Source organism: Chenopodium quinoa, unplaced genomic scaffold, assembly GCF_001683475.1.
Source record: "Chenopodium quinoa cultivar QQ74 unplaced genomic scaffold, ASM168347v1, whole genome shotgun sequence".
NCBI classification, from domain to species: domain Eukaryota; kingdom Viridiplantae; phylum Streptophyta; class Magnoliopsida; order Caryophyllales; family Amaranthaceae; genus Chenopodium; species Chenopodium quinoa.
Window position 1 is genome coordinate 2,142,483 of NW_018744702.1, and position 55,570 is coordinate 2,198,052.

The following is a 55,570-nucleotide window of genomic DNA, read 5'->3' on the forward strand; positions in this document are numbered from 1 at the left end:
GAGATACTAGACGATCTTCACTCTGGTTACTGTGCTTCTCATATAGGCGGTAGGACGCTTGCTCAAAGGGCAAGGCGGCAGGGCTACTTTTGGCCTACTTTGGAAGCAGATGCAATAGAGATGGTGAAAAAATGTGACAAGTGCCAAAGGTTTGGCAAACTAATTCACCGTCCGGCTACTGATCTCACTACCATTCATAGCCCACTACCGTTTGCTAAGTGGGGCATGAACATTCTGGGTCCATATATGCCTGCTACAGGCGGAAGGAGGTACATACTTGTTGCCGTTGACTACTTCACTAAATGGGTAGAGGCGGAGGCTGTAAAGGGAATCAAGACGAAAGATGTAATTTCGTTCATTTGGAAAAATGTCATCACTCGGTTCGGGGTTCCCATGTCTATGGTTTTTGATAATGGTCCCCAATTTGAGACGCCTGTTCTCAAAAGCTGGTTGGGTGACCAAGGAATTGCAAACTACTTTGCATCTGTCGGCCGTCCACAAGCAAACGGCCAGGTAGAAGCCTTTAATAAAATCATCTCGGACGGTCTCAAGAAAAAGATTGAACGAGCAGGCGGCCTATGGGCGGATGAACTACCACATGTTCTCTGGGCCATTAGGACGACTGAAAAAGGGGCGACTGGAGAAACTCCATTCCTCCTAACTTACGGTGCGGAAGCTGTTCTTCCAATAGAACACTACGAGCCGACTCTTCGAGTAATGCTATATGACGAAGAGGCAAACTGGGAAGCCATGCGCCTGGCATTAGACTCACTTCCTGAAAAGAGGGGCAATGCTGTCTTGCGCCATGAAATCTATCGCCTGAGAATGACTAGATCATACAACAAAAAAGTACACAGGCGTCCACTCAAAGTAGGGGACTTTGTACTTAGAAAAATGGAAGCAGTTGGTAGGGCTAATGAGTCTGGCAAACTAACTCCCAACTGGGAAGGACCCTACCGAATCTGTGAGGAAGTCAGGGACGGTACCTACCGTCTGGAAATACCAGACGGACAACCGTTGCCTCGAACTTGGAATGTAGATAATCTTAAGAAATATTTCTTTTGAATGATGTAAATAGTCAAGAGCTACTTAATAAAAGTTTGCATACTATTCAATTTTGTACTAAGAGGGGCACGCCTACTAACAAATAGTCGGCTACTCTCCATTGAGTATTTTACTCTATTTTCAGAGGGGCATGCCGTCTGTACATTTACAGTTGGCTACTCTCCATTGAGTATTTTTACTCTCTTCAGAGGGGCATGCCGTCTGTACATTTACAGTCGGCTACTCTCTATTGAGTATTTTTACTCTCTTCAGAGGGGCATGCCGTCTGTACCTTTACAGTCGGCTACTCTCCATTGAGTTTTTCACTCTATCTTCAGAGGGGCATGCCGTCTGTACCTTTACAAACGGCTACTCTCCATTTTCTCACCATATGGGCATGCCGTCTGGACATATAGTCGGCTACTCTCCATAGAAGAGGGCCGACTGGTTCCAAACACACAACCACCCCCCTTATACTTAGCTAAAAAAGATTAGGGCCTGGCCGACCCTGTTCCTAACAGGCGGCTACCCTCCTCTTACTTAGCACCTACGTTCACCAAGAACTAACCAAGGCCACAGGCCAAATGATCAGACCAGGCGCCAAGCCAACTGATCAAATCTTCAAGACTAATACGACCTGTCCCAACATCATAGCAGGCGTCCGGCGGCATCCCTCCGGATGAAATTCGTCGCAGAGAGCAGCTCCCTTTTGGGTGGAACATTGCTCTATAAACTAATTACACGACACCTATACGACTGTCCCTAAGGGCAACCACGTAGCCGTTTTTGAGACAAGGATAACTCTATCACTAACCAAACCAGTGGTAGCAGTTGACATCTGAGTCAGATGACCGCCTGTATTACTTGGGACAAATGCAGGGGGTACCTCTTGAGTTAATAACCAACAAACATTGGCGAATCAGGGGGTCTAGCCGGCCTCCGCCGCCTGGTACCTCTACTTCTCAAGCAAGAGTGACGGCGACTGAGTAACTCCAACGTTAACTCATATTCACTCCCTCAAATTTGGTATGGAACCTAAAAGGTTTGAGTAGACCGCCTGTTTTTTGGCAAACAGGGGCACTCAAACCCCTATTCCTACTAGGTAACCTATTGAGTTAATAGCCAACAAACATTGGCGAATCAAGGGGATCAGCCGGCCTCCGCCGCTTGGTACCTCTACTACTCAATCTAGAGTGTAACGGAGACTAAGTAACTCCTATGTTAACTTATAGTCACTCCCTCAAACTTAGTATGGAGCCTAAAAGGTATGAGTCGTCCGCCTGTTTTTAGCAAACAAGGGCTCTCAACCACTACTCCTGCTAGGTTAACAAATTATGAGTTAAAAGCCAACAAACATTGGCGAATAAAGGGAAACAACCGGTACCCGCCACTTGTTATCTCTACTACTCAGTTCCTTGGCGACTAGGTATGTTTACTTGGTCAGACCACTTTCCTACTTGGTTAAATTTACAAATGACAGGACCGCCTGCCTAAAAAGGATCCAGACCTTAAAATAGTTCGAATACCGATTGGATAAATGGCCGACTGATCGTCTATCCTGGAAACAGACAACCAGTCGTCCAGGGGCATAGGCGGCGTGACTAACTATCCGTACCTGTCTGCAACTATCGGCCATGTAAAACAGTCGGTCTAGTGAACAATTGGATATTAGAATATGGAATACTTAGACAAATTTGAGGCAAAACAAAAATTCATTAAAAAGAAGCCGGTCATTAAAGACCGGCAAAATATTCAAAGCCCCGGCCCCCTGGCTGGGTAAATACAAAACAAACGGCACGCAGGCCGTGGAAAGAATACATAAAGCTTAAGAAGGGGGCAGATCTTCAATATTAGCAGCTGCCGCCTGGTCAGCACTCTTCTTGCTGGACTCGGCTTCAGCTGCATCCTTTTTTGATGCATTACCCCCAAGCGGCACAAGCGCCACTACCGGCTCCTCCTCCTCCAACGCTTCCTCCAACGCATCTTCCTCAGCAGCCGCCAGGATCTCTTGATTATATGTATCCGAACACTGGAGGTACGTTTTTTCCCATGAGGCAAAGTCGACATTAGGGAAGAGGCGGCCCCAAGTCATGCGCTGGATTTGAGCGGAGTCTTCCATCATCTCCCGGACCAGCTCTTTCTTCTCTTGCTCGGCCTTTTCCGAGAGCTCTTGGGTAAGACTCTTCTCTTGGGTCACCAGGCGTTCTTTTACGTTGGCCAAGGATTTCTCCAAGGCTTCGTATGAGTACATCTTTAGGCGAAGAGGTTTCAGCTCGGCCTTGAGATTGGTGATGGTCGCCTCCAGCTCGCCATTCCTCTTCTGGGCTGCCTCTAACTGAGCTCGAACAGCGGCGGTAGCCTGCGCCTGATAATAAAGAATATCAATGGTCAGAACTTCATTTTGGGCAATTTGAAACATTGCCTTATCACAGTTGGAGGCGGCCATAGCTTTTGCTGCCTTTACCTCTTTGTTCTTCCGGTCAAGCGGCTTGCGAAGGCCGTTCACTCGGAGCAGGGCCTAAGTAAGAAGAAACAGGCGTCAGTTTCCAAACAAAAAAGAAAACAGGCGTCCAGAAATTCAAATACTCAAAAATATGCTAAGTATACCTCAGCAAGGACCCCTGCAATCCCGTCTAGGTCAAGGGTGCCGACACCCCTAACCGCCTCCCTTTCAGCTGGAGGAACTGCCCTGATCATAGACTTGGCCATCTCTACCAAGTCAGGCTCCTGAGGGCCGGCTGCATCAAGCATAAACAAACGGATTAGACCTAGTAAAAAAGGGAGCGAGTCTAAAATTTACAAGGACAACTTCATACTTCTAGGCGGCCCAGTTGGAGTTTTAGAAGAATTGGCCGGCTGTTTCTCAGCCGCCACATGTTTCCTCGCAGAACCAGGAGAGCTCGCAACAGTCGTCCTCCGGGCCTTGGGGTCTGGCTGTTGGGAAGATGAAGCTCTTGGAGCACCCGTCTAAAAAAAAAAAAAAGTCAGTATATGCATAAACACAACTCCAAAAAGAGGGTGAAAGGTTCGGAGCTCACCAAGGGTGACCCCTTCTTGGGGGAGTCGGTTGAAGCTTGTTGCATGATGGAGGCCCGCAACATGGCCGCCGCAGTCTTGGAGGCGGTGATTTTGCTCATGGCGTCAGCTGCAAAAACAAACAGCAAAGTTAATAAAAGTCATAACAAGAAATGTATGGAACAACAGAGTATTCGACAGGCCGACTACCTCTTGAGCACCGACTGCTGAGGCCACAGGCGGCCTAAAAGTACTCGTCGTAGAGCCATTTGAAGCTCGGGACGTAGTGCAGGGGTACTTGCTCCCGTACCCCTGAAGTAGAGTCGACCCTCGACTCTACTTTAAAGAGTCCTTTATCAAGGATCTCTTTCTTAGCCTTGGGGGGAACAGGCGGCATGCTACGGCCGCCTGCAAGAAGGGGCAGATTCCTGTTCCACCTATTGAAGCGCTTGTTTAGCTCAGTGTCTGAACTCTCAATGATGAGGAAGGTGCTCCGCCAGTCCTTCCACTTGTTTGCTTTACCTCTCGTCATGAGGTAGCCCTTGTGGCTTGTCAATTGATACCAGCCGGTACCGCCTGCCTTAGGGGTCCGGCTGAGATAGTTCATATGGGCGAAAGCCTCGAAGCTCGGCTCCACCCCGTGCAGTTCGCACCCGGCCACATAGCCGAGTACGTTGACCCAGGAGTTTGGGGCTAACTGCCATAACCCCAACTCATACCCATCCAAGATCCGCTGAACAGCCGGATGTAATGGGAAGCGCAGCCCTTCCTTGATGGCCGCCTCGTAGCAGCCAAAGCAGGCGCTATCATAACTGGTACCAGCCGGCCAGACGACTGTGTCTTCTGGATCCGGCACAAACACTAGAAAGTCGGGGCCCATGGTGTGGTTTGCAATAAAGCTCTCCACTTTCTCTTGCATGGCTGTGATCCGGCCCCGAGGTACCGTGCAGTAATAGGGGGTATTTAGCTCTCGGTAAGAGGCGGATGGCTCCGCCCAATTGTCCCCCTTCTCAACTGCGTGAGAAAGTCTCGCCTCTTGCAGGCGGCTGTTTTTCTCTTCTGTGTCCAAAGAAGCATGGCCAGAAGAGCTTGACTCGGAATCGTCCTCTGACGAGTCCGAAGAGGACGACTCCTCCCCTCTCCCGGAGGGGCCCGCCTCCTCTCTTTGAAAAGGAGCAGAATTGTTAACTGTTAAATGGGAAGGGGTCACTATGACTCCTCCCACAGAATTGCCGGCTTTCAGGCCGCCTTGTTTCATTTCCACATCTGGCGCCTGGTCAGATGTTTCACTAAGCGGCACCCTGTGGGAGGAGCCGTCTGAATTTGAGATCCTAGCAGTCTTTTTCGTTCTGGCCATCCTGCTCTGCATAGACACAGATACAGTCGGACTTTGTATAAAGGGCAAAGATGGGTCCGGAAAAGGGCAGGCGGCACTCCTAGTCCTAGATTCAGCCGTCCCCGGTGACCAGCTGATCACTAACCTAGGTCGTGTCGTGTGCTTCTGTGGTGCCATTTCAAAAAATAAAAAGAAAATTAAGAGTAAGAGAACCGACAGTTACCTGAACGAGTGACGATTGATGAAGTGCTGAAAATCCTGTGCAATCGGCTTGTCAGAACAGGCGGTAGGCAGAAAAGGTCCAAAATGTCAGAGCAAGTTCAGGGGTCCGAATGTTCTCTCTCAAAGTTCTCAAGTGTGAAAATGACTCAAGACAATCCTCCCTTATATAGGCGAAGTGAGAAGGCGAAGGGTCACTTTCAGAATTCAAAATTTGGGCGGGAAAATCTCTCGTCCTTTCGCCGACTGACACCTGTAGAAGGTCGTCGCCTGTTACAGTGCGACACCTGTCACAGGTAACACGTGACCAGTCACGTGCCACCTGTGAGGGGCAAATGATTAGGGGATTTTGCTCCCACCAATCGGAATGCGCCACATGGGCCAATCAGGTCCTGCCAAGTGTCCCCCAGTTGGAACTGTCAGGGCTTGCCACGTGGCACGCGCTTATTCGTCCACCTTGGACCTATTATGTCATGACATGTGGCATACTCCATGCCTAATGGAGAAACCGACCACCCAGGCCCAACTTCCGAGGGAAGCCCAATCAGCCCTAGGTTAACCTAAACCTAGGATGGGCACGTTTCCCAAGGTTATAAATACCTCCCTTAATCCTCATTAAGGGGGATTACGAAAAAACACATTAATTACACACAGTAATAACCGGCTGATCTCGCTAACAAAGCAGATTACCTACATTAAACACTCTCACCTAGAGAGACCCAATCACTTTAATTTCCGCATTAATTACTCCTTAATCAAGTATTAACTTGACCGTTGGAGGCGGAGCTCCCACCACCAGGAGTCTCCGTTATTTTGCAGGTACAGGCGTCCGGTTCCAGTCTCGGAATTGTAACTCTCCCGCAGGACATCAGAAAACCCCGAAACAATAGTTCTAATCCATCTAGCAATAAAGCAGTTTTTTAATATCTCAAACCTGTTTGAAAGCATGTGATAAAGCCTAAGCCATTTTAAGCTTCTTTTCCATTATCTGAGAAGGCTAAAAGTAAGGGTAGATTTCTTTCCTTAATGCTTTCCAAGCACTAAAAAATGTCAATTGCATATCCTTTTTTTATGGTGTATGTTTACACTTGTAAGAAAGGCAAGCAAGAAAAAAGTCTTTATGGCTGGCAAGTAGAGGGAGACAGCACGGAGCAAAGCAAAGGGTTAGATTAGAGGGAGAGGGAGCCTCGGGCTTCGTCCCATGAAGCGCTAGGGAACCATGCATTCCTCCCGGGCTGGGCTTTCGCGTGCCCGGAGTCCGATCAGATCAACTAGCGACCGATTAACGGAACAAGGAGTTAAGCAAGGGCAAGGATATTTCTGGAAGAACCTCGGTGAAGTTAGTATTGTGTTCAATTCCACGAGTTGGCTGGTTGGAAGGATTGCTTTATGCCATCTGTCTTTCCTTTCTCTCTCTTCTCTTAGCAAAGAAAGTAGAAAAAAGTAAAATTGGCTTGCTACAAGCTGGGCTCGGGTTTCTAGCTTGGAAAAAGCTTCCCCTTTAGTCGTCAGCTAGCTCGTTCTTGACAGATCCGATCGGCTGTTCATAATTTGGAGTAAAAGGATTTGAACCTTTGCATGCCGATACCAAAAACCGATGCCTTACCACTTGGCTGTACTCCATATACGGCCGTGTTCGGACGATATAACGGGGGGAGGAGGAGGAGGGGAAAGGTATTTCGAAAAGAAATTCGAGTCATGCAAGGACGCGGTGATATAACAAGTAGCAAGATTCTCCCTTTAGGATTGACTACATCAAGCTCGTGACTCAAATAAAACAAACAGTAAGCTCTCTGCTATATTTGCTTGTAATGCTATGTCTATTAAAGTTGGCGAACGCTTCTTGTTCTCGTCCACCCTTCAATGCTTTGCAAGCACTAAGCAAGAGTAGTTCTACCTTACTCTCTTGAATAAGCAAGTAAACTACCTTAATGCAAGCACTAAGTCAACTACCTTTCTTTTTTTTTTTCATAACCTAGACTAGAGAACTGTTCTAACCTGCCACCGGTGACTTTATCAGAGCTCTACAGGAGAAGAAAAAAAGTCCGAGTCCGATTTCTACAATTGCATTGCCTTACTCCCTATTCTCTCTTAAAACTTTTTAAAGCTCGGCGAGGAAGAATTGGTTAAGAACTATCGACCCTTGCCTTTTCTAGCCTCTCCTTCTTGCTTGCTTACTTAGCTCTTGTATTTAAGTAAAATGCAGTAAAACCTATGAATATAGACTAGTATGATTAAACACTACTCTATAACTACACATACTAGCATAACGATTGCAAGAGTAAACCAATTTCATACTTTGAAAGCTGCTCGAACATTCATTATTCCAAACATTTCCAAGTATGAGAAGACAGTTCCACAAAATTTCAGAATCCAGACATAATATGGATCCTTAGATAATACAAGGTACCAATGTACCAGTATTTACGGAAATGTCGATATTTACAGGTGGCTGTAAGGTATGTTACAAGTGTGGTACTATATACAGTTCAAGTTAATACATGATGTGGCATGGAGGGGCTAAAACTCGATGCCACTGTTCAGTTGTACAGAGAACGCAGGTCTGCCAACATTTGAGAGAGGAGTCTCAGCTTTCAGGACAATCCCAGTGCTTCCAACATTCCCATTCCACTTAGACCTACCAAGCTGAAATTTCGCAGCAGAAAAAAAAATGTAAATATATGAGCCAAAATAGACGATTTCACAAGACTTTGCATAAGAGAAAGAGTATCGTGTCCAGCCACAAGTCATCTTAATCTGAATTTACATTTGTAACTCAATAATCAATTGAATTTTAAGATAAGATGAAAACTTTCACATGCCATGCAAAACTTCACATATTGCTAGATCTTAAGAAAACCCATAACTGACAATATGAAATTATGAATGTATAATTGGTAGTATAATAGTAATAAAAATAATTTCATACAATTGTAATCACATAAGGTTTAATGTTCAAATATGCACATACTAACAGTGTATTCTTTTCACCTTTTATGAAAGTTTCAAATAAATAAATAAATTAGTTCACATAAGTTCCAAAAATTTAAGATCAATTCAGAAAACAGTAAAAACAAGTTAAATTCATGGATACAATAAATTCAGCTCCAACTGTTAAAATAAGTTTTATGCAAAGAGCACACACACTAAAAGTGAAAGCAAAAACTCTTCATGAAAAAAGAGGATCAAAACTGTCTGACCAAAAGCTCAAGGGCACTAGGGTTACATCAAAAATATGTACACAAGCTAGTATTTTATCCTTTATGGGAGAATGAAAACAATGCAAATTCTTTCATAATATTTTAATACAGAGGCAAATTATTATTTGAGATACTTCTTATAAAAATGTTCTAGCACTAGCATTCAAAAAAGCAATGATAGCTGAAGAGAAAGTTAGGGGAAAACTAAATGAAGCAATCATAGCCACATACATACTTCATGAAACATGAAAAGATCATAGGATAGTTGCAGAACCTACTACAAAATTACACTTATACCTCTCAATCTCTCAGTCACTTAACCCGTTTTATGCATTCACAAAAATATACTGGAAAATGCATTTGCACTCAGTACCATCACCAAAAGTGCAAGGATACAGATATTAAAAGGACCTCAAGCTGAATTTCAAAATGTGACCAAGGAAAAAGGGCATTAAAATGAAAGCTATGCAGCAAAAGGCAAGAATTAAATAGATAAAGCAACAAAGGTCATTGTGCAACTTACAGATACAGATGCAAATGCTGACGAATATGTTGAGTACGAACACCCATAAATGAGATTCAACTTATCCTTGACTGAATGAACAAGTTCTGCCCGTACACCAGGATCACTTCCACCAAAGGTAGGACATAGACTAACAAATAAAAGTAGAGGTATTTTAGTAGATATAATGACAAATCCCATGATTTGGGCCCAAAGCTGTAGAAGTGAAAAAATACAACAGTGCCAATCTTCATGTCTAAAATCCAACATGACGCCATCAGATTATCGGAAAAGTGAAACATTTTATCGGTTTAATCACCCTAATCAGCACTACATTGACAAACCAAGCCTCGGTACATGAAGCTATAATCCTAAGATAGAGGTAGTACAGCATGAAAACCATAATCAGATTTCACTTGAAATTAGACAGAACCTGAAAAGAATGAAAACACGAGGGAAAGTGTAAGGATACAAGGAAGTTCATACTTACTTAAATTGAATGGTTGGCCTCACCAAGAGACCGGAACGCTTCCAAGCCAAGTCTTGTGCAAAACCAAGTGTAAATGACCTATCAGGCAACTGTATCATTGGAGTAATTTGTGTTCCCCATTTATTCTGCAAACACCAATAAAATAAATAAGAAACCAGCTGAAGAAAACAGGATATTTAAAGAATAAATGGGAGAAAAAGCAAAATAGTGTTGAACAGGCCTCTAACCAACCTTGCAAGAGAAACTGAACCTCATTTCACCAGGGTATTGACCCTGAGCTTGAAGCAAACCCCCACAAATAGGAAGAAATGCACTAGTGGTTAGTCCCTCCCCTGCTACATAAGTAAGCTGCCCATTTGGAAACTGTAGATCCATGAATGACTGCAAGGCAAAGCACATAAAGGAAAATTTTAGAGAATATTTAAAATAAACAGCATTAAACACACTAACCATCCTTCATGTACACAATTCATCCAATAGCAGGGACTGTAACAAAAGACATCCTAATAACAAAATTTTCCGAGAAGACAAGATAAGCTTCATTACAACAAATGAATTAAGTAATAAACCATAGAGTAAAAGATCTTGATGGCGCTCCAGTAATAAACCATGGATCTAAGTCATCTTACAAGTACAAAATTAAGCACGGATTCTTATCACCAAATACCTTTAACCATATAGAGTATACAGTATACTGTTGGCTCATACACAATGTTTTGTGCAAACTACAAAAAAGTTATAGAGAAAACCATTTCGCTCAATTTTAGGCATCGGTTCATAGTTTCCATGTCCCATCTCATGACATAAATAAAATGAGGGGAAATATATTAATTTTACAAAATAAATTACCAGCAAACTACTGTTAATCAGCATAAGGTCATAAAGAGATGATGCAAACTTGTCGTTACATTCAGGGACAAGTGATTTGTTCAGTACAAAAAATCTACTACAACTTCAATTTTCTTCACCTAAGTTCTTTGAATGATGTCATTGCTCAATTTAAAAAAGCAACTCTAACTAAAATGACAACTAGTGGTGTTATGTACACATTCTGTTGCACCATATCACTAAACTAACAAGAATACATTACTGCTTATAATAATATCTTAAATTCAAAGCAGGGAAGCAGAGAAAAGTTGGTTTTGCTGTCCTGACTGCTTTGGTGCACGACATCTGTTTTGCAAGGAATACTGCATTCTGGTTGAAGGCTGTTTACTCTCCTGACTGGACTGTGGAGAGGGTTAAAGCTGAAGTTTGCTGGAGAATTCAACATTTAATTGATAAGAGATGGACTGCAGCTGATTGCAAATAGTTTTTATAGCCTAAAAAAGTCTGTATAATTTGTATAGTTTGTAGTTTTGGGGTTTGGTTGTTTTTGTTGAGCTTGTCTTCTTGGGAGAGGATCTGTTTTGGATTTGTTTTGTCCTAATTTTGTTGGTTGTTGTTAGGGAGATTCCCTAGGAGAATTCCCGTTTTTTATGTACATTCTCCTTTGTTTAATATATTACTTACCAAAAAAATAAAAAAGTAACATTGGTTTTACCTTTTATGCTAATTGAGCTGCAATTTTCAAAAACACTTGTGTACAAAAATGAATAACTAAGTAACACAGAGCCCGTGAATCCTGTTAAGCTAGCAAGGGCAATCACAAAAAAAAAATCACAATACAAAAACTACTGCATTCCATTATTTTTCATACAATACTCAATCCTCTTTTCCTTACTCCTGACATACAAAGAAACCTCTTCTTTAACCATGTGCTGTCTTACAGGAGAAATATAAGAGATGACAGATGCTTTAAAGTAAAATAGCAACTTAACAAGGTAGGGTTAACTACGTCTTGGAGGAATTAAAACCCTTCAAAATACAACAAATGTAACATCTCATATGAAATGCCTTCAAATTTATGCCAGAAGAGTTGAACTTACACAAGCCAAAGGATTGAGACAGATCATTGACATCAAAAGCCACCTTCTGTGCTTAGTCCATACTGCTGGACATAGGGAGTGCAAACCATTCTAAAAACAAATGCAACATATAGGCAATTAAAATCCATCTGGAAAAGTAAAAGAAACTTGTTACGGAGAAAACCTATAATCATACATATCTAGGCATATTGATGGTAGAAGGGTCAATCTAACACCTTTTCTTTCTAATACAAGGTTAAGGCTGCAAATGAATGAGCAACCCCGCACCCCCACCCCCCTTCTTTTTTCAAGCCAAAGGCAACTTGCACCTGTAGTCTATTAATAGTGTAACAAATCCATAGTTGATTAGAATTAATTAAGTTGAACCATAATTTCAAAAGCTCAAAAAAGATTTCAAGTCAAGGCTTTATGAGTAGGTTAGATAGAGATGCATCAAAAGTTTTGCAAGAATGCTTATAAATCATTTAAGAATATATTTCATCCACTTTTAATTAATTAAACATTCTGAATCAAAGTTAGAAATAGAGATGATGAAGAAATGGATCAAAATCAGGTTAAATGGCTTGTTTTGGAGCATTGAGGCATATTGACAAACCTCATGAAGCAGAAAGATTAATATCATTATGCAACATACAAGATTGCTTTTTAAAGCGAGGAAAGAAAACCCAATTGTGATTTATAGATTATTATGACAGGGTAGTTTCATAGCAATAATGTATTTAGATTCACCTTATTAACTATGTTTTATAAGCAAGATACAGACAAAGATCAGAACGCACCTTCCTATCATAACCATACCAAAGCAAGTGCTGCTTGGATAGATGAACTGGCAAAAGAAGTGTTGTATCACGAATAAAGAGAAGAGGTCCAAGCTGGACCAGAAACAAAGACGAATTATGAGTTCCTGATGTAGAGCTACCACTTGATGCCTCAAGTCTCCATAGATCACCACGCGCAACAACAGAGCTTTGAATGTCGCGAGTTCTACTGTCATAAGCAGATGTAACATTTACAGTCCCCTAAATACACAAATAATAAGATGTTTCAGAGACAACGTGAAGAACCAAGACAGAGCAGCATACATACATTTTTACGTATCATGTGTGCTTATAGAAGAATCGAGAATAAAATGAGATTATGTTTTATATGAAAACTTGTATGAACTTATCATCACTGTAGCATAACTTATGTGTGAGTGTGTCAAAACTATAGTGCAAAACTTATATTTATTGCAGCAAAATTTTTTGTCAGAATTTATTTTCTTTGAACTTATTTGGTCTGATATTATCGAACTTATCTTAATTGAATAAAAATTATTCTTTCTAAAATAAATAAAATAATTTGACACACTCACACATAGACAATATATCATAGACAGTGGTTTATAACATGACATTGCAAACAGTGTAACTTCAAGTATTATATCAATGTAAAAAGAAACCCAAAATGAATTTCCTTCCAAATTATCAAATCAAAACTATAAGTAAACATAGACAATATATCATAGACAGTGGTTTATACCTGAGATTTACCGAAAAGACCAGCAATTTTAAGGTTAAACCCCGAAAGCTCTTCATCAGCAACTCCATCGACGCCGGCTTCGGATTTCTCAGAAAACCTTAAATCCCCCCATTGTTCTGCCAATGAACCCAATTCCTCCCTAACCAATATACTCATATCACTCCTCTCCCCGCCATTATCAGCATGATGAAGCTTCACCATACCCTTATCATTATCATTAGGCATAAACGGCACCGGAATCAACCGAAAAAACTGCTGAACCAACCCATTAACACAAGCCCCAAAATCAGCCCCAGCTTGCCCTATCCTATTCCCTATATCAAAAATCCCAGTAATCCCAGAATTATCAATTGCAAGCCCAAAATCCCTGGGCACAAAATTCTGGGTAGGAAACTCGAATTCGACATCGAAAAGCTTAGTACTCGGAGGATTAGGCCACGCAAATGAAGGCGGCGCAATATGAGATTGAATCAACCCAGTAAAACCTTGTGCTAGCTTATCAGCCAAGTCTTGGCCGTGTCGCTGCACCTCTTCCCAAGCTTCAAACGATCTCTCAACCGACATTCGCCGCCGAATTCAATCCTCTTCTTCCTCTCTCCACCCCAGAAAAATTAATCACACCCAACAAAATATTATGGATTGAACATTCAAAACGATGAAGACTCGAAGTGAAATTTGATAATCTGAGGTGAAATGGGGAAGTTAGGGTTTATATTAGGAGGAATTTGGGGGAAAATATCTCCTTCCTCTCTCCACCCCAGGAAAATTGATTACACCCAACAGAATATTATGAGTTGAACATTCAAAAGGATGAAGAATCGAAGTGAAATTGGATGATCTGAGGTGAAATGGGAAGTTAGGGTTTATGTTGGGAGGAATTTGGGGGAAATTGGGGAAAAGGGGGAAGAAGAAGAAGAAGAAGAAGAAGATAAGAGTGAGAAAGGAGTGATGGGCGGAGGGCGAAAAAAGTCGGCGAGAGAGAAGGGGAGGAGAGAGCGGTTAAAGCGGTGTTGACACGTTTTTAGGAAGAAATTATTTTTTGTGGATTTGAGAAACTAATTTTGGAAAATATAAATAAAAAATCTTTATTTGTGTTTGTGTTTAAGGTTAGGGAACATGATTGGAATTTTGCTTTTTTTGAGATGGATTTTTTTTTTTGATAAATTTGAGATGGAAATTAAAGGATAATGATGGGATGTAAAAAAAATAAAATAAAATAAAAAATAATAAATAAATAAATAACATGTGGAATTGATTCAAATTTAGATAGGTTGTTGGCTTCAAAAAAAAAAGATAGGTTGTGAACTTGTGAGGTGTTTATAGGTGAATTGATGTGTTTTTGTATTGATAGTGAACTTTTAAGATTAAGTTTAGTTGGATATACTGGATAAGTAAGGGATTGATGTGTTGTATTTAAATTTAGATATGTTGTGAGGTGTTTTTAGGCGAATTGATGTGGTTTTGTATGGTTTTTGTATTTTAAGGATCAAGCTAATCTATAGTACTTTCTCCGTTAAATGTTAACTACGTAAAATCCCGTGCAATGCACGGATGTTGAATAATTATAATAAAAATATAATTATAAAAAAATAATTGAATTGATTAACCCAATATTAAAACGCATTAAATACATATTAAATCAATAAAAATATACCTGTTACGGAGAAGAAAAAATCTTTAAATATGCAATGGTAATAATGTGCAAGTTGATATTTTAAGAGATTTACTAGCATCTCCAATGGTAAGCTATAAAGGCTTGTAGCTTGCTTTGCCATGTTAATTTTTAAAGCTACAACCTATTTAAGCTACAAAGTACTCCAATGGCAAGCTACAAGAAGTTGTTGCTTGATTTGCCACATCATTATTGCAAGCTACAAAGTACTCCAATGGTTGGCTATATAAATTTGTAGCTTGCATGTAATATTTTATTTACTACACTACATGAGCTGAAAATTTCATTGCTATTTTGTAGATATGAAAGTATTTGTAGATTATGTTTTTATGAAACATATACTGGTTGTATTCTTAAGTTTAAATAACTTATTTATAGATGTATTAGCTAATAATTCAAAGTTAAATATGTAAAATTTTGGCAAAATCTTTTATTGACAAAGTCTAATTTGTTATCATATATAACGTAATAAAAAATTTTAAATTTTAAAATACCTATAATCTTGTACAATCTAGGTACAAGTGAATCTTTTTTCTTTTTTTTTTTTTTTTTTTTTTTTTTTTTTACTACAGCAAAACCCTAAATTAATCATAAACTAAAGTACACGCTAGAACATTAGGGGTAGAACCATATAACAACTTTCTATTCGGAAGCCATAGGAGTTCGGTGGGATAAGACGCTTTCCTTTTTGAGCCACTCATCCTGCAAAACAAAGGGTTAGTAAAGATAGAAGAAGTTAAACTTCTTAGAGATTGACTTTTCCTTCTAGCTCTGTAACGACAAATAGAAACCAATAACTTCAAATTCTGAGAAGAGGGGTTGTTGGGGCTTGCAGCAGACTTCAACGAGGAGTAGACTGGAGCAATTGGAAGGGGCAACGACGTACTTTCACACGATGACACTTGATCAACCATACCTATGGTCAAATCATCTTGTGCCAAATTTGGAGTTGCTTCACACCTATCATGCCCTTTCACAGGGGGGTGACTAATCTCCATTGGTGTAAAAACTTCTTGAGTTTCAACACAATCCATCTTCTTTGGAGGATCGAGTACTCGGATGCTAATAAAATCCTTCTTAGAAGAGCAATAGTAGTGTAGTGTCTGTCCTTTAGAAATCGCTCCATACATTGTTGGAGTGAGATGCAAATAGGAATCAATACGTTTTCGGTTACAAAACCGATAACTTGACCCTGTAAGATTTGGGTTTTTTGTTTCTGAAGTTGACTTCAGATCAAAATTGTTATCAATAATGTTGGGCCTTCGATCTTGATCAATAGGGTTAACTTTACCCTCCTCCGAATTCAAAGATTTGCCAGCAACATCCTTTTCCTTTTTGGTGACATCTTTTACACCAATACACCTACGAACACAACCATCTCCACTACCATCTCTTTCCTTTCTTTTCCCTTTTTCCCCTAACTTCCTCTTTTCTTCTTCTTTCCCAATTTTAGCATAATCTCTAAACATTTTATCCTCTCTTGTAACTGCAAGTGCCTCATTAACAAAATCCGAAGACCAACCCAATAAAGATATCACCTCATTGAGTTTTTGTTGAAACTCTCTATTGCTGAGATCAATCCTAATTGCTTGTGCAAGATCCATGAAAGCTAATTCGGGTTTATTGAGCCCTAAAGTTGCCACCGCCCTTCTAAAATAAGCTTTCACATTAGAAGTATCATAACACAAAACTGCATAACACAACTGACCCACCTTGTCAAAGTTTTCCTCTTTGACATAACAAGCACCCAAGTTCAGATTAAGAGACACAGCTAGGCTCGAAAAAACTGATTTATCTTCATCATTACCCACCGTAACAAAAGATAATAGCTTGAGTGCAAGAGAGTATTTAGTAAGCGCTAATCCCATATTACACTGTTTGTAGAAGGCATTACCATCATCTTTCAAACCCCTAACAAATTCCAGAATACCATAAGGATTCTCCAACTTTCCAACTAAAAGCTCTAGTTTATGTGAAGATATATCATCTTCTTTAACATGAGCAATACACAAGATCCCCCTAAGTTCTTCAAACTTATCCATAAAAACTTAAAACTAAGACAAGCTTTAAATACCAAACAACTAGAAACTAAAGTTCAAACTGATAAACATAGGGAAAAACAAGCTTCTCCATAACCAAACAAGACATACCAGAGAGACCATTATAAAGACCACCTTGGCAGAGCCGCAGAACCCCGTCAGATGCGCCGCTAGCTGCACCTACACCACCCCGAACAACAGCGGTATTACAGCCAAACACTAGTGCTTCGATCTGGAAAAGTAGAAGATCGAAAAAGTTCCCCCAAAATCGAAATCCGAAACCCTAACCCTAACTTTTCTTCAATAAAAATTAGAATGTTTGGGTTAACTAGGAGGAGTCGCACCTAAATAGTCGCCGAGGTCGTCAAGAAATGTTCGCCGACGACCTTGGTTGAGCACAGGTGCTCTGGCCGCCGGCGGCAGGGGTAGTTTGAGGGGGATCTGTTTTAGTTTTTAGAGAGAAGGAGGAGAGTCTGTTTTTGGTACAAGTGAATCTTACGAATGAATTTTTGTAAATTTTTTAAGAAAAAGAATAAAAAAGTATACATATAACCTATAAGCTAGGAAGCACATTAGTCAACATCAGCTAGAGTTTGTCAATTAAAACTTCTGATAAAGATGAAAATTTGATTTTGAAATGTAATTTTTTTTTAGAAAAAGATAAGAAAAAAAAGAAAAAAAAAAAGAAAAGAAAAGGTTGTTGCATTATCTTTTGAGCCATTGTAGATCACGTAGAGCATCTCCATTAACCGTGCATACCACTCTCCAATTTTTTAAAATAATATATAAATCTTGAAAATTTCCAAGCAGTGTTGCTCTTCCAAACAAGTATGTCAACTTTGTTCCAATGGTCAAGCTACAGTTTTGATATTTTTAAAATTTGCACGCAAGTCCCTTTTATAAACCATAGGAGATGCTATTAGATTTTATATAAAATAAAAGTCAAAATCTAAATGTAACCTTATTTTTATATAGCAATGATTTTATTTTTTAAGAAAATAATTTTGGCGGGAATTTTTTTGATAATACATTGCCTAGTGTCCCTTAAAATTCGCTTTTAGTAGTATGTAATGATTGCAACAAAAGGGTATATTTGTAAGATATAAAATATTTCTTTGTTGCAATTAACATTTAACGGAGGAAGTAATATATCAGAAAGGGCATTTTGGGTGATAAATTTGTCTTTTCCCAAAATGTTCTTCTCAATTTAAAAAATTACGTATTAACTAATTAATTTTTTTCTAGAGAAAAAAATCATAACTGCTCCCAAAAAAAAAAGGGTTCGTTTGGCATCACTGTGGTTTTCTGTTTTTTTGTTTTTTAAAATGATATATATCATATAATAAATAAAAAATTATTTAATAAATTTATTAAAATCAGGATAATTTTGAAAACTAACAACAGAAAAGTGGAAACACCTTTTTCTTGTTTCCTGTTTTTGGTTCTTAGTTTTTTAAAAAATATGAAACTGAAAACAAAAAACGATGCCAAACAAGCCCTAAATTATCTATTCTTTCAAATAATAAAACGAAACAAAAACTAATAACTACCCACAAATCAAAATTATTATCACTAAAATAAACACACCAAAATTATCAACTTTTCATCAATCAATCAATCTATCTATCTATAAATCATCATCGCTTTTAAAAATTGTACACATGTCATGATGTTGTTAGAATTTTTCCCGCCTAAATTAATTGTCGACATCATATTCTTTTTTTTTTTACCTTAAATTATTATAAGGAAATTTTGCCAACAACTACCACTTAACTGACCAGTTTTGAGAACAACTACCATTTAAAATTTTCTTTTAAAAAAACTACCACAAAGTCACAAGAACTTTGAGTAGCACTACCACGTTTTATTTTCCGGCAAGAATTTCCGGTTGAAAAAGCCTAGTTTATAAAATTTCAATCAATTGTGGTATGGAAAACAAGAGATTTCGATGGTAAACACAATCATAGCTCAACTATCTTTAATTTTGCATTATAGTTTATTTAATTTCTCAATTAAATCTTAAATTTAGGGTTTATGGTCAAAAAATTGAATTAAGGCTTTACGAAATTGGGGGATTTGGGGCAATTGAAGTGTATAATCCAATTAAGGGTTAATGAAGTGCAATATTGTCATATAATTTGGGTGTTTTGAGGGAAATTTTATAAAATATGCCCCAAAAACGGAGATTCTTGCCGAAAACAATAAATGTGGTAGTGCTACTCAATTTTTTGTGTTTTTGTGGTAGTTTTTTTAAAAGAAAATTTTAAATGGTAGTTGTTCTCAAAAGTGGTTTTTTAAATGGTAGTTGCTGTTCGCAAAATTTCCTTTTTACAATATTATTTTTTGAATACAATTATTAATATTATAGTATAGTATAGTATAGTATAGTATAGTATAGTATTATACTCCATATTTTATATTATGAATTCATGATTGACTATTTGGCTTCAAAATATAATTACTCTCGGTTAAAGAGTATTCTTTTATGCATAATTTGCTTAAGTTTTTACTCTTCTTCAAAATAAATAAGATCTAAATATCATTGCAAATGACAATTAATGGTTATGTTTCTATAATTTATCTCATATGAGGGACATATATAAAATATATACTACTTATTTCAATGAATTTTTTTACTCCATGCATCACAAGAGGCTTATTTAGTTAAAAAAAATAACTACCCACAAACCACATTTACCTTATAGATGAATTTTTATTCCTTTTTTTTTATTAATAAATTTTAAGGTTTTAAGGTTGAATCTTTTTATATATAAAACTCAACGATCAATAATCAGTAAATTTTTTTAAGGTTAATTAAGGTACAAGAAGTGGAGTAGATGTGTTATTGACTATTTATTTTTTTTCGTTCTTCAATTATTTAAAGTTTATGTAAGTAATGATTTTTGAAAAATAAACCTACAATAACAATATTATGAGTAAAATAATAAATTTCCTATATTGTACATGTGTCTCGTAGCTTGTTTGGATAATGGATAAGCACGAAACAGATGAGTTGTACTTGGGCTATTTGTTTTTAAAATGCGTTATTTTAGGTAAGTTTAAAAGGAGTTTTTTAAACCTATAAATTCAAATTTGGTGGGAAAATTGAATTGAAAAAAGTAATGTTGTCAAACATACTTCTAAAAGTACTTTAGGCATGATAGCAAGTGATAACATCCATAACTAGTAATTGCATTTTTGCAACCACTATCAAGCTTATTTGATGTAATTGGTTAAATATTTTTCTTGTAATTTGTAACCTTGATGTCATTAATCTCTGACCTTTTTCCGTCACTCTCAAGTGTTTAGCCCAAAGGGTGAATGGGGTGGAATAGCAAAAAAAAAAAAAAAAAAAAAAAAAAAAAAAAAAAAAAAAAACAAAACAAAACTAGACCAAAATATATGTGCGGGTTTGGTTAGGATCGTTCTCTTTACTTTAGAAAATGAAATACAATTTTGTTATCACTTAGGCCCTGTTTACTTCACCTTATAAAAATAATATTTAGTGAAAATAATCTTAGTTCTGTAAAAATAAGTTTAGTTCAGCAAAAATATTTTCAGTTCAATAAAAATAATTTCAGTTCAATTAAATCAGTATAGTTAAAGAAAAAATATAATAGAAAAACAATAAAATTATTTCAGTTCGGAAAAAATAATTTCATTCAGTAAAATTTGTAGGGCTTTATTAGGTACTAAACCCAAGATCACATGCGTAACACACAAGACACATAATTATACCTTTGAAGCGTGAATTCCACGAAGCTATTTGATAGGCAAATCAGGGAGAGAATAGAGCCTCAAGTGTTGCCCCTCTACTTAGTCCACAGGATTCGAACGATCCGTCCACCAATACTAGATTGGTCGAGTGAAGGAGGAAAACCACGATCACCACCTGAACGGACAACCGACCACCGCACGAACCACCGCCACCACGAGACACCACCGGCGCCGAGGTAGAGAGTGAGCCCTAAGAGAGAGAGAGAGAGAAATTTGAGGGGCTTGGTTTCTTGTTTGCTAACTCGAGCTTGATCAAAACTGATCACTTGAATTGTTATTCAAAACCTAGGCAACTAGTCTACTTATAATCACATTATAACTAGACTAGGGTTAGGAAGCCCAAAACACTCCAACCTTCTCTATATGGTCGACCATACTAGGGGATGAGGCCCATCATGGGCCTCGTCCTCTCGTGCTCGATCTAGGCCCTTTGTGTAGCCTTATAGGATCTGTCCATTTGGGTTTTGACCCATTTTACTAGCCCTAAGATTGTTAGTACCTCTAGCTATGATATAATGACAACCCAAATGTACGAACTTAATGATCTTCATAATTTGATCTATTTATATATCTAGTATTGCACATGATAAAGACATAATTCCTTCAAAATTAACTTCAGTTGAGTAAAAATTATTTAAGTTTAGTAAAAATAAGGTGAAGTGAACGAGGTTTTTTTTTTTCATTTACACTCATTATACATTACATAGTATCATTAGATGATCTAAATGGTGAATCTTTTTTTTTTTTTTTTTTTTTTGACAAGTGAAATGGTGAATCAAACACCCCCTTAATAGTAAATATATACATTATTCTAATGGTATAAATTATTATGTTAATGGTATTAATAAGCCAGTAACCTTTCAATGGTATTAAATAGTGTTTAGTGGTAAAGAATATTGTTATAATTCTTTAGATTATTAATAAGTCTTGTATAAGGCAGGCTTACGTTAATTTTATTGTAAGACACTCAATTTAAAGGTAATTTTAGCAATTTTATGGTAACTATAATACCCTATATGTTTTGAAAGTATTTTCTAATTAATTAATTAATTATCAATTAATTTCTTAAAATGGTATTTTGGTAGTTTTTAAAAATACAAACCACACGCCACCGACGAAGGGGAAGGGAGGACGACTGCTACTGTCGTCGGCGTGTGCTGGCGGTAGAAGGTTGTTGTGGTGGCAACCGGCCACCAAAGTGTGGTGGTGTGTGTATGAAGGTGAGTAAGGGGGAGAGGAAAATAAGATTGAGAAAATAAGAGGAAAGAGATCAGAGAGTTTACCTTTTGTGTATTTTCACTTAGGGGCGAAAATGGGACTAACCTGTTGACTTTCCCTATTTGCCCTTAATGAATCCATTTCCCACTCAAAATAGTTTGTAGACTTTATTAAAATTCCATTGACTTAAAATTCCTTTATGATTTAAATACTTGTCCCAGTGTTTAAATAAAAAAAAATGTTTCCCAGAATAAATAGATGTCAGGCCTTATATTTAATTAATTGAAACCTTAAAAAAAATTTCTGTTCTCTCTCTTCAAAACTAGCCACCATAGTAAGCCCAAATTCTTCTTTAATTTAATGTTTTTAGCAACTAAAGATCACCAACAGTATCGTAATTATAGTTAGTCCCTGACTCCCTTCATATAGGGTTTAGTCGGTCCCTTCATGTAGGGTTTAATATTGTTTGTATGTCTGTTTTTAGTGTGTGCAAGGATACAAATTTAGAAGATTCATCTTGCAAATTTGTGGAATTGCGAGAACCGAACCCTAGCTTGCTATCTGAACCTGGGCTTACTGGTATAGGGGTGCCTTGCAAATAAATTTATAGGTCTTGATGACCAATCAAGCTTTATCACTTTTGCGACTATACATTAATGGAGCTCCGTCAATAATGATGCAAAGACATCTATAATTATCCAAGAGCAGGTCAGAAGCAACGTCATTAGTTAGGAGTGTTTAATTCTTGTATTGAGAATTTAGATCTCTTAAGGGATGCGAATGACTATTATTATTGAATGAAATCACCCCTCCTTATTCCATTAAAAAAAACATATCTATACTATCTAATATATATATATATATATATATATATATATATATATATATATATATATATATATATATATATATAAAGGGGAGTTTTTCCCCGAATTTTCAGAGAGCCACGTAGGATCTAATTTTCTCAGCGCGCCATGTAGGATTATAAATCTTAGTATTAGCCAATTAAATAAGAGATTATTAATTTCTTTTAGAATTAAATAATTCAAATTCCACGTAAGCAAAATTGGCGAATGAGATTTTTATGTTTAAATTAATTAAATATTAAAAATTATCTTTTAATATTAGGAATTTTATCTGAATATATAACAAATTTTAGCTCATAAATAAAAAAAAAATCAAACAAAACGTGCATCGCACGGGAGTTTTTTCCCGAGTTTTTAGAGATCCACGTAGGATCAAATTTTCTCAGCGCGCCATGTAGGATTATAAATCTTAGTAGTAGCCAATTAAATAAGAATTATTAATTACTTTTAAAATTAAATAATTCAAATGCCACGTAAGCAAAATTGGCGAATGAGATTTTTAAGTTTAAATTAATTAAATATTACTTTTTAATATTAGGAATTTTATCTAAATATATAAAATATTTTAACTCATAAATACAAAAAAATAAAATTAAAAAAAAAAAAAAAATCAAACAAACCGTGCATCACACGGGCTTCATGATTTTGGTTATATATTTTGTTATCTAATATATATATTTAAAGGAGAGTTTTTTCCCGAGTTTTTAGAGATCCACGTAGGATCTAATTTTCTCAGCGCGCCATGTAGGATTATAAATCTTAGTAGTAGCCAATTAAATAAGAGATTATTAATTACTTTTAGAATTAAATAATTCAAATGCCACGTAAGAAAAATTGGCGAATGAGATTTTTAAGTTTAAATTAATTAAATATTGAATATTATTTCTTAATATTAGGAATTTTATCTAAATATATAACAAATTTTAACTCATAAATACAAAAAAATAAACAATAAAAAAAAAAATCAAACAAACCGTGCATCACACGGGCTTCATAATTTTGGTTATATATTTAGTTATAAATATGTTTAGTTATAAATCAACACCCCTATACAAACAGACATTCAACTCAACAAATTTTCAAGATGGATCTTTCAAATTTGTATCCCTGCACACACTAAAACAAACAAACAAATGTTTTCAAAAAAAAAAAAAATAAAAAAAAAACAAATATTAGGAATTTGATCTAATATATATATTTAAAGGAGAGTTTTTTACCGAGTTTTTAGAGAGCCACGTAGAATCTAATTTTCTTAACGCGCCATGTAGGATTATAAATTTTAGCAGTAGCCAATTAAATAAGAGATTATTAATTTCTTTTAGAATTAAATAATTCAAATGCTACGTAAGCAAAATTGGAGATCTCTTGGATCGTTAAGGGGTGTAACCTTCACCTCGTGAACGGTTTACAAGTTCCTTAAAAACTTGTTGGCGACTCTTTTGCTCTATCTTCTTCCCTTTTGGACGCCACCGTACTTTAGTGTATGATCACAGTGGGGTTCAAGCTAGTGGGATTTAAAAGCTTGAAATTATTCCCTACAGTTTTTTGGCGACTCCACTGGGGAGGATTTATATTTTAATTCCTGAATTTGTTTCGGCAATGATTTAGAATGAGTGGATGAGACTCGAAAAGTTCTAAGTATTTCATTTGCGTAATTTTGATTAACATTATTGTCATATGCATAAAAAAGATCTCATTGGAAAGACCATCCTTAATGAGTCACAAACATAGGATTTTACACGTAGGAAATTTGAGGAATGTCTTTCAAAACTAGGATTGAAATAACACCGCGCGAAACTGGAAAATTTTATCGAGCATAGAAAGCTGTTGAGGCATGTGGGAAGTAGCGTCAGGGGCCAGAGCTTGGCGCCAGCATTTTAGTCGTAGCGCCTGACGCCAGTATTGGCACCAGGCGCTACAGTTAAAAGCTGGCGCTAGTCTCTGTTTGCTGGCGCCAATTTCCCCCAATACAGAGCCAGAAATATGCGTTCTAATTTCGACCGGTTTTTCGTATTGTTTGCTCGATCCTACTTCCTGATTGAATTTTTTCTCACTTTTCTGAAACCCATATGTGTTCTACATATGGACATAACCCTCTGGGAATTCATGCTCCATCTACCCGATTGAACGCTCCGTGCAACAAAGTGTACATCCGAGAATGTTGAATTCACCAAACCATGGAAGCGAGTTTTTTTCTAAAGCTTGCGGTGTCCCATCCACTCACGCCAACCCTTCACGGTTAGGCTTCCGCGCGGTGCATCTGGACAATTAACTATGGACCCTCTTTGACTAAACTATATCCCGAACTTTAGAGAACTAGAGCCATGGTTAGGTTGCGAACGCATTGCATCATATTGTGCCTACTTGACTAATTGTGCATTATTTGTTGTGCATATATGTTCTATGTTTCTCTTAACCGTTTGTTGACTTGTGTTGAGATTAGATAAATTAATGACTTAAAGAACTTTTCCTAATTAATTAATTAATTATTTTGAGTCAATAAAGTCTAATATTTTAATCTGAATTGACCTAGTACGACTTTAGGCATACCCCAGTTGACTAATAACACCAAAAACAGTCCCATACCGAAGCTCAAATACTGGCGCCAAGGTTTGAGCTGTAGCGCCACACTATGGAGTGTAGCGCCAGACGACAGATATGTTGTCTGGCGCCAAGTTCCACAGTGTGACGCCAGTCCTGTCGCTTGGCCGAAAGTTCGGATTATTGGTCGAGTCATCACCTAGGGTCTAATTAACCAATTTGCTAATTAATTCGGTTAATTTTCATTATCAATAACACCTTGTCAAGTCATTAATCAAGTCTTGGTCACATAGTCATGACACGAGTCTTAACATGTCACTTACACTCACTAGTCTTAGCACACACTTTGAGTACATTGCCATGACCATGTCTTAGGTCCATGCATGAGTCGGTCCTTCCGTCATTTGAGTTGGGGGGTGCATTCTATTCCTAAGTTTTCATATCCCTCCACCTAAATCTTCTTCACATTTTATTCCCATCTTTCTTCACCTCCTCCATCCATTGCATGTTGTATAAAGTTTGAGTCAAATAATTAACAATAAGTATCCCCAAATTCCTTTTCCACAGTACTTGGTCGAGGAGAGAAGGGCGATTAATCAAGGATAACCTCTTTATTCAAGTCTCGCTTTTTGATAAACCGATTCGTCAAAAGAGGAAGGCTAAGAAGATAATGACAACTCAAGAATAAGTCAATGATCTTAAGAACCAACTGGCTAATGTGACTGAGACACTGAAACTTCTCGCACTTAGGGTCGATGACCCCGTGAAGCAACAACAGATGAACCTCATGCAAGAGAGTCTAAGCAAGCTATCTAGTGACTATAAATTTCAGGGCATGAGTTCGCAAAGGGTCTCGCTAGACAAAGAACTTCTTCCACATAAGTTCAACGCCACTAACATCCCTAAATTCAAGGCAACAGATAACCCTTACTTCTATCTAAGAGCTTTTGAAACTATAATGAGCATTAAGGGTATCGATAAGAAGATTTTCCCCTCTCTGTTCCCACTATCTCTCGAAACCGTTTGTCAACAATGGTTCTTTTCTCTCGAGAAAGAAAAAACCTCTTCTTGGGAGTCGATAACAAACGCTTTCATAGATAGATATAAGTGCAACATCCAAGACGAGACAGACCACAGACAACTTGAGATGTTAAAACAAAAGGAAAACGAAGGGTTCACTTCTTTCTTCAATAAATGGAGGGAAACTTATGCTAATATGGTCAAGGCTCCTACCGAAAAAGAATCTGTGAGGATGTTTATCAAGAATCTCCAAGGGAAGTATTCAAAGCACTTAAAGTACCAACACAACTTGAATACTTTCAACGCTGTCTATAATATAGGCATTGACATTGAAGATGACCTTCTGAAAGATAATAGTGCGAGAGGAAAGAAGAGCGACCATCCTTCTTCTTCCTCTAATGAGGTACATGCTACAAACACCTCTAAACCACGAATCCAAAGATAAAAAAGGGTGTTCACTCCACTTGGTATAAGTTATGAAACGGCTTTCGAGAAGCTTCATCACAAAGGACTAGTCATGCCCATAGGGCCCATCAAAGATCCAGTTCCAGAAGCCAGGTCACCTAAGTGGGATCCTAATAAGCATTGCAAATATCACCAAGGAAAGGGTCACGACACCGAGGAGTGTTGGAAACTCAAAGAAGCTATTCAAGATCTGATCGATGACAATGAAACTTCCGAGATTCTAGCCATCGAAGATGACCAAGCATCCTTTGATCCATCACTTCTTATCACACCTGTAGGAGAGCCCGTGATCGAGACGGCTTATATGACCTCTCTCGATGAAGTGGCCATAATTGAGGAGGATGAAAGTCTTTTCTTAGATAATACCAAGGAAGACTCGTCAAGTCTAAAAGAGGACATTCGAAAACTGCAAGATGTCATTGCCATGCTCTTGAATGTGGTAGAAGGATTAGCAAATCGGGTGATGGCCATTGAACAAAATTCTCGCCAAGGGTTTAATGAAGAACTCAATGCTCCTAAGCCACAGGCAAAACGGACCATTGAAGAATACACACCAATAGGAACAACTTATAATGAAGCTTTTGACTGTCTACATGATCAAGGTCATATTCACTTCATTGGTCCTAGTCAAGACCCTCCATCTGAAAAACGTTTTCCCAATTGGGATTCAAATTCCTATTGTCGATACCATAAAGGTCGCGGTCACACTACTGAAAAGTGTCTCGCCCTCAAGGATCGTGTTCAAGACTTCATTGATTCAAATCTCCTTCATGTTCCTCCACGCGACAAGAAGGCCAAGATTAGTAACAATGGTAACAGTGGTTGTAAAGGGAAGTCGAACGACTATCCTTCTTCTTCCAAAAACACCTACTCTAGTAATAGTGTTGGTACTTTCGACCTTAGTGAGATCCTAGCCATGGGTAATCGAAAGCAACCAAAAAGGGAATTTACCCCTATTGGAGTTAGCTACAATGATGCTTTCGATCGACTTCATGCCAAGGGAATCATTACTCCCATTGGACCTATTCAAGATCCCCCACTTAAGAAAAGATTGCCTAGTTGGAATCCAAACGAACACTGCAAGTACCACCAAGGTAGGGGTCATGCTACTGAGAGCTGTTGGAAGCTAAAGGAGGATATCCAACATTTGATTGATAATAACAAGCTTCCCATACCTCCAGTTTACCAGAAGAACGAGTGATGATAAAGCAAACAACACAAGACAAGAGGCGAGCTTCAATGACAAGATTTCATGACCTCTTTTTCTATTTCTTTTTCATTTTTTCCTTTCCCCAATAAGTCTAGTATAGGCACCTTTTCTTTTCCTTTAGATTATTTTTGTAGTTTTTCTTTTCTTTTCCCTTTTTAATAAAACGAGCATTTATTTCCTTATATATGATCATTTCATTATATTGCATTAAAATTTTTTTTTGAATTAAGCACAAGGTATACCAATGATTTAAGACAACCCTTGTAGCCACATCATATCTCATTTCACCCTTCAATTATACATCCTTTCTTCATAAACCACTTTGAGCCTCGTCTAACAATAGACCTTTCTTTTTTCAACCCACATCTATCTAACCTTGAGATGGGATGGTGTGCAACTTATGCAATTTTCAAAGAACAAAGCTTGAGTGATTTGACTAATTCAAAAGATAGCAAAAATAGCAAAAAAATAAATAAAAGTGTACAAAAGGGTAAGTGTTCCAATGTCTTTGATGTGAAAATATCTTTGATAAGATCACGTCTCAGATTGCGTCTCTTATCGAGTGCTCGAGAAACATGAATGCCAAGTGAGTAATAGACCGCATGATCGAGATTGCCCACACCTAAAAAAATGAAATAAATGCTAAAGCAAAAGAAATAGCTAAAAAAAGAGTAGAAACTCAAGCATAAAAATATAAAGATTCAAAAGCGAGGTTGCACACCTTGGGGGCTTATCTAGGGTCTTGAGCCTTTATCCCCTTTTTTCTATAACCTTTAGCCTAACCACTTTACAACCCTTAAAAGACCTTTTTGAGGTATACACACACTTGTACGAGGTTTGGCTAGAGCTACGTTCGACCTGATTCCTAACGGATACGTAGGCAACCTCACATTGAGGTGCGGCCGTAATAAACATGCATTCATATTCACATTCACACACTTACACCATGATCATATCAAGGGATCTCCAATGCTCATTCCTATTCATTTAGAGCTAGACTTGGGGGCTTGATCCCTACATTATTATCTTACCTAGCCTAAGAGTCACCACCATTTGACTTTTTTCAATATATTTTTCCACACACTTAGCTCTTGCGGCCTAGCTTTAGTGTCACTTTCACACACTGCACAGATACATGACCAAATATACTTTCCTTAGGAACCCTTTGTCATGAAATCATAACGTTGAAGCATGCTTTGTCAAAATCACTCATCAATCATAATCATCATTGCATCATGAAGTATGAAGTGCTCCGTGCCTGAGTTACCCAAATACTTTCATCATTGAGTCAACCATTGAGATAGCCTAGGATGGATTAGTCCTTGCACCTTGAGAGACAGTATCACACAACATCTGACTAAGCTCATTCAACATGCATCTTCAAACTTCGCTTCTTCTTTTTCACGTCTTTCTTTTTCGAGAGAAAGTCGGTACCCTCCACAAAAATGACGGAATTTTTTTGCTTTTTTGAATTTTCGAGTCGCATAATCAACACTATGCACACACGGGTCATGAGTCTAACACATGTGTCATTTCACTTTGAGTCGAGTCAACCTCGAGTCAGTCAATCACAGAGAGTCAAGTTTATACCTTGAGTCGTGTCAAGTCGATGAGTTAAGCGACATTAAACCTTAGGTCAACCCTAAGATAATTTTAAGCCTTAGGTCAAACCTAAGATGGCTAAAGAGATTGGCAAAGTTCTATAGTCAAAAATAAATACAGGTGCAGCAGAATAGGGAGGACCCTACTCCAATTCTTGGCACTAGAGATATTTCAGCAGCGACAGAGCTCGAAGCCTCTCCGAAAAGTGATTTTGACCTCATACAACAATTTTGGGTTCCTTGGTATGCCAGTTAGCCCCTATAAGCAATTTGACATGATTAAGTAGACAGTTTAATTACAATCGCAATAAGTGATCGATCTGATGAAAGATCGTCTCACTTAGCTTAAAGCGCCTAATCACGGAGGCATCGGCATACTGGTTTTAGCGAAAGCAAGGTTCAGGCGAGCTTTAGAGATCGACACACGTTGGTCTTCGGAAATTTTTCTTCAGAACATTATCGCAACAAACATTCAAGCACCGAAGCTCTATTGTTCAGAGACGCGTGGGCATTTCATCAAAGCTCTTTTGTTCAGAGACACGTGGACATTTCATTGAAGCTCTTTGCTCAGAGACGCGTGGGAATATCAATCGAGATCTTTTGTTCAGAGACGCGTGGACAATCCTTTTCAAGCTCTTTGCTCAGAGACGCGTGGGCATATCAATCGAGCTCTTTTGTTCAGAGACGCGTGGACAATCCTTTTCAAGCTCTTTTGCTCAGAGACGCGTGGGAATCCTATTATCAAGCTCTTCGTTCAGAGACGTGTGAACATATCAAAAAGAAGCTCTTTGTTCAGAGACGCGTGAACATATCAAAAAGAAACTCTTTGTTCAGAGACGAGTGAACATCGAAACAGCAAGGTGGCGTTCCCTGGATTATGGAGAGTTGTCACAAACAACTGAGGATTGTTTCAAGAGAAGCAATCTTCGATAGTATTCCCTTGGACGCGGAATAATATCAATGCGGATAGAGATTGTTTCAAGAGAAGCAATCTTCGATAGTATTCCCTAGGATGTGGAATATTATCATTGCGGAGGAGGATAGTTTCAGGCCAAGCAATCTTCTAATTTGGAAGCAGTTACGGGCGTAGCATTTTTCAAGCGGGACGACATTCTCTAGCTTGTAGGAGGTCATCAAAACAATCGGTTACTTTTAGAGACGTGTGCTCGACAGTGCAAGATATGCGCTTCTTAACTCTTCTATCTATTTAACTAACGCTAGTTTTGCAGGTATCGGCGTTACAAGATTGATTTAGGATCGCAGAACGTTCTGAATCATTTTCCGTCCCTATCGATACTTTGACTTTTGTTTTCGAAACTTGCGTTTCTCCAAACTCAGTCAAAGTGGGGGCTTCTGTAGGCACCCATTTGTGTCTCCCCAAAACCAAACCCAGTGATGAGTACCTTTCACGTCGAATCATAATCGAATGAAACGAAAGTGTGGAAAGGTCTAGTGTTGCGGAAAGTTTTTATTTCTTTTTCTTTTCTCTGTTTTTGAAAACTTTATTTTAAGAAAACAGTCAATACAGTTTTGTTGGTCCATGATATGGGTCCAATAGTAGTGTAGTTGGATGGGGCTTGCAAATACCTTTCCAATGATATATTATAAGCCCAATTCCGATGAATATTGAGGAAGTTATGTCCAATTTACTAAACTGGGCCCGGTTTGAGCTTTATGTGCGGCCCAATGATCTAGGGGAGGGCCTAATATGATTTACCATTCCTAATGCAATTAGGAATGGTTTTAGTCTTCTAGAATCTTATAGAAGGTTCTTTTCATTCCTAATTCAATTAGCATTGATAAGTTGACTTTGTTGACTTTTCAGAGTTTTAATCAAAATCAAATAGCATTTTCGAAGAAATTATATTATTTTATCCTCCAGTACGGGAAATTTATCAGATTTTCGAAAACGCGTTGAAATCAAGCTTGGCGTCCAACCCCAGGCCTTGGCGCCAGGCGCTAGCCAGTGGTGCCTGGCGCCAGCTAGCCAGGGTTGACGCCAGCTCTGTTTCTTGAGCGTTAGACTCTGTTTTGTTAAATTATCTTTTTTGGCTGATTTTCTCTATAAATATCGTATCAAAAACTCCGTTTTCATTCACCAATTCTCCTCATTCACAAGTTTTCTTCATTCGCATTAGTATTCATCTCTTTCATTCATCTTTTCCAAAACTTTGGTTTTCATACAAAATTCCGCATTCACAAGATCTAGAAACACCTAGCCATATTCGAAGTTGCCTTCGCCCTAAACGTGAAAGGTTTAATTTCTGAGGGTTTGGTCCCAAATCTCTCTTTCAATTATTTAATTTAATTGCTTTGATTATTATTTTTCCTTGAAGTTACTAACGTGTGTATTTTGTTATTAGAAAGAGATACGAGGCATCAAAGTAAGTACTTTAATTGATTTATTGATGTTATGATGTAGAAATCATGTTTACACTGTTATTATGATATTCCTAGTATCATGTCTAGGGTAACTTTAATATCAAATATGATTGTTATGATGCTTCCTATATTCTTCCTAATATTTATGATTGTTAGTATCATGTTAGGGTTAAAGATTTGATTTTTATTGCTTAGTGACATGCTAGGGTTTGTTATTAATCTTGTTAGTATCATGCCTAGGATCTTGCTTTTATTATGCTTTAATATTAACATGAACATGATTATGATTATAATTGTTATAATTTATGATGATTATGAATATTATTATTGTTATTATTTTGATAACGATTATAATTATTGTTATGATTATTTATTATGTTGCTTGATATTTATTGCTTGATCACACCTTTATTGCATGTTTAAAGGGAATTGGTACTTGTAATCACGCTTAATAAGATAATTAATAGTCTTGTTTAGGGTTAATTATGATTATAATTTAAGTGATCGTCAATAATAGTTTATTTGTGCATTAAATTCAACCAGCATAGATTAAACAGGTTTAGGGGTAATCCTAATGATTGTATGTTAGTCAGAAAGCGCACATGAATACGAGCAGAATAAAGTAGAGGCCTATTATTAGGGCAGATTCAATCTCTTTTAGGTTGGATTTGTACCTTCATCCCCGAACCCTTATTTGGTTCATGACCTTATGGAGTTGACGATCTCTTGGATCGTTAAGGGGTGTAACCTTCACCTCGTGAACGGTTTACAAGTTCCTTAAAAACTTGTTGGCGACTCTTTTGCTCTATCTTCTTCCCTTTTGGACGCCACCGTACTTTAGTGTATGATCACTGTGGGGTTCAAGCTAGTGGGATTTAAAAGCTTGAAATTATTCCCTACAGTGTGCCTATGTCACAATGCCACGTCATCATCTAAAGTATATGCGCCATGAAAGCTAGCCACTTCATTTAAAAAAATAAAATATGCTTTCAACAAGATTCGAACCCATAACCTCCAATACATATAGGTAATACTTTTACCATCTCAACCAACTATTATTAATGTTTCAAGTTTCAGATAATATTATAATATTCCTTTCATTTATTAAGTAAATTAGAGGTAATATAATTCATATATTTTTCACAAGATTAAAATAAAAATACATATGATGTAAAAAAAAAAAAAGGTGACATCCAAGGCAACGCTCGAATTACTACAAACACTAAATATATATATAAATAGTCGAACATAATTGTTATATTAAAGCAAGAAGTACACAAACTAGCAACGCGGGGCATCGCCTGGGGTACACACTAGTTTAAATAGATTAATTGATGAGTTTTTAATTTCAATTTAACCTTCAAATATTTAAATAGAAATGAATAATTGTAATCTAATTATTAATAAATTGAGATGAATCTAATAAGATCATATTCAATTTAATTGGCAATCAAAGTAGCTTATGTGAATAAGGAAAAAAAATATCATAAAATAAAAAAGAATTGAGCAAATAACATTAAAGGTTTAACAAAAAAAAAAAATATATTATTAATTGAGTGGTTACATTATGCATATGTATACCCACGTGCCATATAATAAAATTTGTTGCTAAAAGTGCTTTATCCTAGGATCAAAAACCCCTAAAGTTGTGCTTCTTATCACTGTGGCAAATACAAGGCATAATGGAATATGTAACAAGATAAATGATTATTGTCTATAAGGTGATGATAATGAGCATATTGAGGTAAAACTAACTAATAATTTTGGCTGAGTGAATAGTAACAAAAAGGGCTCAAAATCAATGGTTGGATAATGACTTTTTGGATAACACTACATTAATATGTGGTATAGTAAAAAGAAGAACTCAAAATCCAACGTTTGGACTATGGGTTTTTAGAGACTAAAATAGTAATATGTGTCATATTATAGGGAAGGATGTATTAAGGTTAATCCTCACCATCGAAATCAACAGCTGAATTTTAAGTTTCTAGAGACTAAACATATTGAGGTAAAATTAACTAATAATTTTAACCGAGTGACCATTACGATGAGTTGATGTGGGTATTTGATGTATGGTCAAGTGATTTAAAGAGAGATAATTAACTAATATGATGCTTCAATTTTCCAGGAAATACATCAATAGTAATGTTTGTCTTTGATGAGTGGCATTTATGCCACTTTTACATCCTTTTTCTCTAACGGTCGTCCCCTCATTTGCACTCGTTTGAGCCTTTTTAAGCGTTTTTCCTTTAGTTTTGCCTTTCCCTTTCTTTTCTCGTGTTTCCTTTCCCTTTTTTCTCTTTTTGTTGGTTTTTCTTGCGTTTCTTTGTTGTTTTGTAGGTTCTTGGCCTCCTTGGATGAGCTTTGGAATGCATGGCATGCCGTGAAAGAGGAGCATGAAGGTTAAGAGAAGCAGAAGGGTGGAAGAATCAGCTAGGTTCGGCCACACCTTCAGGAGGTTCGGTCGAACCTAGGTGTGGTCGAACCCTCTTTGTGGTGCGGCCGAATCACTTTGGCAGTTTCAAGATGAAAAAAGGCCGTTTTGCAGGAGTGACCGAACATCAGCAGTTCGACCAGACCAAGATCAGGGGAGGTTCGACCGAACCTACCCAGGGTTCGGCCGAACCTACCATGTGGTTCGGCCGAACCTTCCCACTGTTCGGTCGGACCATCACTTTTATGCTAGCTGCTTTGTACGTTTACTTTAGGCGGTTATTTAGAACGTTTTTATGTAATGTTGGGGGGATTATCTCATTATCCTAGACAATTAAACCTAATTTTAGAGAGAGGTAGAGTAGTATTGCACAAGTTATCTCATTGTATGCAACTTTGGTTCAAGCTTTCCCTTCAATCAATCAATCAAGCAACTTTGCAAGTTTTCATCTTTCATTTATTGCCTCTTTAGTAATCTCTAATCCTTTCTCTTAGCTTTGTTTATTTGCGCTCTAGTTGTTTATTTCTTTCTATTTTGTGATTAATACATTTTTGGTATTTCCATTGTTTTTGATCATGTTTGCTTTCATGTTTCTTGTGTTTTCATTTAGTTTTGTTATCATGTCTAGTCCCCCTTTTCTAGGCTAATCTCTTAGCTAGGGGAAGGGGGTGTAATTGAATGATGGATGAATAATGATAGTGGATTGATTACATGCCTTAAATTGATGAAATATATGATTTTTATTGACTTGAGATTATTGTTGCACTTTATTTGATTGCCATCTAGTTTAAATGCATGAAAATGATTTGAACTAGATTTAGATCACCTCTATTTTAATGATTGCATGAGATTAAGTTGTTAAAAATAGGGTTCCATGTATTGTGCCTCTTTATTCTTGGGTTAGCTTGTGCCTAATGGGATGCATGAAAATGATCCTAATTAGCTTAGGCCACTTCCGTTGGTTTGCCTAAAATATTGCATGAAAATGAATTGTTTAGGTAGAATTTTATATTCTTTGGCATGTTAATCATGATACTTATCATTGTTTGCCTTCATTCTAATCATGTTTGAAACCCCCTAATCCCTAGCGTTGTTACATCTTGGTTTAATCACCCTTTTACTTGTTTATTTATAGTTCTAGTGGCTACTTTCCAACTTCTAACAAAATATACCCCTCTCTTACTCTTGCATGGTAATTTTGATATTAAATGAGAAAGCTTCCTCAGTGGATCGACCCTTGCTTACCACTAACTAGTTTAGTGTGAGGTCTAGGTTTTATAAATAGTTAATTTGATTAGGGTTAATAGTTTAATGACCTATCCTAGCCCTATCAAATTTTGGCGCCGTTGCCGGGGAACGAACCCGGGTCACCCGCGTGACAGGCACTTTATGTTCGGCCACTGCAACATTTTCAAGGATTTATGGCAACATTCTGCCAAGACCTGAATTCTGCATTTTGGCAGGAGGTTCGACCGAACCTAAGGATGGTTCGACCGAACTTCTACTGTAGTTCGGCCAAACTGCCCTCCAGGTTCGGTCATTCCCCTATTTTTGACAAATTTCAACAACATTCTGCCAAAATTTGCACTTTTCAAGTTTCAGCTCAGGTTCGACCGAACCCTGGGGTGGTTCGACCGAACTTATTCTGTAGTTCGGCCGAACTCCCTCCAAGTTCGGTCACTCCCCTATTTTTGCAATTTTGCTGTAACTTCCTGCCTGTTTTTGAGAAAATTTGATTCCAACTATGGTTCGACTGAACCCAAGGTATGTTCGATCGAACTTTCACTGTGGTTCGACCGAACATACCCTTGGTTCGGCCGAACCTCTCTGTGTATTTGAAAAAAAATAGCTGCTGCCAGATTTTATTGCTGCTTAATTTCGTGGCTTATACCTCCCACTTTAGCATTCACCAACCCCTTTCTCCTCCTTCTCACTCTAAACCTCCATTACAACCCCCCTTACAACCTCAAATCTCCATCAAAATCACTCCAATCTTCATTTTTTCTCACTTAATTGCCATCCTCTACTCAATTTCTACAATCTCCACCAAAAATTCCTCACAAAAACCCCATCCTTTCATTTTCCCCAATTCCAAGGGTTTAAGTGTTTTGGTGTTTTTAGCTTTCTACTTACATCCAATCAATTATGGTATGGTTTTCCTAGCTTTTGCAAGTTTATTTCTTCAATTTCTCATAGTTTTACCATGTATTACATGTCTAAGTATGAATTGTGGTATTATTGAAATTGTTAGTAATGACTTGTTTGAATTGTGTTGTTATTTGGATTTACTAGTTGCAATTGATTGGTTGTTAATAGTGGAACATGTTCTTATGATGATTATGCATGTTTGCCTTGGTTTTTATTTCGATTTCAATGTCTTTGTTGAAGAATGTTGATTTCACACTAGGGTGTTCATGTTACTATTGCATGATTGAGAAATTTATGAGTTGGATGTTGTTGGAGATTGTTATTCATTGTATTGGACTGTTTTGATGGTTTGATGAAGGATGTCATGTAAATTAGGGGACATCATGCCGAATTTTACCTAGACATTGTTAGAACTCATATAGGAATGACTTAGGATTTGTTATTCAAGCCTTGGTTCGAATGTATTCATGCTTTGTTTTCTTATTACATGCATGCACTTTTACCTTGGCTAGTCTATTTTGTCATTCCTTTTAATTTGTTCTAATAATATGCCCTTGGTTAATTTGTAGAACCAAAATGTGGGGCAAAGGCAAAGGCAAGGGACAATTAAAGAGGAAGAGAATTGGAGAATCATCAGGACCACAGTTCCCACCTCCTCCCGGCATCAATGATCACGGCATTGTTGCCTCGGATGAGCAGTTTTGGCCAATCTACGAGTCTCTCATCAAGCGGCCAATCCGCTCTACAAGATTCTTTTGCCCTCAAACTTTGAGGAAGCTTGGCATTTATGATGAGGTGGTCAGGTTGGCTACGAATTTTGGATGGGGTGAATTCATTCACCTCCACGCTTACACCTACGAGCGTGTCACTTTGGAATTCCTTGCCTCACTTCGCAAGGAAGTCATTGAGCCGGAAGAAGATGATGAGGATCCTCAACTTATGATCCACTTCAGAATGTTCAACGAGGATCACTCTTTGACGGAATCCGAGCAAAATGAGATATTCTCTTGGCACGCCACCACACTTGACCACCCGTCCGAAATGACCTCCACCCATAGCATACCATACAACGAGCAAGAGTGGTGGAGGAGCATCACCAACAAGGATAGGTTCCAAACCAACGCCTCAAAGGTTAACAACATCATTCACTTAGCCTTGAGGTATTTCGTACGGCTCCTCCAATATGCCGTGTTTTTCAAAGCTAACCTCGGCTCAATGGTGAAGGATGAGGTGGCTTGCCTATTCTTGGCCGACAATCCTCAACGACTCAAGTTTCAATGCTCTTCAACATTCATCCAAAGGTTCTTGGATACTAGGGACAACCGCCTTGGTGATGAAATCTTCATGGGTGGCATGATTACTATCATTGCCCTTTCTTTAAAGAATGGGAAGTACAAAGAGGAAATTGAATTGCTCCCACCCGTGCACCAATCCCGAGAGGATATCAATGACGAGTCCCCTCCCTACTATCTTTCCATAAGCGCCCTCCGTCACAACCCGTTCATCAACTACCACCACAAGCAAGCGCCGATTCATCCTTTTGGTTGATAGGGAGATAGAGTGGTGTGTCCTCCCGGACCCCACCCTCACTACGGTGGACCACTCCGCTCCTTTCAAATGGAATATCCCTTAGCAAAACATCCCTAATGAGCTGAGACGATCTAGAGCCCGGGGTGGAGTTCCTCAACCTCCACCGGCCTTTCAAGCGGAGCAATTCGTCCCCCCCTTTCAAGGGGGAGGTGAGGCATCTTCCTCTTCTTCCATTCCTCCTTTTGATTTAAATGCCCTTCGTAGTACCCTCGATGATATCCATCGAGACAATCAAGCCTCCATTGAACAATGGGGGTACTATGCAAGGGCAAATTATGACAATCTCGTGCAAGCGGGCATTCAAGCCCCCTATGTGAACTACCCTTACCACCCTCCTCAAGAGGGTCCGGTAAATCATTGGGGACCCTATGATCCTCAAAACCCCACTGTAACACCCTAGAAATTCCTTTCCTTTAAAAATACCTATTTTACCCTTTAAAATATGATTTAGGAATATCTAAGACATTACCGCCACCGTGAGAACGGCTCAGGCAATTATCAAAGACACACAACGGAAGACTTAACTCAAAACCATTCAAAACGAGTCAACTTAAAAGTCAACCAAACGAAAGTAAAGTTAAAACCAAAGTCAAACGAAGTCAAATAAGATCAACCTACAACTTGGAACCATTGTAGGCCCTTAACAAAACCAATTAAAATACGAAAACCTTTGCGTTACTCTCATAAGCATAACATAATATAATATTTGAAAGCAATAAACCACATCTCAACTAATAGAAACTAGCATGATTCGCTCTTCACTCATGCCCCGTCATGAATATGCTTCAACACCTGAAAAGATTATCTCCACTTGTCCCTACTACTCTCCATTAAAAATGGGTCATCATAGGGCCAAGATAAAGACATGGCCAAACACACACACAATCAGCAAAGCTGAGTACATAAGCGTAATTAAACACACTAACATGCTTTCATCTATCAACACACGCTTACCTCAATGCACCTGTTTACAAGCATTCACAACAATCAACAAGACACTTATACTAGACACTAAATAATTCATTTAGCGTTGATTACGCATCGAACGGGTTTCCAACTATACCTCCCCCAAATAAATTGAGGTTAACTGACACGGGAGCTAACCGTGCCAGCGACAAACCTGTGCCACACATAGGTGGCGGAATTCCAGCGCATAATAATAATAAAAAGGAATGTACAGCGTCCGGTACTCCATTAGAAGTTATGATCAAATATAAAGTCACATAACTCCCCCCATATGTTCATACTTAAGGTATATACGTTCCAAGAGTTTTGGTGCGTAATCTCTTTCACTTTACGTTATTTATATATTATTAGACTTGGTGATGACTCTCAAGGCATAACAATTCAATCATCAATAATTATTCAATCAACAAACATACCAATTTAATTCTTGAGTATTTAGTGACCACATAATATTTAATGTTGAACCCTTTTAAATTCTACTTCAGTGTCAAAGACACCTTAAACGCATAAAGCGCCAAAAATCCTATCCCTCGGTGTTAAAAACACCTTAAGTGCACAAAGGCACCAACATACAATTTATTCCTCGTGTACATAGACACTTATATAGCTCCTTCCTCATGCTTAAAGCATCAATAAAAATTATATGAACCATAATTAAATTCCTTTTCAATATTCCAAACATAATTAAACATGTAGTTTAATTAATCATGCATTCTAACTTGCCATAAATAAAAGTGTAGTCCATATAATCATGCCAAAATATAATTTTCCAATCCATAAACCATCACAAATAATTCATGCTTTACAATTTAATTTCCAACACCAATAATTCACAATTCCATACATAAACCTTATCATGATACTACTTGTAATTGATTGAAACCAACCCTAGCATGATTCTACAGCATCAAAATATTCTAAGCACGCGAACGTACCTCAATAAACCCTTAAAGTGGCCGAAAACACTACAACAATTCCCGAATCAAGTCTCCTACATAAAGGGACAATAATACTAAATTAATTACCCTTGTATACACAATTTCCAGCAACTTAAACTCACTTTAAACCATTTAAGATGATCTGAAAATTATTTAAAACCCCCTAATTAAACTCCTTTTTAATAGGTAATCACACCCTTTGATTAAAATTACAATTATACTACTTTAAATAAAATTCCAGCATTTTAAACTAATCAAAAACCCCTTTAAAACTTCATCAAAATACATCTTTATACTTAAGTTATCCATAGAAAAATAAAATTATCTCTTACCCTTTAAACTCAAGGATAAAATTTTAAAAAAGAACTTTTTTAAAAACCAAAAACTGCCCAAAAATCATATTTAGAGGCTGAATTTGGCCACGAGAGGGTGGCGCTCACTACCGAAGGGTGGCCCTATGAGCATTTCAACCAACCCTTCCACATCCACCCCTGCTCCTTTTGATGGCGGTTGGGGTGACCAAGGGTGGCCCTTTGAACACTTCAACCAACCCTTCCACCCTTTCATGGACACTCCCGGGTTTGATCCCGATAACCCCCCTCAACCTAAGGGGCAAGGAGATGATAACCAGTGATGAGGGTTCCTTTCCCCCCCCCCCCCCGGTCTTCTAACTTGTAACTTTTGCTCCGGACGAGCAAAAGAATAGTGTGGGGGAGGATGTCCTTTTGGTTGGTTGAAGTGTACATAGGAAGGTAGAGTGGTAGGGTAGTTGCTTGCACATAAGGAGGATAGTGAGGATAGTGGCCTTGTGGTGTTGATGGCGTTGTGATGGTGGTGATGATGTTGTAATGGTGATGTTGTGATGGTGATGTGATGTAATGAATGATGGATGAATAATGATAGTGGATTGATTACATGCCTTAAATTGATGAAAGATATGATTTTTATTGACTTGAGATTATTGTTGCACTTTATTTGATTGCCATCTAGTTTAAATGCATGAAAATGATTTGAACTAGATTTAGATCACCTCTATTTTAATGATTGCATGAGAATGAGTTGTTAAAAATAGGGTTCCATGTATTGTGCCTCTTTATTCTTGGGTTAGCTTGTGCCTAATGGGATGCATGAAAATGATCCTAATTAGCTTAGACCACTTTCGTTGGTTTGCCTAAACTATTGCATGAAAATGAATTGTTTAGGTAGAATTTTATATTCTTTGGCATGTTAATCATGATACTTATCATTGTTTGCCTTCATTCTAATCATGTTTGAAACCCCCTAATCCCTAGCGTTGTTACATCTTGGTTTAATCACCCTTTTACTTGTTTATTTATAGTTCTAGTGTCTACTTTCCAACTTCCAACAAAATATACCCCTCTCTTACTCTTGCATGGTGATTTTGATATTAAATGAGAAAGCTTCCTCAGTGGATCGACCCTTGCTTACCACTAACTAGTTTAGTGTGAGGTCTAGGTTTTATAAATAGTTAATTTGATTAGGGTTAATAGTTTAACGACCTATCCTAGCCCTATCAGTCTTATTTTGTTAATAATATAAGCTTAATAGTGATACATATTATTTATGCTCTTAAAATCATTATTCGTTTTCAATTATTGTTTGCTCTTAAAACCATCAAAACAAAGGTCTAGCCTATTCAAGGTAATTTTTCTAGATGTAAGTTTGAGTTATTTCATTACATTTGGTTGATGAACAAGAAAAAGTGATAAAAGGAGTTGAAAAAAGGTTGAATCTTATCTTCAAATTTTTTTTTTATTATAGATTTTTTTTTTTTTTTGTGGTATAGATTAGCTAAGATACAATGTTATGGGTGTATATATACGAGTATAAAGTTTTGGTTAGAAGAAGATTTAGTTCCATGTGTTGCCACTTGGAGCAAAATCATATGTAATATTGTCATTTTTTTGTTCTTTTGTGTTCTTATAAGCCACCCCATTCCAAATTTATTTAAAACTAGGTTAAAATCTGCACGATTGTTAAATGTTTTTGACAATAATATTACAAAATACAAAGTATATAAAATATATTTAAAAATATTTCATTTGGCCATTTGGGTATATAGGGAATATGATTGTCAAACTGGAAAGAAAATACATAAGGTATAAATAGTTTACTTAAAGATTTTGCAAAAAAAAAATAAAAAAAAAATAAATAAATAAAATAAAGAAGCAAAAAAGGCGGGTTTTCACAAGATAATGACAAGTGTCATGGAATGATTTGCTTTTAGTATAAGTTAATAGATAGATAGATTAACTTCGACGAGTCAATGTACAACAACTCAGCGGCGGAATGAGTCATGAACAATCAGATCCCTCATCTAGGCTACCTCATTTAATATGGTATTACCAAAGTCCTCATTATAGAAGCTACAGTTCTCCACAAAAAAATTCACAAAGCACTCCAATAAGGTATATTTACAATATTCAAATTGAGGGCAACAACCTTTTAATTATCAACTCTATCCAAGGTATCTTATCCATTCTATGACAAATTGAGCACATGATCTTTAGTATTAGAGCACTTCTTTCCCAATTTCACGCTTGGAGCATTCACCGCATATATCGAGAGGCGAACAAAGCTGCAATAACAAATGTGTTTTTTTTTTAACAAAATCAATTCATTAATAAAAAGCAATCTGACATATACAAATGAAATCTAAATTAACAAATACATAAAATATAATCAAATAAAGGTTTCTTTCATCAAGCTACAATCGTTGATAAGATCTTGCACTGTGGTACATCCCTCGCACACATTGCTGAAAAATGCATCGCGCGCGTAGGATACCCTAGTTGAAATAAAAGAGCAACAAAATGTGAAGAATTTCATCAAATGAAGTAAAAAAAAAATGTATGATTGGTATCATCTACATATATATGTATGGTGATTAAAAAATTATTAAAGTATGAGTATATTTATTATAAATTTAAAATCATAAATTTTATTACTTGATAATTTCATAAATTAAATGAAAGATTTCAAAAAAAAAAATGGTTGTATGTGATTAGGGGATTTTGCTCCCACCAATCGGAATGCGCCACGTGGGCCAATCAGGTCCTGCCAAGTGTTCCCCAGTTGGACCTCTCAGGGCTTGCCACGTGGCACACACTTATTCGTCCGCCTTGGACCTATTATGTCATGACACGTGGCATACTCCATGCCTAATGGAGAAGTCGGCCACCCAGGCCCAACTTCCGAGGGAAGCCCAATCAGCCCAAGGTTAACCTAAACCTAGATTGGCACGTTTCCCGAGGTTATAAATACCTCCCTTAATCCTCATTAAGGGAGATTACGCAGATTACAGACATTAAACTCTCTCACCTAGAGAGACCCAATCACTTTAATTTCCGCATTAATTACTCCTTAATCAAGTACTAACTTGACCGTCGGAGGCGGATCTCCAATCATCCGGAGCATCCGTTTGTTTTGCAGGTACAGGCGTCCGGTTCCAGTCTCGGAATTGTAACTCTCCCGCAGGACATCAGAAAACCCCGAAACATTTTGGCGCCGTCTGTGGGGAGAGTACTTCTGAGATGGCATCCACGTAACCACGTTTGTACCGGCTCCTGAAGAGAGACGTCCCCTGGACGACCCTCTAGTTCAGTCGGACCACGATACTGAGAATGAATTTGAAGTTGAAGCTCACACAGCTTCAGACGGGACCCTAAGGGCCCGACGTACCCGTCATACCGAAAGGAGGGAACGGGAACATCTTCAAACTGGAAGCGAGCCAGCAGGCGCACCGCCTGTTCGGCAGCAGCCGACTGATGGGTCTGCTCCCATCACAAGGAACGAACTCATGACCTTCATGAGGGACTTCAAGGGAGAAATTCAAGAGTTGATCAACAAGAAGGCGCCTGCTCTGGACAAGGAGCAGTCGGCTAAGAAACCCTCCACTTCACGGAAGAGGAAGCCAGTTCAAGGGCGAGAGGCGACCCCTCATCCTAAATCTAGGAAGTGGGAGCCACCTGCCCTTGATTTCACAAAATACCGTTTTCCTACTCCAGGAAATAGGAAACCTGTTCGTCATATTCAGGCGGACGGGTCGAGGAAAACATACACAGACCCTCGGCTACTACTAGAACAGAAGAAGAGTGACCGATTGTCAGAGTCGGCCTCTACTTCAAACTTCCAAGACAGTCTGCGAAATACCTCGATGAGGCATACTCAGTCGTATCATGAGAGTCAGTCAGGTGGCACCTCCCGTCAGTCCGGCTTTCATAGCAACCAGGCGGTACCAAACTTACCGTTTGTACCGCAACAACAGTATTTTTTACAGCCACCTCCGTTTGGTGGACATGCAGAAAAAAATTTCCAACCTATGGACTGGCAGCTAAGGTTGCTTAGACTTGGTGAACATCCGTCGGCCTTCTCCAAGGAAATTACTGAAGCCGCTCAGCCGGCCAAAGTGAAAAATGTATCAGTAGGCGCCTATGACGGCACTACTAACCCAGAAGACCATCTGATGGCATTCACCAACCTGATGTACCTTCAAGGGTTGGATGATCCCACTTGGTGCAAGTGTTTCCCAGCGACTCTCAAAGGAATCGCACAACAATGGTTCGGCAACCTGCCGACTGGTTGTGTAAATAACTTCAAGACGCTTGCTTACTTATTCACCTCCAACTTCGCCATGAACATCCCTGCGAAGATGACGACCCTTGATTTAGGAACAATTCAGCAGGGCGAGAAGGAGGGGCTTCGTTCTTACATCAGGCGGTTTAACCTGATGAGAATACAGATTCAAGGGTTACCGGATGAAGTAGCCTATACTGACTTTTTAAGAGGTCTCAAAGACGGGTCGACCTTCAAATTTGATTTGGTCCGAAAGAGGGTGGCGACTCTTCAAGAGGCCTTGATTGAAGCGGAAGCCTATATACAGGCGACTGATCTTTGTAGTACGGTAAAACAGTCAGACGGGAAAAGGTCCGACAAAAGAGAAGGACGACAGAAGCAGTCATCAAACAAAGACGAGAAGAGAAAAGAGGTCTGGGTAACTGATTCCTCTAAACAGCCGTCCTAGAAGAAGAAAAAGAATTCAAACCATACTCCCCAAAGTATGTGTTTAACAAGGATAGCCAATTTATCCTAAAGGAAATCAAGGGACGGATCTCAATTGAGAAGCCGGTCCCCATGAAGGGTTCTGCAAACAATCGGAACCAAGAAAAATTCTGTGATTATCATGAAGATGTTGGTCATCACACCAATGAATGCATCAGTCTCATGCGGTATCTGGACCGCCTGGCTGAGCAAGGTGATCTTGACACTTATGTCAAGAAATCTACGGGGAACACTTCCTCGAAAAAGCAGTCGACCAAAAAGAATCAACAGGCCGACAGCTCCGATACAGATGATGCAGTCGTCTACACCATTGCAGGCGGCTTCTCAGGAGGCGGCCCCACTATTAGGGGCAACAAAGACAATATCAGACGGTTAGATGTAAATTCCGTTCACCAAGAACGACCCTCCAAATATTCATTTCCTGAGATTGTCATCACTGAAGAAGATCTAGGAGGGGTAAGAGGGCCGCATGACGACCCTATCGTTATTGAATGTAAAGTGGCCAACCAGAGAGTTGGCCGAATCCTCATAGATACCGGAAGCTCCTCAGATCTCATCAGTAGCAAATGTCTGTCGAAACTAAAATATCAGACTGATTGCATACATCCGGCATCCCACCCTTTAGTAGGGTTTGGAGGAGGAGTCGTCCACCCAGTGGGACGAGTGGATTTACCCATCCGCCTGGGCAAAAAAGGGGAAGGACTACACATGGTAGTCCGGTTCCTGGTAGTAGAAGAACTCTCGGCCTACAACATGATTCTGGGACGACCAACCCTGAATAATTCCAAGGCTGTTATAATCCCATCTCTTATGTTGCTCAAGTTTGAGAGGGATAATGGAACAGCCGGGTCCCTAAGAGGAGATCAGAGGATTTCCCGAGAGTGCTATCTCTCGGATGTCAAGCCCACTGTTATGGCCACTGGGTCAAGTGGTGGGAAAACAGACCTTGACAATGTCAAGAAGAGTGCGCCTGTTCAAGAATCAGGCGGCAAGAAGAGAAAGGCATCCCAGACAGGGGCCGCAAGAAAAGAAAGAAAATAGCAATCATTGGTAGAGGAGCGGTCGGATGAGTTTTTCCCTCAGCCGGCTGGTGAGCATACGGACCTGATCTTAGACGACTCACGTCCTGATCGAACAGTCAAAGTTGGGACGACTGCTCTGAGAGACCTTGGTGACGACTTTCACAAACTATTGAAAGAATACAAGGACATCTTTGCATTCGAAGTCCATGAAATTCCAGGCATTAGTCCTGATCTGGCGGTACATAAACTGGCCGTGGATCCGAAAAAGAAGCCGGTACGGCAGAAGAAGCGGAACCATGGCGACGAAAGAAGTCAGGCGGCAGCCGCCGAAGTTAAGAAATTACTTGATGCAGGGTTCATTCGGCAATGTTACTTCCCAGACTGGGTTGCAAATGTGGTGCTTGTTAAAAAGTCGAATGGCACCTGGCGAATGTGTGTAGACTACACAGACTTAAACAAAGCGTGCCCCAAAGACAGTTACCCTCTGCCTAAAATTGATAATCTGGTCGACTCAACAGCCGGCCATGCTTTGATGAGATTTATGGACGCCTACTCTGGTTTCCATAAAATTCCTTTATGGGAGAAAGATCAGGAGAAGACGGCCTTCGTCACTGATCACGGGTTATACTGTTACACGGTCATGCCGTTTGGTCTTAAGAATGCCTCGGCCACTTTCCAGCGAATGATAAACACTGTGTTCTTTGATCAGATTGGGAGAAATGTCGAGGCATATATTGATGATATGATTGTCAAGTCTAAACTTCAGAAAGATCATCTGTCGGACCTCCGAGAAACTTTCGCCACACTCAGGCGGCACCATGTCATGCTCAATCCCAAGAAATGTGTCTTTGGAGTTGAGTCTGGGAAATTTCTCGGATTCCTTATCAATCAGAGAGGAATACAGGCGAACCCTGAGAAGGTGCAGGCGGTCATCGACATGCAGTCGCCTCGTACCATCCGAGAGGTTCAGAAGTTAACAGGTTGTCTGGCGGCCTTGGGAAGATTTCTAAGCCGATCAGGCGACAAATGCCTATACTTTTTCCAGGCAATTAAGAAAAAGGCAAGGTTTGAATGGGGGCCGGATGCTGAGGCGGCCTTCCAGAAATTGAAAGTTCACTTGCATTCCTTGCCGAGGCTGGTCAACCCTTTGCCCAAAGAAGTACTCTACATGTACCTGGCCGTCTCTGATCATGCGTTAAGCGCTGTTCTCCTTGCTGAAAGAGACGGTTGTTAGCTCCCGGTCTACTTTGTCAGTCACGTACTGAAAAATGCCGAGTTGAGGTATCCCTTAGTGGAGAAATTTGGTCTTGCACTCTTCATGGCTGTTAAAAAATTGAAGCCCTACTTTTTGGCACATGCAGTCGTCGTGTATACAGACCAACCTATCAAGCGGCCACTGACCATCATGGAGTCGTCAGGCCGAATGATCAAATGGGCTATAGAAATACAGAGCCTCGAAGTTACTTTCGAGCCTAGAAAAGCAGTGAAGGGGCAAGCCTTTGCTGACTTTATTGTTGAGATGACTCGTCCTCCTGACTCTCAAGTTACAGACCAAGTCTGGAAGGTATATGTGGATGGAAGCTCTACTTCAAATGGTTGTGGAGCAGGAGTCATATGTCAGTCGCCAGAGGGCGACAGGTACGAGTATGCTTTACGCTTCAGTTTTCAGGCCTCAAACAATGAGGCAGAATATGAAGCTTTACTAGCCGGAATCCGCATGTGCAAGGCGGCAGGAGCAAGAAAAATAGACGCCTGTTCCGATTCACAATTTCCCAGTCAGTACAATTGATAGTGATTCACAAAGCAACCCATCCGGCCATGATCAAGTATTTACAGGCGGTCCGACAAGCAGTCGGCTCCCTTGAGGATTTCCATCTGACCCAAGTGCCGAGATCAGAAAACAACCAGGCAGATGCACTTTCAAAATTAGCATCATCCGCCTCCTGTGATACTCCTCGAACTGTTTTTTGGGAAGTAATGGAGAGGAGAAGCATTGAGGAAGAACCTATTGGAATCTTAGACAGAAGCTCAACATGGATGGATCCAATCAGGGCATATCTGACAAATGGTACCCTGCCGGATGATCATCAACAGGCGGCAGCACTGAAAAAACGAGCAACCAGTTTTGAAATAATAAAGGGAGAACTTCACAAAAGGGGGTACCTTCAACCCTTCTTAAAGTGTGTTACTCCAGAAAAGGGGCGAGAGATACTGGACGATCTTCACTCTGGTTATTGTGTTTCCCATATAAGCGGTAGGACGCTTGCTCAACGGGCAAGGCGGCAGGGCTACTTTTGGCCTACTTTAGAAGCAGATGCGATGGAGATGGTGAAAAAATGTGACAAGTGCCAAAGGTTTGGCAAACTAATTCATCGTCCGGCTACTGACCTCACTACCATTCATAGCCCACTACAGTTTGCTAAGTGGGGCATGGATATTCTGGGTCCATATATGCCTGCTACAGGCGGAAGGAGGTACATACTTGTTGCCGTCGACTACTTCACTAAATGGGTAGAGGCGGAGGCTGTAAAGGGAATCAAGACGAAGGATGTAATTTCATTCATTTGGAAAAATGTCATCACTCGGTTCGGGGTTCCCATGTCTATGGTTTTTGATAATGGTCCCCAATTTGAGACGCCTGTTCTCAAAAGCTGGTTGGGTGACCAAGGAATTGCACACTACTTTGCATCTGTCGGCCGTCCACAAGCAAAAGGCCAGGTAGAAGCCTTTAATAAAATCATCTCAGACGGTCTCAAGAAAAAGATTGAACGAGCAGGCGGCCTATGGGCGGATGAATTACCACATGTTCTCTGGGCCATTAGGACGACTGAAAAAGGGGCGACTGGAGAAACTCCATTCCTCCTAACTTATGGTGCGGAAGCTGTTCTTCCAATAGAACACTACGAGCCGACTCTTCGAGTAATTCTATATGACGAAGAGGCAAACTGGGAAGCCATGCGCCTGGCATTAGACTCACTTCCTGAAAGGAGGGGCAATGCTGTCTTGCGCCATGAAATTTACCGCCTGAGAATGACTAGATCATACAACAAAAAAGTACACAAGCGTCCACTCAAAGTGGGGGACTTTGTACTTAGAAAAATGGAAGCAGTTGGAAGGGCTAATGAGTCTGGCAAACTAACTCCCAACTGGGAAGGACCCTACCGAATCTGTGAAGAGGTCAGGGACGGTACCTACCGTCTGGAAACACCAGACGGCCAACCGTTGCCTCGAACTTGGAATGGAGATAATCTTAAGAAATATTTCTTTTGAATGATATAAATAGTCAAGGGCTACTTAATAAAAGTTTGCATACTTAATATTCAATTTTGTACTAAGAGGGGCACGCCTACTAACAAACAGTCGGCTACTCTCCATTGAGTATTTTACTCTATCTTCAGAGGGGCAGGCCACCTATACATTTACAGTCGCCTACTCTCCATTGAGTATTTCACTTTATCATCAGAGGGGCATGCCGTCTGTACCTTTACAGTCGGCTACTCTCCATTGAGTATTTTACTCTATCTTCAAAGCATGCCGTCTGTACCTTTACAGTCGGCTACTCTCCATTGAGTATTTTACTCTCTCTTCAGAGGGGCATGCCGCTTGTACCTTTACAGTCGGCTACTCTCCATTGAATATTTTACTCTATCACCATAGGGGCATGCCGTCTGGATATATAGTCGGCTACTCTCCATAGAAGAGGGCCGACTGGTTCCAAAGCACACAGCCACCCCCCTTATACTTAGCTAAAAATGATCAGGGCCTGGCCGACCCTGTGCCTAAACAGGCGGCTACCCTCCTCTTACTTAGCACCTACGTTCACCAAGAACTAACCAATTCCACAAGCCGAATGATTAGTCCAGGCGCCAAGCCAACTGATCCAATCTTTAAACTAATTCGACCTGTCCCAACATCATAGCAGGCGTCCGGCGGCATCCCTCCGGATGAAATTCGTCGTAGAGAGCAGCTCCCTTTTGGGTGGAACATTGCTCTATAAACTAATTACACGACACCTATACGACTGTCCCCAAGGGCAACCACGTAGCCGTTTTTGAGACAAGGATAACTCTATCACTAACCAAACCAGTGGTAGCAGTTGGCATCTGAGTCAGATGACCGCCTGTATTACTTGGGATAAATGCAGGGGGTACCTCTTGAGTTAATAGCCAACAAACAATGGCGAAGCAAAAGGTTCAGCCGGCCTCCTCCGCCTGGTACCTTTACTACTCAAGCAGGAGTGACAACGACTGAGTAACACCAAAGTTAACTCATAGTCACTCTCTCAAACTTAGTATGGAGCCTAAAAGGTATGAGTCGTCCGCCTGTTTTTAGCAAACAGGGGCTCTCAACCACTACTCCTGCTAGGTTAACAACCTATGAGTTAAAAGCCAACAAACATTGGCGAGTAAAGGGGAACGACCGCTTGATACCTCTACTACTCAGTTACTTGGCGACTAGGTAACAATCATGTTTACTTGGTCACTCCTTAAAAATTTAGTATGAAACTAAAAAGGTGTTCATACAACACCTGTTCACACTAGATTAAATATGGCGGGAAACAGTCGGCCTAGACGGCCTAAAGTCTCTAGCCTAAAAGCATGACAAGTAGGAAACAACTTTCCTACTTGGTTAATTTTACAAATGACAGGACCGCCTGCCTAAAGGGGATCCAGTCTTTTAAAATGGTTCGAATACCGATTGGATAAATGGCCGACTGATCGTCTAGCCTGGAAACAGACAACCGGTCGTCCAGGGGCATAGGCGGCGTGACTAACTATCCGTACCTGTCTGCAACTATCGGCCATGTAAAACAGTCGTATAGTGTACAATTGGATATCAGAATATTCAATACTTAAACAAATTTGAAGCAAAAAATTTTTCATTAAAAAGAAGCCGGTCATTAAAGACCGGCAAAATATTCAGAGCCCCGGCCCCCTGGCCGGGTAAATACAAACAAACGGCACGCAGGCCGTGGAAAGAAGACATAAAGCTTAAGAAGGGGGCAGATCTTCAATATTAGCAGCTGCCGCCTGGTCAGCACTCTTCTTGCTGGACTCGGCTTCAGCTGCATCCTTCTTCGATGCATTACCCCCAAGCGGCACAAGCGCCACTACCGGCTGCTCCTCCTCCTCCAACGCCTCTTCCTCAGCAGCCGCCAGGATCTCTTGATTATATCTATCAGAACACTGGCGGTACGTTTTTTCCCATGAGGCAAAGTCGGCATTGGGGAAGAGGCGGCCCCAAGTCATGCGCTGGATTTGAGCAGAGTCTTCCATCATCTCCCGGACCAGCTCTTTCTTTTCTTGCTCGGCCTTTTCCGAGAGCTCCTGAGTAAGACTCTTCTCCTGGGTCACCAGGCGTTCCTTTACGCTCGCCAAGGATTTCTCCAAGGTTTCGTATGAGGACATCTTTTGGCGAAGAGGTCTCAGCTCGGCCTTGAGGTTGTTGATGGTCGCCTCCAGCTCGCTATTCCTCTTCTGGGCCGCCTCTAACTGAGCCCGGATAGCGGCGGTAGCCTGCGCCTGATAATAAAGAATATCAATGGTCAGAACTTCATTTTGGGCAATTTGAAACATTGCCTTATCACAGTCAGAGGCGGCCATAGCTTTTGCAGCCTTTACCTCTTTGTTCTTCCGGTCAAGCGGCTTGCGAAGGCCGTTCACTCGGAGCAGGGCCTAAGTAAAAAGGGGAACAGGCGTCAGTTTCCAAACAAAAAAGAAAAACAGGCGTCCTGGAATTCAAATACTCAAAAATATGCTAAGTATACCTCAGCAAGGACCCCTGCAATCCCGTCTAGGTCAAGGGTGCCGACACCCCTGACCGCCTCCCTTTCAGCTGGAGGAACGGCCTTGATCATAGACTTGGCCACCTCGACCAAGTCAGGCTCCTGAGGGCCGGCTGCATCAAGCATAAACAAACGGATTAGACCTAGTAAAGAAGGGAGCAAGTCTAAAATTTACAAGGATAATTTCATACTTCTAGGTGGCCCAGCTGGAGTTTTAGAAGAAGTGGCCGGCTGTTTCTCAGCCGCCGCATGTTTCCTGGCAGAACCAGGAGAGCTCGCAAACAGTCGTCCTCCGGGCCTTGGGGTCCGGCTGTTGGGAAGAAGAAGCTCTTGGAGCGCCCGTCTAAAAAAGAAGAAAAGAGTCAATATATGCATAAACACAACTCCAAAAGAGGGTGAAAGGTTCGAAGCCCACCAAGGGTGCCCCCTTGTTGGGGGAGTCGGTTGAAGACTGTTGCATGATGGAGGCCTGCAACATGGCCGCCGCAGTCTTGGAGGCGGTAATTTTGCTCATGGCGTCCGCTGCAAAAACAAATAGCAAAGTTAATAAAAGTCATAACAAGAAATGCATGGAACAACAGAGTATTCGACAGGCCGGCTACCTCTTGAGCACCGACTGCTGAGGCCACAGGCGGCCAAAAAGTACTCGTCGTAGAGCCATTTGAAGCTCGGGACGCAGTGCAGGGGTACTTGCTCTCGTACCCCTGAAGTAGAGTTCACCTTCGACTCTACTTTGAAGAGTCCTTTATCTAGGATCTCTTTCTTAGCCTTGGGAGGAACAGGCGGCATGCTGCGGCCGCCTGCAAGAAGGGGCGGATTCCTGTTCCACCTGTTGAAGCGCTTGTTCAGCTCTGTGTCTGAACTCTCAATGATAAGGAAGGTGCTCCGCCAGTCCTTCCATTTGTTTGCTTTACCTCTCGTCATGAGGTAGCCCCTGTGGCTCGTCAATTGATACCAGCCGGTACTGCCTGCCTTAGGGGTCCGGCTGAGGTAGTTCATGTGGGCGAAAGCCTCGAAGTTCGGCTCCACCCCGTGCAGTTCGCACCCGGCCACATAGCCGAGTACGTTGACCCAGGAGATCGGGGCTAACTTCCATAACCCCAACTCATACCCATCCAAGATCCGCTGAACAGCCGGATGTAGTGGGAAGCGCAGCCCAGCCTTGATGGCCGCCTCGTAGCAGCCAAAGCAGGCGCCATCATAACTGGTACCAGCCGGCCAGACGACTGTGTCTTCTGGATCCGGCACGAACACTAAAAAGCCGGGGCCCATTGTGTGGTTTGCGATAAAGCTCTCCACTTTCTCTTGCATGGCTGTGATCCGGCCCCGAGGTACCGTGCAGTAGTAGGGGGTATTTTGCTCTCGGTGAGAGGCGGATGGCTCCGCCCAATCGTCCCCCTTCTCAACTGCGTGAGAAAGCCTCGCCTCTTGTAGGCGACTGTTTTTCTCTTCTGTGTCCAGAGAAGCATGGCCAGAAGAGCTAGACTCGGAATCGTCCTCTGACGAGTCCGAAGCAGGCGACTCCTCCCCTCTCCCAGAGGGGCCCGCCTCCTCTCCTTTAAAAGGAGCAGGAGAGAATGTAGAATTGTCAACTGTAAAATGGGAAGGGGTCACTTTGACTCCTCCTCAGAACTGCCGGCTTTCAAGCGCTTTGTTTCACTTCCACATCTGGCGCCTGGTCAGATGTTTTCACTAATCGGCACCCTGTGGAGGAGCCGTCTGAGTTTGAGATCCTGACAGTCTTTTTTGTTCTGGCCATCATGCTCTGCATAGACACAGATACAGTCGGACTTTGTATAAAGGGCAAAGATGGGTCCAGAAAAGGGCAAGCGGCACTCCTAGTCCTAGATTCAGCCGTCCCCGGTGACCGACTGATCACTAACCTAGGTCGTGTCGTGTGCTTCCGTGGTGCCATTTCAAAAAAGAATAAAGTAAAGAGAAAATTAAGAGTAAGAGAACCGACGGTTACCTGAACGAGTGACGATTGATGAAGTTCTGAAAATCCTTTGCAGTCGGCTTGTCAGAGCAGGCGGTAGGCAGAAAAGGTCCAAAATGTCAGAGCAAGTTCAGGGGTCCGAATGTTCTCTCACAAAGTTTTCAAGTGTGAAAATGACCGAAGTCAACACTCCTTTATATAGGCGAAGTGAGAAGGCGAAGGGTCACTTCCAGAATTCAAAATTTTGGCGGGAGAATCTCTCGGCCTCTCGCCGAGTGACACCTGTAGCAGGCCGTCGCTTGTTACAGGGCGATACCTGTCACAGGTAACACGTGACCAGTCACGTGCCACCTGTGAAGGGGCAAATGATTAGGGGATTTTGCTCCCACCAATCGGAATGCGCCACGTGGGCCAATCAGGTCCTGCCAAGTGTTCCCCAGTTGGACCTCTCAGGGCTTGCCACGTGGCACACGCTTATTCGTCCGCCTTGGACCTATTATGTCATGACACGTGGCATACTCCATGCCTAATGGAGAAGTCGGCCACCCAGGCCCAACTTCCGAGGGAAGCCCAATCAGCCCAAGGTTAACCTAAACCTAGATTGACACGTTTCCCGAGGTTATAAATACCTCCCTTAATCCTCATTAAGGGAGATTACGCAGATTACACACATTAAACTCTCTCACCTAGAGAGACCCAATCACTTTAATTTCCGCATTAATTACTCCTTAATCAAGTTACTAACTTGACCGTCGGAGGCGGATCTCCAATCATCCGGAGCATCCGTTTTGTTTTGCAGGTACAGGCGTCCGGTTCCAGTCTCGGAATTGTAACTCTCCCGCAGGACATCAGAAAAAACCCCGAAACAGTATGCATAACTAATTATGCTTACTATGCTTACATAAAGTAGAAGTAGAAGTTCATAAGCAAAAGTTTGTAAAAAGAGAAAGAAAAAAAAAAAAAAACAAGACAACCTAATAACAGGTCTCTTTATCAACACTATATTTTTTTTTCTCTTTTCCAGGGGTAGAATGTGCTACCCCTTGTTACTTCCTAGGTCCGCCAGTGCTTTGTGGTAGTTCTTTAAAAAAAAAATGATAGGTAGTTGTTTTTCAAAACAGATGCTTTATTTGGTAGTTGTTGAAATTTTTTTTATAATAATACCCATTCTTTCATTAGGTGCATTAAGAATTTCCTTTCGTGATGAGTTTTTTTTTTGGTGTGCTAAAACGCAACCTAAGTTTACTTAACGTAACCCCTTTTTTCCTTATTTTTTCCATTTCTAAAAAATGAATTCATTATTTGACATGGAACGATGGATTTAAAATTTTTTCGCTTTTATTTTGTTTTTTTAGCTCATTTCTGTACAAGTTGTGTCAAAATAAAAAGATATTCTCGGACATATTGAATAAATGCTATTAGACTTTTCCAAGTATATTGAACAAAAACAGTCTATTTTACTTCCCTCATATTTTGAAAAAAAAGCCGTATACTATCTTTCCTCATAAATTGAACAAACTAGTCTAATATGTTCGTAAATATTGAACAAAATACAATTAACAGATAATAATCGACATCGATTAAAACCATACGAGTACTTAGATAATAAGCGCATACAATTAA

The 55,570-nt window shown here is 39.7% G+C and overlaps 1 protein-coding gene across 1 annotated transcript; it reads right to left on the minus strand.

The window, feature by feature from the left end:
• Nucleotides 1–7,887: 7,887 nt before the first annotated feature.
• Nucleotides 7,888–14,437, minus strand: LOC110702798. Its single transcript, XM_021880544.1, has 7 exons — nt 13,256–14,437; nt 12,514–12,753; nt 11,735–11,824; nt 10,038–10,187; nt 9,807–9,931; nt 9,338–9,467; nt 7,888–8,260 (listed from the first exon to the last, which is right to left on the minus strand). The coding sequence occupies exons 1-7, from the start codon at nt 13,817–13,819 to the stop codon at nt 8,135–8,137; spliced, it is 1,425 nt and encodes a 474-aa protein (XP_021736236.1). The 5' UTR covers nt 13,820–14,437; the 3' UTR covers nt 7,888–8,134.
• Between the last annotated feature and the right edge of the window lie 41,133 nt (nt 14,438–55,570).

What these genes read in the sequence shown, in the direction of transcription:
- LOC110702798 (XM_021880544.1), bottom strand. Translation starts at nt 13,819, where the DNA reads ATGTCGGTTGAGAGATCGTTTGAAGCTTGGGAAGAGGTGCAGCGACAC. An exon ending in GTCTCAATCCTTTGGCTTGT is followed by an intron (nt 10,188 to 11,734) that starts GTAAGTTCAACT and finishes TTTGCCTTGCAG; the next exon opens with TCATTCATGGATCTACAGTT. An exon ending in GGTTCAGTTTCTCTTGCAAG is followed by an intron (nt 9,932 to 10,037) that starts GTTGGTTAGAGG and finishes TGGTGTTTGCAG; the next exon opens with AATAAATGGGGAACACAAAT.